General features: G+C 40.2%; 1 protein-coding gene across 1 annotated transcript; it reads right to left on the bottom strand.

Moving 5' to 3' along the window:
* Nucleotides 1–39961: 39961 nt before the first annotated feature.
* On the bottom strand, nt 39962–62886 carry ANKEF1 (ankyrin repeat and EF-hand domain containing 1). Its single transcript, XM_055545382.1, has 9 exons — nt 62534–62886; nt 58162–58361; nt 57264–57413; nt 55611–55734; nt 48450–49272; nt 45258–45484; nt 43929–44092; nt 41504–41641; nt 39962–40465 (listed from the first exon to the last, which is right to left on the bottom strand). Exons 1-9 carry the CDS (start codon nt 62877–62879, stop codon nt 40307–40309), a joined length of 2331 nt encoding a protein of 776 aa, XP_055401357.1. The 5' UTR covers nt 62880–62886; the 3' UTR covers nt 39962–40306.
* Between the last annotated feature and the right edge of the window lie 9203 nt (nt 62887–72089).

Here is a 72089-nt window from a genome sequence, read left to right as displayed (position 1 = left end):
GAATATGAACACACGAATTTTTCCTGGCAACTGTATGTTTATAAAATCTAAATACAAATCAAATATTTCCAATAAAAATTTAGTATCTGAATTGAGACATGCTGAAAGCATAAAATACATGTAAGATTTCAAAGATTAGATTAGAAGGAAAGCAAAATTAGTTTATTAATTAAATTTTATATTGATTGCATATTGACATTACATTTTTGATGTACTGAATTTAAAACACTCTTAAAATGACTTTCACCAGTTTCATGTTTTTGTTTTTTTTTTCAAGATCCACTCTTCCAGCTACTTTCAAATATGCAATAGAGCATTATTGACTATAGTCACCATGCTGTACATTTTATCCCCATGAGTTATTTTATAACTAGAAATTCATACCTAAAAATTACAAATCTCTACCTAAAAAATGAGTGACCCTTTTCACTCATTTCACCCACCACTTATTTTTTTATTATGGCTCATGTTATATTTCTATTGGATGGTGCTGGTGTATAGTTCCTGTCTAAGTTGTCATTGAAGACCCTACTTGTATTCTGTAGAATGGAGTTTATCAAACCTGTGAACCTGAGAGTGTTCAGGATTTCAGATTTTATTCTGGAGAAACATTGAAGAAACATATCAACAACCCCTCTTATGTTAGTCTTCCTTATAAAAATCTGCAACAATCTAATTAAGCAGTTTTGATTATTTTTCATGCTATTAGATCAGTCAATACTCCTTCTGTTTGTTCTCTTGGTCTAAGTGATGCTCTTCTAATTGCAGGGTAGAAAGCATGAATTTCTGAAAATGTTATTCTAAAAAATAAAAGGAACTTCCCTGGAGGTAAAGTGGTTAAAGCTCTGAGATTCCACTGTTGGCGTGGGTTCAGTCCTGGCTGGGGAACTAAGATCCCACAGACCATGGACACAACCAAAAGTAAATAAATGGAATAACAGGGAAATATTCTATTTAATGCAAAATAGGAGTTATTGCAGATTTTTTCCAGAAATCTGTTCATATTGCATATCTTTGTCGCAGATGTGCAGATGACACCACCCTTATGGCAGAAAGCAAAGAAGAACTGAAGAGCCTCTTGATGAAAGTGAAAGAGAAGAGTGAAAAAGTTGGCTTAAAATTCAACGTTCAGAAAACTGAGATTGTGGCACCCAGTCCCATCACTTCATGGCAAATAGATGGGGAAACAATGGAAACAGTGAGAGACTTTATTTTTGGGGGGGCTCCAAAATCACTGCAGATAGTGTCTGCAGCCATGAAATTAAGACGCTTGTTCCTTGGAAGAAAAGCTATGACCCACCTAGACAGCATATTAAAAAGCAGAGACATTACTTTGCCAACAAAGGTCCGTCTAGTCAAAGCTATGATTTTTCCAGTAGTCATGTATGTCTTTATGGACCATAAAGAAAGCTGAGTGCTGAAGAATTGATGCTTTTGAACTGTGGTGTTGGAGAAGACTCTTGAGAGTTCATTGGACTGCAAGGAGATCCAACCTCCATCCTAAAGGAAATCAGCCCTGAACATTCATTGAAAGGACTGATGCTGAAGCTGAAACTCCTATACTTTGGCCACCTGATGCGAAGAGCTGACTCATCTGTCAAGACCCTGATGCTGGGAAAGATTGAAGGTGGGAGGAAGGGGGGACAGCAGAGGATGAGGTGGTTGGATGACATCACCAGCTTGATGGCCATGAGTTTGAGTAAGCTCCAGGAGTTGGTGATGGACAGGGAGGCCTGTCATGCTACAGTACATGGGGTTGCAAAGAGTTGGACACAAATGAGTGACAACTGAACTGATTTTTGTCGCTGTCTTGTCAATCTTCTGTTATGTCTGATATTTTTATTGAAATACTGGCAATCTTGTGAAGCTTCCATTTTGCTTTATTTATCCCACTTTCCCATTTGCTGAAGATGAAGCTCCAATACTTTGGGCACCTTATGTGAAGAGCTCACTCATTGGAAAAGAGTCTGCTGCTGGGAAAAATTGAGGGTAGGATGAGAAGGGAGTGACAGAGGATGAGATGGTTGGATGGCATCACCAACTCAGTGGATATGAGTTTGAGGAAACTCTGGGAGATAGTGAAGGACAGGGAAGTCTGGTGCAGTGCAGACCATGGGGTCACAAAACATCAGACACAACATACAGACTGAAAAACAACAACTCCCACTTTCCAGATATCATGATTCTAGAGTCCTTCCCACTCAGAAGCTGGAAGATACAGTTAGAGCAGAAGGGTAAGTGAGGGCTTAATCCCCAAGGGATGTGCCAACTGAGGGGCCCTGGTCCCATTGGGTCCCCTTCCCAGGTCAGGGACTTCTTTAGAATTTCCTTGTAAGCTTTCAAAGGTCCTTTTGCATAATCAGATGATGAAACAGAAGTATATGACCTTCATTCTGGAAAGCTGAACATTGCAGGGTTTTTAAAGGACTTCACTGTAAATCCAGAATGTACCCTGCAAAGCATTTATCCACTTGCTTTCAGCTCCATTCTCCACTCTTCCCTGTCTCTTTTGCATTGAAAGGGGCTCATCCTGCAAGCTACATTTCTGATTTCTCAGCCAATTGACTTCTGGCTGTATTCTGCCCATGGGAAGTGTGTCCAGGAGACAGGACAGCAGAGGGTGGACGGGGAGAAGCAAGGGGTTATTATCCTCTCTCTCTTTCTTAAGATGCATCATCTTTGGCAGTAACTTTTTTATTTTCCAGCTTTTGTCAAAATAACCTTTTATTCATGACACTGTATGAAATAATTTAAAAGTGTGCACAAAATAATACTAAAATTGTTTATACATTTATATATAATTTTTTTGTAAATTAATTAATTTATTTTAATTGGAGGCTAATTACTTTACAATATTGTAGTGGTTTTTGCCATACATTCACATGAATCAGCCATGGGTGTACACGTGTCTTCCATCTTGAACCCCCCTCCCACCTCTCTCCCCATCCCATCCCTCAGGGTTGTCCCAATGCACCAGCCCTGAGTGCCCTGTCTCATGCATCGAACCTGGACTGGCAATCTATTTCACATATGGTAATATACATGATTCAATGCTATCCTCTCAAATCATCCCACCCTTGCCTTCTCCCACAGAGTCCAAAAGTCTGTTCTTTACATCTGTGTCTCTTGCTGTCTCGCATACAGGGTCATTGTTACCATGTTTCTAAATTCCATATATATGCATTAATATACTGTATTGATGTTTTTCTTTCTGACTTACTTCACTCTGTTTAATAGGCTCCAGTTTCATCCACCTCATTAGAACTGATTCAAATGCATTCTTTTTAATGGCTGAGTAATATTCCACGTGTATATGTACCACAGCTTTCTTATCCAGTCATCTGCTGATGGACATCTAGGTTGCTTCCATGTCCTGGCTATTGTAAACAGTGCTGCAATTACCACTGGGGTACACGTGTCTCTTTCAATTCTGGTTTCCTCAGTGTGTATGCCCAGCAGTGGGATTGCTGGGTCATATGGCAGTTCTAGTTCCAGTTTTTTAAGGAATCTCCACAGTGTTCTCCATAGTGGCTGTACTAGTTTGCATTCCCACCAAGAGTGTAAGAGGGTTCCCTTTTCTTTATATATAATATTTTTAAAAATTTGTTTTACTGAAGTATAGTTGATTTAACAATGCTATGTGAGTTTCTGGTATACATAAAAGTGATTCAGCTGAGTATATACATATATATATATTCTTTTTCATATTCTTTTTTGTTTTTGGTTTTTTTTTGGTTTTTTTTTTTTCTGTATTTTTTAAATTTCTAGACTGTTGTGTTGGTTTCCACCATTGCTACTGCTGCTGCTAAGTCGCTTCAGTCGTGTCCGACTCTGTGCGACCCAATAGACGGCAGCCCACCGGGCTCCCCCGTCCCTGGGATTCTCTAGGCAAGAACACTGGAGTGGGTTGCCATTTCCTTCTCCAATGCAGGAAAGTGAAAAGTGAAAGTGAAGTCGCTCAGTCGTGTCGGACTCCTAGCGACCCCATGGTCGCTAGGAGACCCCAGCCTACCAGGCTCCTCCATCCATGGGATTTGCCAGGCAAGAGTACTGGAGTGGGGTGCCATTGCCTTCTCCAGGTTTCCACCATACAACAACACAATTCAGTCAGAATTATACATACATCCGCTTCCTCTCTAGCCTCCCTCCTCTCCCCAATCCCATCCTTCCAATCTACAGATTCAATGCAATCCCTATCAAACTATCAATTATATCTTTCATAGAACTATATATACTTTTTTTAAATGAATTATAATAATACATGTTAAGAGACTTCACCTTCCAGTGCAGGGGATGAGGATTCAATCCCTAGTCAGGGAGCTAAAATCCCACGTCTTGTCACCAAAACCCAAAACATAACACAGAAACAATATTGTAGCAAATTCAATAAGGACTTTAAAAATTAAAAAGTATAAAAAATATATATGTTAAAAAGATTAGGATTGGTAGAGTGGGTCAAGGAATGATATAGGGACTGGTTAGTTGTCTAGAAACTGAGGCTTGCAACTAATTATTAGAAAGTGCTAATGTGCACTGATCTATGATGAATAATCCTTGCTTCCTGAGTAGATTAACTTTAAGGAAAGAGCTAATGAAATTCAGAACCTCCCAAAGAGATCATAAGTAGACATTTGATTAAGCAAACAAGTTAAAGCAAGAACTTGATAGATAATCATGAAAATGGTCCTTGACTTTTCACATTTCATTGAGCAATTGCATTCCTCCAGCAAACAAAGGACTAACCCATTAAACATTCAGGAACTTGATGGTTATGCAATCAGGCATCAGAAATATTCAAGCTGCCCTTCTAGCTGATCTGGGTTAACTGCTTTTTCCCATCATCCTTGAAGCTTTTATGTGGCTTTTGTCTGCTTCATTTCTGGTAAGCTATTTCAACAGGTAGAAATTGTTGCAAACTTTAAGATGCAAGAAAGGGGACATTTTTCTGATTTTATATCTCAAGTCAAATGTAGCTCATCAAGGTTAGCAAAAAGTCTGAGTAGTTATTATTTTTCCTAGATTCATCCATCATATATTAGTGGAAACCAAGAAAACTAGGGGTCTGGCTTCTGGTCTGCCAAGATATGCATCGCCCAACCCAAATTGGGCCAGTAAATTGTAAGCAGCTGTGCTGTCTTCCTACTGTTCATTATCACAGCACTTGCCTCCTCTAGACCTAGCTGCATACTTTGAATTTCACAGCTGCCCCCAAGGATGCAGTGCTGTTGGTTTTAAATCAGGGGTCCCAACTTCCGGGACCTAATGCCTAATGATCTGAGGTGGAGTTGATGTAATAATAATAGAAATAAAGTACACGATAAAGGTAATGCACTTGAATCACCCCATAACTACCATCCCAGCCTTGTCCATGGAAAAATTGTCTTTCAAAAAAACGTCCCTGTGTCAAAAAAGTTGGGGACTGCTGTTTTAAACTCATTCCCAGGGAGCCTCTCCTTTTTGTAATTTCCAGTTTTGAGAAGCATGTGGAATTTGAAAGTTCTATCCTCCCAGGCTTGAGAAATCCCTTCTTGCCCCTCACCTAGCCTCTCGCCTGTGACGGGGAAGTGAAATCTCCTTTTCGTTAATTCCACGGGTACTTATTGAATGTCATCTTAGTTCAGGTCCCATCTCTTGTAGCAGGCCCTGAGATAATTCAAGTGTGAGTCGTTTATGTGGGAGGCAGTCCCAGGCAACACTAGTAGGAAGGTGTGGAGGTGACACAGGAAGGGCAGGCAACCTCATGGAGTAAGTTACCATCGTGGACGATCAGAGCTCAAGCCCAAGGAGGAACTCTGGGAGCTACTGTAGACAACTCAGTGTTGACTTGTGGAGGGAGTGGGAGCTGGATTATATATCCATCTACCTCTAAGCATGATTGGTTGAGGGTTTTCAGCAGCTAACTACCCAGATTGTCCAGTCTACTGTGCCTGAGGCCAGGGTCGCTTTCTGCTGTTTGGAAGAATGACCTCTGGGGAGAGACACAGATACTGGCGTTGGAAGTAGAGACAACTCCACCTCGAGGGGAGGTAATCCAAAGACTTTTTGTTCCAGCCATGAGGAAGGCACTTAAGTAAGTGCTGTAGAAAAGCTTAGGTACTTCAATCGGTACATGAAGCAGGAGCAGCTATGTTTTGCTGGCTGTGCGTTCAGAATGATGCCAAGTGCTGTAGGGAAATCAGTGGAGGTAGGAAGCATGATGTCCCCCTGATGTGAGGGACTTACTAAGTAGGGAGGATGACCTTGATTCTGCCATACAACACAGGCAAATGAACAAAATGCAATGGTGTACTGGTACTAGGGGAGGATTGGAATTCTTGGGAAAGGTTTCATGGAGAAGATAGGAAATAAAGAATAGCGTTTGTAGAAACAAAGCCAAAGCCTGTATTATCTGAGGACCAATGAGACAGACAGCGTGGAGGCAAAGTTAGCTTAGCACGTTGTCATGTGGTAAACAAGCCCATGAAGGAGTTGACGGAATATGTTCAAGTGGAATGTGTGTGTGTGTGTGTGTTTTGTGGAGGGGGGGGGTTTCCTCCATGCTTGATTGGGTAGGGCAGGGGCAACACTGAGATGTTTGAAGGCAAAAAATTCTTGGCTTGTTATTGTCCTATAGATTGCCTGTTGCCTTGAACATACAATCTGTTTTGAAAAAGCCCACCCATGTCCCCAGTACTGTTGAAGAAGTGGCTATGTTGGAGCAGGTGACTCTGTTTCTGAGGCCACATCTGACTGTCATGGAGCAGACACCTACCCTAGGTGGCCTACAGAGTCTGGTATTTTGAATTTTCTCCTCTGGCACTTGGACCTAGGGTACAAAGAGACTGTATAAGTTTGTTCTCTGTAAAGCCAGAGTGAGAGTTCTGTTCTCTTCGTAAGTTGCAGACATGTACAAACATAACACATTAGACTATAGCATCCTGTAGAATATTAATTGCAGCAATAAAGGTTGGGTACAAGTGCTGAGAGAATCAGAGAAGAGAGACCATGTGGCCCCAACAGGTTTAAAGTGACTTTCTAATTCCTACAATGGTGTACCTCTGGGATTCAAGTCTTCTATAAACTCTCCACCCAAGTTAATTTGAGTGGGTTTCTCCTCTTTGGAAATCAAGGACCTCTAACTAAGACAAGATGGTAGCTGCTAATTTGCATATTTCTAGGGCTCTGATTCTCAGTCCTCTGGGTTATAGTCATTTGGAGATCCCTAGAAGAAAACCTTGAGATGAGAATCACGCTTAAATGATTTATTTAGGAAGAGCTTCTGGGGGAAACCTGTTCATGAAGAGAAGAAAGCCAAACCAGTGGTGGTGAATTCCGACCTGTAGGTGAAGACTGTCGGGGGGCGCTGCAGTGGAAGTCCCACCTTGGCAAGGGGGCGGGGCTTCCTCTCTTGCCTTACTGACCTGCGCTGTTCTGGGCAGGGGGAGATAGATTAGGTGTAGTCATCAATCTCCACTTATTAACAGTCTAGATGGGGGAGAAAAACTTACAAGCACAAATGGAGTGTGTGTGTGTGTGTTAGTTGCTCAGTCATGTTTACTCTCCATGACACCATGGACTGTAGCTTGCCAGTCTCCTCTGTCCATGCAATTCTCCAGGCAGGCCAGAATACTGGAGTGGGTAGCCTTTCCCTTCTCCAGGGGATCTTCCCTGCCCAGGGACTGAACCCAGGTCTCCTACATTACAGGCAGATTCTTTACCATCAGAGCCACCAGGGAAACCCACAAAAACATATAGGGAGCTGGAAAAATAGCTGCTGCTGGTGGAGAATAAGAAAATCTGCACCCAAAGGAAGTTCTCTCCAAACAGTGAATGATTTAACATCTACGGGCAGTGCAGTTCCCCCCTCAAACATAGCAGAATCACTCAACAACATAAAACATGGCTGATTTCCTTCCAGGTACTACTTCTTAAAATTTCTTCCCCAAAAACAGAACTTTCTGAAAAAATGACTGTTGGAAGTGGTAAGAACCTGGCAGGAACCCAGTTTATATCCCACAGCCTTGACCCAAGAAAGAGAAGAGTAAATATTAAACGGAGTGTTGGTGAGACTGTTGTGTGTTCTTTTTTTTCCTCCTGAAGGTATGTTTGCTCTTTCAAGGACTAGCAATTCAAAGTATGTTCCATCCCATGGCCAGGGCACCAAGAAAGCAGTGGGCATTTTCCTGTGATAATAGGCCATTTTCCCCCTATGATCTCTAGTGCAGGGATTGTGAAAGTGCAGAGCAGTATCCAAAAGGCTTTCCATGAATCTTAAAGGACCAAACTGAAAAAACACAGAGCTTGTACCATATGCTATCATTTCACATTGTACATATACAACTAGTGCTGCACTCTGCTACACACTCTACATACTAGGACACGACTATGTGAGGAATTCGCTGTTACTAAAATTTAGTATTCATACATTTTATATTTTTACTTATTTTTAAGGGTTTTATTTTATTATTTCGCTTAAAAATATATTTTATTGAAGTGTAGTTGATTTACAATATTTCAGGTGCACAGCAAGATGATTCAGTTATACATATACACATATATTATTTTTGAAATTATTTTCCATTATAGGTTACTGTAAGAATTGACTATAGTTCCCTGTACTATACAGTAAACCATTGGTGCTTGTTGTGTATCTATTTTTTAAAATTAGAAATCTAGCATTCTGTTCATACTAAGTCAAACAAGTAGAATCAAAATGTCATGAATTTTTTAGTTAGGAAAAAAATTATATATTTTCTAAAATATATACTATGCACATTATTTATATATAGGTATACAAAAGTTTCTATTGTGCTTGATAAAGACTTGAGAAAGAACATCAAAGAAAAAAAGAATAAGAGATACAGCAGTGGAAAAATATAAACTAAATGAAATGGGAGCACTGAATGTGAAATTGAAAAAGTGAAACAAACTTAATAAAAGTAAAAGATCAACATATAGTCCAGTTGTTTTTACACATGACTGCTCATTAGAAACATATCTGGAGCTCTGGAGAAAAAAAAGCAATACCTGGGCATTTGTATTTTTCAAAAAAAAATCTCAAGATAATTCTAATATGTATTTGGATTTTAAAAAGTGATTACAGATTTTTCTATGATAAACCTATCATAGATAAAGAGTTCTATTATTTTTCTGTTGACCAATCATGATACAATGGTATTAAGTTGGTAAAATTATATAATCACAATAGTGAAAGATGTTTATCAGTTTGCAGAGTCAATAGTCAGACATAAAATAAAAGATAATTACAATTGCAGGCCATAATGGAAACATGTCGTGGTGGCTGTGACGGCGCAGGAGCCAAGGTCAGGGGCGGCGGCTGAGAGGAGCTACCCCACGTCCAAGGTCAGGGGCGGCGGCTGAGAGGAGCTACCCCACGTCCAAGGTAAGGAGCAGAGGCTGCGCTTTGCTGGAGCAGCCATGAAGAGAGACCCCCCACATCCAGGGTAAGAGAAACCCAAGTAAGATGGTAGGCACTGAGAGAGGGCATCAGAGGGCAGACAGACTGAAACCAGAATCACAGACAACAGGCCAATCTGATCACATGGACCACAGCCTTGTCTAACTCAATGAAACTAAGCCATGCCGTGTGGGGCCACCCAGGATGGACTTGTCATATTGGAGAGGTCTCACAGAATGTGGTCCACTGGAGAAAACTAATCAAACTGATCACTTGGACCACAGCCTTGTCTAACTCAATGAAACTACGAGCCATGCCGTTTAGGGCCACCCAAGACGGACAGGTCGTGGTGGAGAGTTCTGATAAAACGTGGTCCACTGGAGAAGGGAATGGCAAACCACTTCAGTATTCTTGCCTTGAGAACCCCATGAACAATATGAAAAGGCAAAAAGATAGGACACTGAAAGATGAACTCCCCAGGTCGGTAGGTGCCCAAGATGCTACTGGAGATCAGTGGAGAAATAACTCCAGAAAGAATGAAGGAATGGAGCCAAATCAAAACAACACCCAGGTGTGGATGTGACTGGTGATAGAAGCAAGGTCCGATGCTGTAAAGAGCAATATTGCACAGGAACCTGGAATGTTAGGTCCATGAATCAAGGCAAATTGGAAGTGGTCAAACAGGAGATGGCAAGAGTGAATGTCAACATTCTAGGAATCAGCAAACTAAGATGGACGGAATGGGTGAATTTAACTCAGATGACCATTATATCTATTACTGTGGGCAGGAATCCCTTAGAAGAAATGGAGTAGCCATCATGGTCAACAAAAGAGTCCAAAATGCAGTACTTGGATGCAATCTCAAAAACGACAGAATGATCTCTATTCATTTCCAAGGCAAACCATTCAATACCACAGTAATACAAGTCTAACAGGCAAATTTGGCCTTGGAGTACAGAATGAAACAGGGTGAAGGCTAGTAGAGTTCTGCCAAGAGAATGCATTGGTCATAGCAAACACCCTCTTCCAACAACGTGAGAAGACTCTACACGTGGACATCACCAGAAGGTCGACACCAAAATCAGATTGATTATATTCTTTGCAGCCAAAGATGGAGAAGCTCTATACAGTCAGCAAAAACATGACTGGGAGCTGACTGTGGCTCAGATCATGAACTCCTTATTGCCAAATTCAGACTGAAATTGAAGAAAGTGCAGAAAACCACTAGACCATTCAGGTATGACCTAAATCAAATCCCTTAAGACTATACAGTGGAAGTGAGAAATAGATTTAAAGGACTAGATCTGATAGACAGAGTGCCTGATGAACTATGGACAAAGGTTCATGACATTGTACAGGAGACAGGAATCAAGACCATCCCCAAAAAAAGCAATGCAAAGAAGCAAAATGGCTGTCTGAGGAGGCCTTACAAATAGTTGTGAAAAGAAGGGAAGTGAAAAGCAAAAGAGAACAGGAAAGATATACTCAATTGAATGCAGAGTTCCAAAAAAAAGCAAGGAGAGATAAGAAAGCCTTCTTCAGTGATCAAATGCAAAGAAATAAAGGAAAACAATAGAATGGGAAAGACTAGAGATCTCTTCAAGAAAATTAGAGACACCAAGGGAACAATTCATGCAAAGATGGGCTCAATAAAGGACAGAAATGGTATGGACCTAACAGAAGTAGAAGATTTTAAGAAGAGGTGGCAAGAATACACAGAAGAGCTGTACAAAAAAGATCTTCATGACCCAGATAATCATGATGGTGTGATCACTCACCTAGAGCCAGATATCCCGGAATATGAAGTCAAGTGGGCCTTAGGAAGCATCATTACGAACAAAGCTAGTGGAGGTGATGGAATTCCAGTTGAGCTATTTCAAATGCTGGAAGATGATGCTGTGAAAGTGCTGCACTCAATATGCCAGCAAATTTGGAAAGCTCTGCAGTGGCCACAGGACTGGAAAAGATCAGTTTTCATTCCAATCCCAAAGAAAGGCAATGCCAAAGAATGCTCAAACTACCACACAACTGCACTCATCTTACACGCTGATAAAGTAATGCTCAAAATTCTCCAAGCCAGGCTTCAGCAACACGTGAACTGCGAAACTCCAGATGTTCAAGCTGGTTTTAGAAAAGACAGAGGAACCAGAGATCAAATTGCCCACATCCGCTGGATCACCGAAAAAGCAAGAGAGTTCCAGAAAAACATCTATTTCTGCTTTATTGACTATGCCAAAGCCTTTGACTGTGTGGATCACAATAAAATTTTTGGATGCTATCTATGTTTTTGAAAAAGGAATAGTTCAGTAAGCTGATTAATAAGATCTACATTGCCCAGGTACAGAAGCAGCAAGATGTCAGTGATTCTTTGGACTTGTGATGTTGTAAAGTGATAAAACCTCTTGACTGGGGAAAATGTCCTAACCACGTTTTCACCGGCTGCTGCTTTGAGAGTTCCCATCTTCCATCCTAGATTTTTTTCTACTCTAGTTCCTTAGGAAAGAAGACATCTCTCTGGAGACACAAAAAGCTCTAGTCCCCTCTAAAGATGATGAGGATGACAGTTCAAATATCTGGAACTGGATTTCTCAAATTTTTTGAGTTACAAACTTCCCCACTTTGTCCTGCCTCTCAGCTGACAGGTAATTCCATATCTCTTGGACCCTAGTCTTTAGGTTTGACTTAGGATATCAATGTTCTGTAAATAATTTGTGATGTTGAGAAGGATTCAAAGGAGTTTGTGATTATTTTCTCGCTGTAGAGTCCCTGTGAAAATTGCCTGAGTTACATATTTTCTTTCCAATGTATTACACTGCCAAGGGACATGGGGTTTCATCTTGAGTACATGCAGTAGGTAGTGCTAGAGAGAAGTCTAAAGACTTTTAAAGAATATAAAGCCATCTCACTTCTTAAAAGATTTCTTGAAAGCTTATCAATGGAAATAGCATCATTTGTCATCATAAAATGGCAGGGTTCCCTTCCACCATATTTCCCCCATCAATGGCATCATCTTTTTTGGGCAAGACTTTATTGGGGCCCCTGCTGCAGCAGTCCTTTTTTGGGTGTCTCCAATATTTCTGACTTTTGAAAGAATCATTGTCTCCCATGTGTATTTGGAGGTGTCATCTCCTTTGCACTTAATTAGAAGACATGCTGGGACCTGGAACCTGGGTCCCTTGGCTGCAGAGCTTGTACCTGGAGGAGGGTATACACCTCCTCAAGCAACAAAATACAAAGGAACTACAAGGGACTAAAAATAACCGCAGCTAGTGCACTTGGGGCAAATTATGGACAATAAGATACAAAAAGACCAACTGCCTCTTCTGGAGAGCTGGGAGCACAAGCAGGATGTTGGGAGCAAAGGCAGGGTACTGCACATACCCCCTGCACTTGACATCGCCACAGTGATGGGCAAGCCACCTACGCCACCCCTCCTAACCGGCCCCAGACACACTCTTGCCCTCGCTCCCTGAAAGGAAATATTGCTCTGCCCTTTGGGGAGTAAGCAAGCAAGGTAATCTGTTCTCCTCTGGACTGCTGCAGCAGGGGCCCCAATAAAGTCTTGCCTGAATTTCTTGTCTGGCCTCTGATCAATTTCTATTGATTAAGGAGACCAAGAACCCTGGTGGGTAACAATTGTATTCTATCTTCGAGAGATTTTTTTTTTCACAATTTTTGTTCCTCTGATGGAAATTCTTGTATTTTTCTGTACTATGATGCATTATTTTCATCAACTTTCTTTTATTGCAAAGGCTTTACAGTCAGGGTAGATACCTGTACTCAGTTTGCAATTTGATACAATTGTCAATAATCCTTTATATGTGAACTATCTGTTTTTATGTCAGATAACAGAGTTAGCTCTCAATTTAGGCTGAATGAACTAAGGTTTTAAATCGTTGCATTGGAAGATCCAACTTAATCATCCATATGCAAAATTTAAAATATATGTGTTAGAGGAATTCTAGGTATCTGACCTTGTATCTGAAATCTTTGACAACTTAGTTGACTTTAAGTAACGCTAAGTAGTAAGGAAGGAAAAGTAATATATAAGGATATCATACCATAACTACAACAGAAGAATATAGCTCTCTAAAGATACAAACCAATATTTTAACCTGTATATGAATCCTGCCTAAAACTTGTCCTCCAGTGTTTTTTGTTTTCAGCCTTCTTTTAAAAATACTTCCAGTGACAGCAAAATTATTATCCTCTCACAAAGCAACTCAAATCAGTTTCAGAAAGTTCTAATCATTAAAGACAAAATAAGTCTTCAACAGCCAAATTATACACAGGGAATAAGTGCTGTTGCTAAAAAATTTGGATGGATTTCAGCATCAGTCATCTTAAGAGAGCTGTGCAAATAAACCATGGTAGCAACCCAAGTAGACAAAGAAGACTGTTGATGTTGAACCTCAGTGTCCCCTGGCATTTGTAAGTCCTCATCCCCTGTCCAATATTTGTTTATCCAGTAAACGTATATGCATTTGGGTAACTGTTTATTAACATACTACAAATGACTATAATTTAGTAAATATATTATTCAGAATAGACTTATTCTACTTTCAACTTGCAGCTCCCCCAAATCACCATGGCCCAAAATATTTTTCTAGTTCTTCTGCAGTGGTTATGTTGCTCTAAAAGGGTCTTGGAGTCATTCACTCTTCATAAACTATGTAGCATAGATCCCTATTGCCTGACTTCAGTTATAGGGTCAGAATCTTACCCAGGTCTTATACTATGATCCCTCTGGAGCAGGATCCAAAATATATTTTTATTTGTCTCATTTAACCTCATTTCAAAGAAGATAACTGAGGCAAGTCTTGAGATACTGTCTTGTCAGCAATTAGGCTAACATGATCAACACCTGAGGTTAATCCCCAAGTGGCACATGGAGGGGTAAGGAATAGTCTAAGCCTCTTGATCGGAGAAGGCAATGGCACCCCACTCCAGTACTCTTGCCTGGAAAATCCCATGGACGGAGGAGCTTGGTAGGCTTCAGTCCATGGGGTCGCTAAGAGTCGGACATGACTGAGCGACTTCCCTTTCACTTTTCACTTCCATGCATTGGAGAAGGAAATGGCAAGCCACTCCAGTGTTCTTGCCTGGAGAATTCCAGGGACGGCAAGCCTGGTGGGCTGCTGTCTATGGGGTCCCACAGAGGTGGACACGACTGAAGTGACTTAACAGCAGCAGCAAGCCTCTTGACATCCCTGACATCGATCACTACTGCTGCCTGCACTACGGTCCTCTCCGTATCTAATCTGAATGACTGCCAGAGATGATAGTGCTCTCAGCCTCAGCCTTGCCATATCTCCCATCCTTTCCCACTTGTAGCCAGGGTGCTCCTGCTTAAATGCACACCGATCAGGTCACTCTTCTGCTTAATAGCTTTGTTACCTTCTCCATAAAAATCAGACTCCTAATTATGGAACACAAAGCCTGTACCAACTTCTTCCACCTCATCTCTTGTTTAAATCTTTCCATCTTCCAGACACATGGGATTATCTTTGGTCCTGGGCAGGGGATGTTCCCTGTTGACTCTCCTCATCCCTGCTTTGGCTTCATCTCTCCATTAGAGTGAAGCCCTTCTGCATAGCTTCTAGGAAGCTTGTTTTCCTGGCTCTTTCTCCCCCAGCAGGATAGGTCTGTGTTCTATTCAACCAATTCTATTGCAGACTGAGCTTATCTCAAACACTAGTGCCAATCACTCTGTATTGTTATTGTTTTCTAGACTAAGTGCATGCTAAGTCACTCCAGTTGTGTCCAAACCTGTGGACTAAAACCCGCCAGGCTCTTCTGTCTATGGGATTCTCCAGGTAAGAATACTGGAGGGGATTGCCATGCCCTCCTCCAGGGGATCTTTCCAACCCAAGAATCGAACCCATGTCTCCCAATCACTTGCATTGGCAGGTGGGTTCTTTACCACTAGCGCCACCTGGAAAGCCCCATAGGGAGCCATAGGTTACATTTATAATCAAGAACAAAGACTAAAAAAACAGTATATATTATTATTATTTACTTTTATTGAAGAATAGTTGACAAATTGTGTTAATTTCTGCTGTACAGCAAAGTGAATCATACACACACACACACACACATATTTTCTTTTTCATATTCTTTTCCATTAGGGTTTATCATGGAATATTGAATATAGTTCCCTGTGCTATACAGCAGAACCTTGTGTTTTACCAAAAAGAACCAGTATATATTACTTTATATTTGCATTTTACCTTTATGGCAAATACATGTAGAAGAAAAGAACTGGAAAAAGTCCTCAAGAGGGTAACTGGTTTTCTCTAGGGCTGAAATAATGGGTGACTTCTTTCTTTCCTCTTAATTTGTTGTGTTTTTTTCTGTATGATTATGTATTTCTTTTATAAGAAAAATATATTAAAAAATATATAATTAAATAAATGGCATAATGATTGATAATTTGAGTAGTCAAATAATCAAACCACCTTTTATTGAAGATCACTGAATTTAACAAATCATACTTATTGTCAAGACATTTAGTTATTATTTAGAGAACCCATGGCAAATAATACAGATATTTCAGTCTTTTAAAATGGAGGAAGACATGGCTCTGGAAATAATAACTAGAAAATTTGTTTTAGACTGTTTGGAAGTTAAGTGTATCATTGGTTTGGGAACAGAACCTAAGTCCAATTATGAATTATAGAGGTGGTTTTTAATGGAATATAACTATCCATTTCTGTTGCCAAATCTATTATCCTTTAGTACACAATGCACCGGAGATTAAAATCCCACACATTCAGCAAAATATTTACCATAAAGCAGTAAAAATAGAATTAGTCATAATTTATACAGCTGCATATTTATAGGTAGAACATAAATGTTTGAAAAAATGACAATGAGAGAAAGGAATAACTAATATTATTTTAGAATATTATTTCTTCTTTCTCCTTTAAATCCAGGCTTTGCATTTATTATGTGCCAAAACTTAACACTTGTTCAATATGTATAAACCAGTTTAGATTTCCCTCACTTGATTTGGTAAGAGCTGAATAAATCAGTTACATGTGGTTATTTACTGAAAAGATTAGGCATGTTTTTAGCCATTACTATTTTACTTTTATGAGCAAAGTAGTGTTAAGTTCTTAGAGATTTTGGTATATCATCAATTATCATGAAGTGAAAATATGATTTATAATTTGTTGATTAATAATTTTCATGTTTAAGTAAAATATCAAGAGTTGATACTTCTAAAGGTAGATTGTATCATTCAATGTCAGGCCTGAAAATTAAATCCTGAAGGCTACACAAGTGCAAATATTTGGACAGAAAAGTCCAATAATGCCTTCCTGAAAGACGGAAACATATATGTTCAGTTCAGTTCAGTTTAGTCACTCAGTTGTGTCCGACTCTGCAACCCCATGGACTGCAGCACGCCAGGCCTCCCTGTTCATCCCCAGCTCCCGGAGCTTACTCAAACTCATGTCCATTGAGTCGGTGATGCCATCCAACCATCTCATCTTCTGTCATCCCCTTCTCCTCTTGCCTTCAATCTTTCCCAGCATCAGGGTCTTTTCAATAAGTCAGTTCTTCCCATCAGGTGGCCAAAGTTTCAGCTTTAGCATCATTCCTTCCAAAGAAATCCCAGGGCTGATCTCCTTTAGGATGGACTGGTTGGATCTCCTTGTAGTCAAAGGGACTCTCAAGACTCTTCTCCAACACCACCGTTCAAACATATATGTATTTAGCACTTTATACTGTGACAGGGAGTAAGTAGAGCAATTGCTTGAATATATTATCCCATTGAGTCCTCACCACAGACCTACCAATAAGTCCATTAGTCAGGGTAGTCAACAACCTGTAATCTCAGTTGTTTATAACCCACCATGTCCACTGACAGCTGGCTGTGGGCCCTTTTCCATCAGCTGATGACAGAGTAGTCAGCAGCAAAGAGGAAACCTTGAGAGTCTCAAACCTGCAGCCAGCAAATTTCACTTCTGCTCCCAACTCATTGCTCAGAACTAATCAACTAGCACCACCCAACCACAAGGGGGCAGGGAAAGGAGTTCAACCCCATGGTGTATCCAGAAGTACCAGGAATAGGAAGTATTTGAAAATGAAAGTGAAGGTCACTCAGTCGTGTCCAACCCTTTGTGACCCCAGGGACTATACAGTCCATGAAATTCTCCAGGCCAGAATACTGGAGTGGGTAGCCACTACCTTCTGCAGTGGATCTTCCCAACCCAGGGATCAAACTGGGGTCTGTTGCATTATTGGCCGATTCTTTATCAACTGAGCTATGATGAGGGAAGCCAGAGTGTTTAGTGGATAGAATAACAATAATCGGGCTGTCCTGATGGCTCAGTGGTAAAGAATCTGCCTGCAATGCAGAAGACACAGGAGATGACAGGGTCCAGTCCCTGGGTGGGGAAGATCCCCTGGAGAAGGAAATGGCAACCCACTGCAGTATTCTTGCCTGAAAGCATCTGATAGCAGAGAAGCCAGGCACTCTACAGTTCAAAGGGCTGCAAAGAGTAGGACAGGTCAGAGAACAAGCACAAAGAAGTTAACAATAATCGCTATAATAGTAAGTGCATACCCCTATTTTACACAAGGAAGCAGAAGGAAGTCAAGCAGCTTGCCAAGTCACATAGCTAGTAAATGAAAGAGCTAAGATGCTATTATTAAAGAATCAAGCGTGAAGTGAACAATATTTTTATGGCAAATTCTAAGTCTGTCAATTCTATGTCACCTAGATATTAGAGAATGAACAGGGATTAGCAGATGTCCCTTGGTTTCACTTTTGTGAACCTGAAATCCTTTGCCTGTATTTCTAGCTGCCTACCTCAAAAGCCAGAGATTAAAAATATTGCCTTTTTGGTACCAGAGCTGAGTTCCTTATGAAATTGTTATAGCCCTTGGAGTTCTTGGGATAATTTATTGAAGATAAAAAAATGTGACTTTCAATCATTTGGAAAATGTTAACAATGTGAAGCCAAATAACCTTCAAGAAGAGGAAGTACTATCAATCCAACTTGCCTCAATGGTGTGCATTTTTCATGAAGATGAATTATAGACATGGCTGATGCATGCACACCTGCAGGGGGGCGCTCCTAACATAGTACCCTACATTGACGGTGCCTCCTGGATCTGTAAATGCATCGGTCAAAGAAAATCTTTCCTTCTAGGAGATGAGTATCATACTTTGCCTCCATTTTAGCTCCTCTCCTCAATAGTATTTCACTTCTTATGAGTAGGGTTTGGAAGAGAAATTATCATTAAAGCCTTGAGGAATTTACAAAATTTGTACTTCCATTGAGGGTTCAGACACTGGAAGCTCTTCCTGTCATTCCCCTTTTAGCATTTGATATCTTGTGGTCTACAGCCCTTGCTCATGGGTACTGAAGAATCCCTACTTCCCCATACATTCTAACACCAAGTGAATAGCAAATTTACATTGCGTCTACACAACACCCAGAAATGGTCTTCACCTTGCTGTACTTTATTACTCTGGGGTGCTTTCAAACAGTCTGCTTGTCCATTTCCCTCCTTAGGATCTGATTTAATTAACCTGGGATAGGGACAGTCTGAGAATATTTTATAAAGCTCCTCAGATGGTTCTAACAGTAGCCTAGGCCAAGAACCTAGGCTTTCCTGGTGGCTCAAATGGTAAGGAATCTGCCTGCAATGCCGGAGACCTGGGTTCAATCCCCAGGTTGGGAAGATCCCCTGGAGAAGGGAATGGCTAACCATCCCAGTATTCTTGCTCGGAGAATTCCATGGACAGAGAAGCCTGGTGGGTTACAGTCCATGGGGTTGTAAAGAATCAGACATGACTGAGCAACAGGTTGAAAACCATAGACCTAGGAAATAGTTAAAATGTGTCCTAAGACAAGGTCTGTCTAGTCAAGGCTATGGTTTTTGCAGTGGCTATGTATGGATGTGAAAGTTGGACTGTGAAGAAAGCTGAGCACTGAAGAATTGATGCTTTTGAACTGTGGTGTTGGAGAAGACTCTTGAGAGTCGCTTGGACTGCAAGGAGATCCAGCCAGTCCATTCTAAAGGAGATCAGTCCTGGGTGTTCGTTGAAAGGAATGATGCTAAAGCTGAAACTCCAGTACTTTGGCCACTTCATGCGAAGAGTTGACTTATTGGAAAAGACCCTGATGCTGGGAGGGATTAGGGGCAGGAGGAGAAGGGGATGACAGAGGATGAGATGGCTGGATGGCATCACTGACTCAATGGACATGAGTTTGAGTGAACTCCGGGAGTTGGTGATGGACAGGGAGGCCTGGCGTGCTGCGATTCATGGGATTGCAAAGAGTCAGACACAACTGAGTGACTGAACTGAACTGAAGACAAGGTTATTAGCAAAAAGTTCAATTGATTAGATTAGAAACATGGGAAAACTATAATACTGCTCTATAAAAAGAACCAAAAAAGATAAATTGTAATAGCTGATATGATTCCTCAACCTATGAAATTTGTCTTCTAGCCCACAGTTCTGCCAAGATCTACAAGTATGCCATATCACCAAATCCATCTGATCACTGGTTCTCCATCTTGGACATAAGAATGCCTTGGAAAACTTCTAAAATCCAGAGAGTCCATATGCAAGCCCAGTTAAATCAGAAAACTTTTGGGTGGATACCAAAAAATTCTAAAACCAAAAAAAATTCATGTTTTAGAAAACTTTCTCCAGTTAATTCCAAAATGCAGCCAAAGTTAATAATGACTGTACCTGTTTCTTTTCAGTCAATATTGTACTGAACTTCTCAGTAACTTTTGACCTCAGCTTCTTCCTCTTTCTTGGGAAACTATTATCTTGGTTTCTCTGACTCCATGCTTTCCCATTTTCCTCTTTTATTCCAAGTTCTCTGACCATTTTGCCCCCTCATTCATGTGTATCACCTTCTCTTCTAGATTTCTATATTCTGCAGCTCTTCAGACTTCAGCTCTTGAGGCAGAATCATCATCCTGGTTTAGTGGCTATAATTCTACTCTGATGATTCTAAATACCAGCATTTAGCCCCAAATCCCCAAATTTATATCTCTAGCCTAGATTTTTTTTCTCAGCTTGTTTATCCTCTTGGATGTTTTACAGGCATCTTTGCTGTGCTGTGCTTAGTCATTCAGTCATGTCCGACCCCATGGACTGTAGCTAACCTCTGTCCTTGGGGATTCTCCAGGCAAGAATACTGGAGTGGGTTGCCACACCCTCCTTCAGGGGATCTTCCCAACCCAGGGATCAAACCCAGGTCTCCCACACTGCAGGTGGATTTTTTACAATCTGAGCCACCAGGGAAGCCCACGAATACTGGAGTGGGTAGCCTATCCCTTCTCCAGCAGATCTTCCAGACCCAGGAATTGAACTGGGTTCTCCTGCATTGCAGGTAGATTCTTTACCAGCTGAGCTACATACACAGGAAGCCCCTACAGTCTTCTTTACACACTTTCAAAATGGGACTCTTGATCTCAGATGTGTTCCTTTTTAATGCCTTCCTCACTCTGTCTATACAATGCAATCTCTCCAATTTGTACAAGCCAGAAATCTGGGAAGTGTTCTCCATGCTCAACCCCCATCCACAAGTCCAAGCCTTACTCACATCTCTTTTAGTCTGCCTCCAAATACACTTCAAATCCACCCTCTTCCTTATGTATCCACAACAATTAATAAATTAGTCATTTCTTGTTGCATCATGCATGGCCCTAAAACTTAACACCTTAAAACAATGATGAAGATTTTATAGCTCATATAAATTTCATGAATCTAGATTATGGGAGTGGTGTAGCTACATGATTCTGAGTAGGGGTCTCTCTTGAGTGTTCATGAACTATGGGCCAGGGCTATAGCAATCTGAAAGCTTAACCAGGGCTACAAGATCTGCTTCCCGAATGTGGCTCACTCACGCGTTTGGAGAGTTTGCCCTGGTTGTTGGTAGGAGACTTCAGTTCCTCCCTGCAAGGAATTCTCCAGAGGGCTGCTTGAGCATCCTCACACCGTGGCAGCTGCTACCCCATGAGAGTAGTCCATGAGAGAGAAAATAGGAGGCTGTACTGTCCCTTTGGCTTACCTTTGGAAGACACACAGCATCATTTTTGTATGACCTTATCGATTACACAGATCAGCCCTATTTAATGTCGGAGGGAGCTATACCAGGATGTGCAAACCAGGAGGAGAGGCTCAGTGGGGCAAATTTGGAGACTGGTGGACACAACAGCCAACATTAAATATGCCACAATGATTTCTCGCCTAGAATATTACAACATGCTGGTTAATAACTTCACCTCTAACTCTGTTCTTATCTCAGCCTTTTCCACAAAGCTGTTAGAATGATCTTTTAATAAAGAGAATTGTGTCATGTCATTTTTCAGCTTCAATCTTTTTAATATCATGATATTGAACTTAGATAGAAATTCATAGTCTGTATCCATCCAGGCAAGGTCTTCAAAAGCTAGTCTCAGCCTCCCCTTCAGCTCTCTCTCTGGCTGCTTGCTTTGTTCAAGCCACTTCGGTCTCACCAAGCCAGGTTCTTTCCCACTAAAGGGTTTTTTCAGGTCCTACTTCTTTGTGTGAAAATTGTATCCCTCCACTCCATCCTTCAGTCTGGAAGTTTCTGCTCATTCTTTATGTCTCTGACTAGCTTACTTCCTCAGAGAGGCCCTCCCAGCCTCCCAAACTAAAACTTCACCCTGTATTTTTCCATGATAATTCATCACAATTTATAGTGAAATTTTGCGTTTGTTTTATTACTGTCTCACCACTATGGTGGAGAAGGAAATGGCAACCCACTCCAGTACTCTTGCCTGGAAAATTCCATGGATGGAGGAGCCTGGTAGGCTACAGTCCATGGGGTCAGAAAGAGTCCGACACGACTGAGCTACTTTACTTTCTTTCTTTCTATAATTCCTTTTGGAGAAGGACATGGCAACCCACTCAAATGTTCTTGCCTGAAGAATCCCATAGACAGAGGGTCTTGGTGGGCTATGGTCTATGGGGCTGCAAAGAGTCGGACATGACTAAGCAACTAACACACACACACACACACACATACACACACACACACACACGTACACACAAACACACCACTGTGGTGGCAAGAGCCCAGGAAACAGCAGCTCTGCTTTGTTCAGCATTCTCCACCAAGCACCTAGGATGCTGATGGGAAGGTAGTAGATCCTCAATATTTATTGAATAAAATGAATGAATGGGTGGGTAGATGGGTGGATGACTAATAGTCTTTTAAGAGGATTTCACTTGAGCTCCCCAAATTTTAATGTATGTTTCTCTTCTTTTAAGCTTTGCCAACACTCCCAATGCTAGAGATGAGAAAGCCAGAAACAACCAGAAAATTTAGTTTAAAATAGCACTGTTTCTTATTGTATGACATCCCTTATATGTAGAATCTAAAAAGAAATGACACAAATGAATTTACTTACAAAAGACAGACAGACAGAGAGGGAACTTATGGTTTCCTGGGGATGGGAGCAAAAGACGGGTGGAAAGGATACTTAGGGAGTTTGGGATCCACATGTACACACTGCCATATTTAAAATGGATAACCAACAAGGACCAGCTCTATAGCACAGGGAGCTCTGCTCATTGTTATGTGACAACTTGGATGGGAGGTGAGTTTGCAGGAGAATTGATACATGTGTATGTATGGCTGATTCTCCTCACTGTTCACCTCAAACTATTGCAACATTGTTAATTGGTTATACCACAATACAAAATAAAAGTTTTTGAAAAGTGGAACTATTTCTCCTCTCTATTCTGATCATTTTTTCCCCCCCAAAATTTGAAAAGGATTAAACTTTTTGGACTACTGATTTTTAGAATGGGATTTAAAAATTTAAGAACATTTTGCTCTATTCCTATAAGCAGAAAAGATGATATAGAAAACCACCAAATTAATGACTGCTTTGAATCAATAAATATATTTTATATTTTTTGCCAGACATTTCTTACTGATTTATTTGACTGAATAGCTTAGATAATATCATCTGCTCTTGTTTTTTGTGTCTGTGCATTTCTACTCACACACATCAAATGAAAATCCAAAGGCCTCACGAAGCAAAGAATTTTGTTGTCAACCAGTTTGTGCTGCTGCAATTCTGTGGGTCCATGACCCAGAGTAAGATGTAAGGCAATGTGCTCTCATTTGCATCACAAAACACATGGTACATTTAGAGATTAGCACAGCAAGGGTAATTTTAATGCTCCAGAACACATTTATTCGCTGTTGTGTGGTCTATGCGTACAGTATTTTCATCCTGTCTGCTCTACATCCCATCTTACCTTCTAAAAAGAAAAACTCTTGCAGGGTCATTTGCGAAGTTTTTGAGACCATTTGCTTCTTGCTTATTTGACAATAATTCTGAAGAAGTAATGGGGTTGCAATTTTTATGAATCTTGGGCCCTGAAATGAAGTTGAGACTCAACTAGGAAGCAACGAGGTAAGGGAGCCCTGCTACCAGTGAGAACTGACTAGAAGCTTCACACGAATAGCTATGTTTTGAGTGGCAAAATAGAAAGCTAATATAGCCTAGTAGGAAGAAACATTCTAAAGAACAGATGCAACAACTCAGAAGTATAACTGCCAGGGACGAATTAGCACAAGAACAAACTTTTCTCTACATGTGACTAGGCACTAAGATAGCACATGCATACTTTTTAGTCTGTATGATGACTAATTTTAAAATAATTTAATTTTAGATGATGTTATATTTCAACACAGCAGGAAAATCCCTGAAGGGGTTGTTAAGATAATCATATGGATTTGGGGAACTGATGGTCTTCTACTTGATTCTGCTGATTCCTCCACCATGCTAGGAATCTCCTTGACTTTGGTAATGCTACAGTTCCTGGTAATTCTCAATATCCTTTGTATTTCTTTTTGTATTAGGACTTTTAATGTAATAAGAAGAATAGATTTGACTCCAGATTAGATCTGTTTTGGACAAGGGAATGGCAAATCACTTCAGTATTCTTGCCTTGAGAACCCCATGAACAGTATGAATAGGCAAAAAGATAGGACACTGAAAGATGAACTCCCCAGGTCGGTAGGTGCCCAATATGCTACTGGAGATCAGTGGAGAAATAACTCCAGGAAGAATGAAGAGACTGAGCCAAAGTAAGTTTTGCCAAGAGAACGTACTGGTCTTGGCAAATACCCTCTTCCAACAACACAAGACTCTACATATGGACATCACCAGATGGTCAATACTGAAATCAGATTGATTATATTCTTTGCAGCCAAAGATGGAGAAGCTCTATACAGTCAGCATAAATAAGACCGAGAGCTGACTGTGGCTCAGATCATGAACTCCTTATTGCCAAATTCAAACTTAAATTGAAGAAAGTAGGGAAAGTCGCTAGACCAGTTCAGTTCAGTCACTCAGTCGTGTCTGACTCTTTGCGACCCCATGGACTGCAGCACACCAGGCCTCATTGTCCATCACCAACTTCTGGAGTTTACTCAAACTCATTTCCATTGAGTTGGTGATGCCATCCAACCATCTCATCCCCTGTCGTCCCCTTTTCCTCCTGCTATCAACCTTTCCCAGCATCAGCGTCTTTTCAAATGAATCAGCTCTTTGCATCAGGTATGACCTAAATCAGGCACAGACCATTCAGGTATGACCTAAATCAAATCCCTTAAGATTATACAATGGAAGTGACAAATAGATTCAAGGGACTAGATCTGATAGAGTGCCTGATGAACTATGGATGGAGGATTGTGACATTGTACAGGAGACAGGAATCAAGACCGTCCCCAAGAAAAACAAATGCAAAAAAGCAAAATGGCTGTCTGAGGAGGCCTTACAAATAGCTGTGAAAAGAAGAGAAGCCAAAAGCAAAGGTGAAAAGGAAAGATATACCCATTTGAATGCAGAGTTACAAAGAATAGCAAAGAGAGATCAGAAAGCCTTCCTCAGTGATCAATGCAAGGAAATAGAGGAAAACAATAGAATGGGAAAGGCCAGAGATCTCTTCAAGAAAATTAGAGATATCAAGGGAACATTTCATGCAAAGATGCGCTCAATAAAGGACAGAAATGGTATGGACCTAACGGAAGCAGAAGATATTAAGAAGAGGTAGCAAGAATACACAGAAGAACTGCACAAATTTCATGACCAAGATAATCACGATGGTGTGATCACTCACCTAGAGCCAGACATCCTGGAATCTGAAGGCAAGTGGGTCTTAGAAAGCATCACTATGAACAAAGCTAGTGAAGGTGATGGAATTCCAGTTGAGCTATTTCAGATCCTGAAAGATGATGCTGTGAAAATGCTTCACTCAATATGCTGGCAAATTTGGAAAACTCTGCAGTGGCCACAGGACTGGAAAAGGTCAGCTTTCATTCCAGTCCGAAAGAAAGGCAATGCCAAAGAATGCTCAAAGTACCGCACAACTGCACTCATCTCACACGCTAGTGAAGTAATGCTCAAAATTCTCCATGCCAGGCTTCAGCAATACGTGAACTGTGAACTTCCAGATGTTCAAGCTGGTTTTAGAAAAGGCAGAGGAACCAGAGATCAAATTGCCAACATCCGCTGGATCATGGAAAAAGCAAGAGAGTTCCAGAAAAACATCTATTTCTGCCTTATTGAGTATGCCAAAGCCTTTGACTGTGTGGATCACAATAAACTGTGGAAAATTCTGAAAGAGATGGGAGTACCAGACCACCTGACCTGCCTCTTGAGAAATCATTATGCAGGTCAGGAAGCAACAGTTAGAACTGGACGTGGAAAAACAGATTGGTTCCAAATCAGGAAAGGAGTACCTAGAGGCTGTATATTGTCACCCTGCTTATTTAATTTCTATGCAGAATACATCATGAGAAATGCTGGGCTGGATGAAGCGCAAGCTGAAATCAAGAGTGCAGAGAGAAATATTAATAACCTTAGATATGCAGATGACACCACCCTTATGGCAGAAAGTGAAGAAGAACTGAAGAGCCTCTTGATGAAAGTGAAAGAGGAGAGTGAAAAAGTTGGCTTAAAGCTCAACATTCAGAAACCTAAGATCATGGCATCTGGTCCCATCACTTCATGGGAAATAGATGGGGAAACAGTGGAAACAGTGGTAGACTTTATGTTTTTGGGCTCCCAAATCACTGCAGGTGGTAATTGCAGGCATAAAATTAAAAGACGCTTACTCCTTGGAAGAAAAGTTATGACCAACCTAGATAGCATATTAAAAAGCAGAGACATTACTTTGCCAACAAAGGTTCATCTAGTCAAGGGTTTGGTTTTTCCAGTAGTCACGTACGGATGTGAGAGTTGGACTATAAAGAAAGCTGAGTGCAGAAGAATTGATGCTTTTGAACTGTGGAGAAGACTCTTGAGTCCCTTGGACTGCAAGGAGATCCAACCAGTCCATTCTAAAGCAAATCAGGCCTGAATGTTCATTGGAAGAACTGATGTTGAAGCTGAAACTCCAATCTTTGGCCACCTGATGGGAAAATCTGACTGATTTGAAAAGACTCTAATGCTGGGAAAGATTGAAGGCAGGAACAGAAGGGGATATCAGTGGATGAGATGCTTGGATGGCATCACCGACTCAATGCATGAGTTTGTGTAAACTCCCGGAGTTGGTGATGGACAGGGAGGCCTGGCGTGCTGCAGTCCATGGGGTTGCAAAGAGTCAGACATGACTAAGCAGCTGGACTGAATGGACTAGATCTGCCATTCCCTTCTCCAGGGGATTTCCCTGACCTGGGATCAAACCCAGGTCTCCCTCATTGCAAGTAGATTCTTTACCATCTGAGCCACCAGGGAAGCCCTCTGTTGCTTTAACATTTGTATTCTGCTGCTTTTGCTACAAGTCAAGAATGTTTCCTATAACCTGAAATAAACAGTATTGAACATTCTTGAGGCTCTGACCTTTAAGGGTATAGCATTTTCCCTTCCAAATAGAGATTTAAAGTTGCAGAAGAGAATAACATTTGTCTTGCTGGAGGTTTACAGGAACATTGTAACCTGACCTAGGTGAATAGCTACAAGAACAAAGGATTCCTACATCAAGAAGTTTGCAATAATCAACCATCACTCACCTTGACTTTAAAAAGGGCTTGCTGAAACCCTTTGGGAAATTTGGGGCTTTTGGAGGGCATGAGCCGCCTGCTCTCCTTGCATGGCCCTACAACAAAGCTTCCTCTGCTCCAAACTCCAATATTCTTGTATTGTTTGGCCTTACTGTGCATCATGCACAGAAACTTGCATTCATTAATAGTAACAAAAACCAATTTAATAAAAAGAGAATGTGATGACTCCTAAAGCTTAGAATTTCAGGAGGTGGACTGAGCAAGCTTGGATCTGAGACAGAACTGTTCTCTCTGCTGCGCTTGCTGGCATTCTCCTCCAGCTCCTTGCTCTATCAGCTCTGCTGTCATTTGTGTGAGCTCCAACCTCAGCTGGAGTGTCCCCATAAGGTAGCAAAACTGTCCACCAGCAGCTCCAGTCTTACATCCTACTGAAATCCCAAAGAGTGAATCTCTTCTTCAATTGGTCCACTAAGAACTCTACTAGAACTCTCAGTGGACCTAGCTTTGACCTTTTCCCCTGCCAAAATTTCTATTTAATGTTTTAATCAACACTGCCTTTTTTCCATTTGTTGGATTGGGTCTTTCCTGCAAAATGCTGTTCTTTCCACTAGACTCTTCCCTTTCATCAGGGCCAATTTAATTTTTTCCTCATCCTTCAGATCTCTGCTAAAATGCTATCGCATTTCCCTGATTCTGGAGCACATACTGTAAGTTTACACGTTATGTAAGGAAAGGGTTAATCTTGCAGCTATACAGGGTAACTCTGTACTTATCTCCTGGGATAAGTCTAGTCAAGGGAAGAATGAAATATACTAGGTACAACTTTATAGTGTGTGTTTAAAGTCTGAAATCCCCCTAGAGGCAACCTGTATTGGTTTGTCTGCATGTTTTAGGGATGCACAGATTGGCAGTTTGTATCTGGTTTGGCAGGTGATCCAGCCTGGGTTTTTATGGAGCTAGTGCTATAAAATAGCCCTCAACAAATGTGCACCTGGGCTCAGAGTTATCTTGCTGGTGTATAATTTGAAGATGAAGAGTGCCCTGTTCTGAGAAATCAGGGAGTTATACCTAGAAGTCTTAGACCCAAATATACCCTCTGTTCTACTATATCATTTACTTGTATTAGAGACTTCCGTAAGTATATCCTGTGGAATCTTTTGAATCTTGTGATAATCTTCAATTATCTAAATGTGTGATAGTCACATATGTATTTTGTGATTATTCTATTAATCATTATTTATAAAGGATGAGATGATTGGATGGCATCACCAATGCAATGGACATGAACTTGGGCAAATTGTGGGAGATGGTGAGAGACAGGGAAGCCTGGCATGCTGCAGTCTATGGGGTCATGAAGAGTTGGACATGACTTGGCAACTGAACAACAAAAAAATCAGGGTCCAACCAGGGAAGCAAAAACCACTCTGAATTCTTCAGAAGGGAAGTTAATGCAAGGATTTGGTGTACAGATGATAAAAAAGTTTGAGGAGTCAACCAGGGCACGGTGAGGTGGCCCAGACATTAACAAAAATAAAGGAAGTTGGTATCACCCCCAGGCTAAAGTGACAGAGGGAGGAGGTGGTGCCACCAGAGCAGAGGGGCCAGAGTCAGACAGTGGGAGCTGGAACCAGGGCAGGATAGTCAGTTGGCAACTGGACCCATGGGGGAGACAGACACAGCAATCACCTGGGATGCTGTCAAGGCAAAGAGTGAAAAGGAGAACTAGCCTGGCTTCTCCTCTTCTTACTATGACCAAAGCTGGTGGAGGTGATGGAATTCCAGGTGAGCTATTTCAAATCCTAAAAGATGATGCTGTTAAAGTGCTGCACCCAACATGCAGCAAATATGGAAAACTCAGCAGTGGCCACAAGACTGGAAAAAGTCAGTTTTCATTCCAGTCCCAAAGAAGGGTAGTGCCTAAGAATGTTCAAACTACCACACAATAGTACTCATTTTGCATGCTAGCAAGGTAATGCTCAAAATCCTTCAAGTTAGGCTTCAACAGTATGTGAACCAGGAACTGTTGTTCAAGTTGAATTTAGAAAAGGCAGAGGATCCTGAGATCAAATTGCCAACATTTATTGGATCACAGAAAAAATGGGAATTCCAAGTAAACATCTACTTCTGCTCCACTGACTACACTAAAGACTTTGACTGTGTGGATCACAACAAACTGTGGAAAATTATTTAACATGTGGGAATACCAGACTACCTTACTTGCCTCCTGAGAAATCTGTATGCAGGTCAAGAAGCAACAATTAGAACTGGACATGGAATAACGGACTGGTTCAAAACTGGGGAAGGAGTATGTCAAGGCTGTATACTATTATCCTGCTTATTTAACTTTTATGTAGAGTACATCATGTGAAATGCTGGGCTGGATGAAGTTCAGACTGGAATCAAGATTGCCGGGAGGAATTTCAACAATCTCAGATATGCAGATTAAAATATCCTATGGCAGAAAGTGAAGAGGAACTAAAGAAGCTGTTGATGAAAGTGAAAGAAGAGTAAAAAAAAGCTGGCTTAAAACTCAACACACACAAAAATAAGATCATGGCATCTGGTCCCATCACTTCATGGCAAATAGATGGGGGAAAATGGAAACAGTGAGAGACTTTATCTTCTTGCACTCCAAAATCACTGCAGATGGTGACTGCACACACGAAATTAAAAGATGCTTGCTCCTTGGAAGAAAAGTTATTATGACCAACCTAGATAGCATACTGAAAAGCAGAGACGTTACTTTGCCAACAAAGGTCCGTCTAGTCAAGGCTATGGTTTTTCCTGTGGTCATGTATGGATGTGAGAGTTGGACTGTGAAGAAAGCTGAGTGCTGAGGAATTGATGCTTTCAAACTGTGGTGCTGGAGTATATTCTTGAGAGTCCCTTGGACTGCAAGGAGATCAAGCTAGTCAATCTTAAAGGAAATCAACCTTGAATATTCATTGAAAGGACTGATGAAGCTGAAGCCCCAATACTTTGGCCACCTGATGTGAAGAACTGACTCATTGGAAAAGACCAATGCTGGGAGAGATTGAGGGCAGGAGAGAAGGGGACGACAAAGGATGAGATGGTTGGATGGCATCACCGACTCAATGGACATGAGTTTGAGCAAGCTCTGAGAGATAGTGAAGGGCAGGGAAGCCTGGTGTGCTGTAGTCCATGGGGTCACAAAGAGTCAGATAAGACTGAGCAGCTGAACAACTCCTCTCCTTCCTCACCATTCCTATCTCTTACCAGCATCTGCCATTGTCTTAATCTACCTGGAAGCCAGATTATGCTGAAAACATGGAAAGACAATCTGAATGGGTCACAGTCCAGGGAGACAACACAGAAGAAGAGCAAGGAACAACCCTAGGATTATCAATATCAGTGCTCAGCAGATATACACTGAATGAATAAAACCAAACTGTGTACAGAACAAGTATGACTGGTTGATTCAAAATTGTGGTGGTACCAGCCTGGAAAGGTCTATGTTGATACCAAATGCATGTGTTACATAGACCAGAGGAGGTCCCTGTCCAGAGTAGAACCTGGAGAGACACAGTCAGTTGGCCTGGCTGCTGTCATTTAAGGATGATTCTGTTGTTGATCAATCGTCCTCCTGGCTAAGCCTTTCTTTAGCTTTGCAACACATTGCTTTAGCTAGGGATGAATTACTGGTAAATCTTTATCAGTGATCCTCTGTCTATTGGCCATTTCATTTGTTCAGTGTTGACTTCAGAATTTACTTTTTATGAGGTAAGGAAATACTTATCTTACTTCCAACTCTCTTAGGAGGGAAACACACTGGAGCCTGCATGTCCCAATAACAAAGAATATAACAGTCTCCCAAATGTAAAGAATACATGGATATTTCACCTCATCTTGTAAAAAACTAAATCTATGGAAATTAAATTGTCTTTTGTGTATTAGCTCTTCTTCAAAGTCTTTTTTGCTGAAGATACAGAGGAAAGACAATTATTCTAAATTCTAAATAAAACACATACACCACATAATACTCAACTATTTATCTAGGATAAAAAAATCTTCAGTGACTTCTAGAATGTTAACAGAATATTACGTTCTTCCTTATTGCCCAGATAAAATTCATGATATGGTAACAATTACCTAATGATCTAAGTATATTAGCATGAGCTTATTTGATTTTCACAAATGCCCCATCTACCTTCATTTGTAAATTTCCCCCAGGATCCATTGTTACATAAACACAATTTCAGGAAAAATATATACCTTAGGCAAATATATGGAAAATAATACTGCAGTACAGATGACTATTTACTTCAAATTTATGCCTTTTTGTAGAAGCCTGAATTCTCTTTTCATACTGCTTACTTAAAAACACAGTATTGGCTCAGTGGTTCTCTTGGGGACCTTCATGCTCACAGTGAATCTGCCTAGTTGTGAATTGAATAAAAATTGCTAAGCTAACAGCACTGGGGTTGGTTCATTTGTACCAATTAGACATGACCTTATCCTGAGCATGAGGTTTAATACATCTTTCTGTCTCTCCTGCTTATAATTTTCAGTGACTGATAATAGCAGCTCAAGTGTGAAGAATGAGACACTGCCAGTGGGATATGTGAGCTTTCTCTATTTAAGTTGCTGTTGAATTGGCTCTCACTGCTATTCTTTCTTGTTCTTCGTAATTAAGAATGATTTAGACAAGTTTTCTCCTTTCTTTTTAAGGAGAAAGCATGTAGTACAAAATGAACCTCAAGGCATCACCATCTAAAACTTTGCAGACAAAAGCATGCCATTTACAGCAGATGCTACAGAGCTACCCAGATTTCCTCTAACTCCTGGAGTAAACATTGCTCAGCCACTACGGTTGGCGGTTGCTTTTAGCTCAGAGTTACCCTCTCCTCGATAAAGGACAGAAATGGTATGGACCTAACGGAAGCAGAAGATATTAAGAAGAGGTGGCAAGAATACACAGAAGAACTGTACAAAAAAGATCTTCTTGACACAGATAATCACGATGGTGTGATCACTGACCTAGAGCCAGACATCCTGGAATGTGAAGTCAAGTGGGCCTTAGAAAGCATCACTACGAACAAAGCTAGTGGAGATGATGGAATTCCAGTTGAGCTATTCCAAATCCTGAAAGATGATGCTGTGAAAGTGCTGCACTCAATATGCCAGCAAATTTGGAAAACTCAGCAGTGGCCACAGGACTGGAAAAGGTCAGTTTTCATTCCAATCCCAAAGAAAGGCAATGCCAAAGAATGCTCAAACTACCGCACAATTGCACTCTTCTCACACACTAGTAAAGTAATGCTCAAAATTCTCCAAGCCAGGCTTCAGCAATATGTGAACCGTGAACTTCCTGATGTTCAAGCTGGTTTTAGAAAAGGCAGAGGAAACAGAGATCAAATTGCCAACATCCGCTGGATCATGGAAAAAGCAACAGAGTTCCAGAAAAACATCTATTTCTGCCTTATTGAGTATGCCAAAGCCTTTAACTGTGTGGATCACAATCAACTGTGGAAAATTCTGAAAGAGATGGGAATACCAGACCTGATCAGCCTCTTGAGAAATCTGTATGCAGGTCAAGAATCAACAGTTAGAACTGGACATGGAACAACAGACTGGTTCCAAATAGGAAAAGGAGTACGTCAAGGCTGTATATTGTCACCATGCTTATTTAACTTCTATGCAGAGTACATCATGAGAAACACTGGACTGGAAGAAGCACAAGCTGGAATCAAGATTGCTGGGAGAAATATCAATAGCCTCAGATATGCAGATGACACCACCCTTATGGCAGAAAGTGAAGAGGAACTCAAAAGCCTCTTGATGAAAGTGAAAGAGGAGAGTGAAAAAGTTGGCTTGAAGCTCAACATTCAGAAAACAAAGATCATGGCATCCGGTCCCATCACTTCATGGGAAATAGATGGGGAAACAGTGGAAACAGTGTCAGACTTTTTCTTGTCTCCAAAATCACTGCAGATGGTGATTGCAGCCATGAAATTAAAAGACGCTTACTCCTTGGAAGGAAAGTTATGACCAACCTAGATAGCATATTTAAAAGCAGAGACATTACTTTGCCAACAAAGGTTCGTCTAGTCAAGGCTATGGTTTTTCCTGTGGTCATGTATGGATGTGAAAGTTGGACTGTGAAGAAGGCTGAGCGTCGAAGAATTGATGCTTTTGAACTGTGGTGTTGGAGAAGACTCTTGAGAGTCCCTTGGACTGCAAGGAGATCCAACCAGTCCATTCTGAAGGAGATCAGCCCTGGGATTTCTTTGGAAGGAATGATGCTAAATCTGAAACTCCAGTACTTTGGCCACCTCATGCGAAGAGTTGACTCATTGGAAAAGACTCTGATGCTGGGAGGGATTGGGGGCAGTAGGAGAAGGGGACGACAGAGGATGAGATGGCTGGATGGCATCACTGACTCGATGGATGTGAGTCTCAGTGAACTCCGGGAGTTGGTGATGGACAGGGAGGCCTGGCATGCTGTGATTCATGGAGTCGCAAAGAATCGGACACGACTGAGCGACTGATCTGATCTGACCCTCTCCTCTGGAGGATTGCCCTTGGTTGATTGGAGGCAACTCGTCAGTAAGCAAGGTGAAAAATCTGAGGTTTCTAATAGCTAGCCTCCTTCCTTCTGGGCAGGGCAAACTCTGTGCTACAATTCATCCTCCAGAGCTCTCCATGGAATCAGGCTAGGGTTAGCTTTCTGTTTTTTAGGTCCTCCTTCTGTTTTATCCTGCTCCCAACATCTCTTACAAGTTTCTCGGGAACACTCTCTCAATAAGACACATGCAAGAGTCTTCAGCTCCCTGTTTCTAGGGAGCTCAGCCTAAGACACTACTTTCATTAGCTAATTCTTTAGACTGTATATAAAAATTCGATTAGGCTCTCTAGACTGAAAAAGTGAACACTGGTTCACTATCCACTAGAATGACTATGACTAAGAATTAGTAACTATTTCTATAGCAAATGTGCACTGATCATCTTTGTCTGATTATCAAAAAATAGACAAAATGTACAGGTTTAAGTCACTTTAGTTGACAGCCTGAAAGTGAATTTTTTACTCTTCTGATTGCCTAGGTTGGAATCCACATCCCTGTGCCTCCTTTTGTTTACTTTGCAGCCAAGATTGAAAGAAGTTTAAAAACAAATCACTTATGGAGCATGAACCACGCAGAGGCACAAAACTAGAAACCTTATAGATGTTATTCCATTTGATTCTCACAACAGTTTATTAAAGGGCATATTATTATCCTTTCTTTGTAGATGATGAAATTGAGGCTCAGAGACAATTTGTAACTTGATCCAAAGACATGAAACTAGTAAATGGCAGAGTGAGGATTCAAACATACTGACTACAAAATCACACTCTTAACCACTTCAGCCAAGTGTACATTTAAAGGTCAGTAGAGAGGAGGGTGAGCTTCCCAGGTGGAGTTAGTCGTAAAGAATCCACCTGCCAATGCAGGAGACACAAGAGACACAGCTTCAAACCTTGGGTTGGGAATATCCCCTGGAGTATAAAGTGGCAACCCATTCTAGTATTCTTGCCTGGAAGATTTCAAAGACAGAGGAGCCTGACAGGCTACAGTCCATGGGCTGACAAAGACTTGGACATGACTGAGTGACTGAGCACACAGAAGAGGGTATAGAGAACAGTATTTTCCCCTCAATTTCAGCTCCTGCGTATACATTCCTTAGCACATTCTATTGGTGACCATCTGGAATCCTGGGTTTCTTTTCCTATGTTGTGCACCCAACCCAGCTACTTCCCACTTTCCAGCCAGTCGTTCACACCGTGACCCACCAATTCAATTTGTGGGGCTGCCTCTGAGCACTGGAATAGCCTCACAAGCACTCCCTCTGTTACTTCCTGTAACTGATTGGCCTGGGAATCCAGAAGCCTGGCACCTTTCCCTGGCACTCCACAGCTCCCCAAGGGCTCCATGGAAGGTGGGGTTTCATCAGAAAACTCCCCCTTGCTTGGCTTATTTTCCCTTCCTGGCCTGCTTCCCTCATCTGGCCCCCCAGGAACCAAACCACCTATATCTGAATTTTCTTAACAAACCACTTGTATCTGAATTCTTGGCTCAGTGTTTCTTTTTTAAAAAGTTTTATTTTATTTTTTTAGGGTATAGTTGCTTTACAATGTTGCATTAGTTTCTGCTGTACAGCAAAGTGAACCAGCTGTATATAGAGATATCTCCTATTTTGAGGACTTCCTTCCCATTCAGGTCACTACAGAGCATTAAGTAGTGTTTCCTGTGCTTGAAATAGGTTATCCGTTTTATACATACTAGTGTACAGATGTCAGTCCCGATCACCCAGTTTATTCCACCTCTCCTTTCCCTTCTTGGTGTCCTTTTGTTCCTCTATGCCTGTCTATTTCTGCCTCCCCAACAGGTTCAGCCATAACATTTTTGTTTTGTTTACATAACATTTTGTTTATGTAACATTCTACATATATGCCTTAATATACATTTGTTTTTCTCTTTCTGACTTACTTCACTCTGTATGACAATCTCTAGGTTCTGAGAGAATCTTAACTAAGTTAATATATATGCTGCTAAGTCACTTCAGTCGTGTCTGACTCTGTGTGACCCCACAGACGGCAGCCCACCAGGCTCCCCCGTCCCTGGGATTCTCCAGGCAAGAACACTGGAGTGGGTTGCCATTTCCTTTTCCAATGCATGAAAGTGAAAAGTGAAAGTGAAGTCACTCAGTCATGTCCGACTCTGCGACCCCAGGGACTGCAGCCTACCAGGCTCCTCCATCCATGGGATTTTCCAGGCAAGAGTACTGGAGTGGGGTGCCATTGCCTTCTCCGAGTTAATATATATACATATATGTATATTTATATAGAAATAAAAGATAAATACTACTGATAAAATCACTCGTATGCTGGACTTCTGGATCAACTTGTATTTTTTTAATTTTGTTGTTGTTTTTTATTGTAAATTAATGCATATCTTTTGTAAGAATGAAAAAGATAGAAAAAACAGATGAGCTGCATAAGACAACCAATGCATAATTCTAAAACCCAGAAAATTACTATTTTAGGTGTTGCATATTTATGTCTTATATCACTATTCATACTATTTATAATACTTTAAATTAATATTTTTAAGTTTGACAGATGGTTTTTCTAAGTCAGCAAAATGTCCTCTACAAAATGTTTTATGCTTATACAGAATTCTATATGACAGTTTGGTAGGAGTGGGGCCAGGCTCCCAGGTGATATTGATGCTGCTGATCAATGGACCACTCTTTGAAGAGCACTGATGGCCTTATGGGACATCAAAGACCTTTGGCTTTGCTCTGTTTAAGTTTAGAGTTAAACTCAAAATAAACTATGCCACTTGAATGTCCCCTCACACAAGTCCCATTCAAACATGTTGTTGAGTCATTTGAGTGAGTATAAGCACTTCATATATATGAGAGAGAATTAATAGGATGTGACATTAACACATTCTCACGGTTTACATTTGCAAATGGTTGAGGGTGATCACAGAATAGCACTGTCTATGAAACTGGCATTGAGAAACTGTTGTATTCACCCAAGTGATAGCCGAGAATTAAAGACTCTGAAAATCTGTTGCAGACTCATTTTTCTTGTTCTTGAATGAAACCATGGATAGGCATCTTCTTTTACATTCAAGAAAGAGAAAATCCTCCAGTTACTGCAGGAAATAAAATGTCATGTCCTCATGAGCTAGCTCGAAGGAGCTTTCACTGACCAACTCAGGAACAATTTGAGCACCAAGATACATAATAACAGAACAGGATTATAATCTTTTGAGTGAAAAAGCAAGGCATGAGTTCAGACCAATTACATAATCAACACATAAACTAATGAGGAAGAAGAGAAAGCTCTGACCAACAATACAAAACCAACTAATAAATGCAGAAAAAATAATAAGATTAGAAAATAATCTTATGGCAACCATCACTGTAACAATTATTCCAGGCAAAAGTCATCCCTGAATGCTAAAATTAGTGGGTGAAAGTCATTGGAATAACAGGAAATTTATATAGTTTCAAAGGATATATCCATAAGATTCTTATTAAGTACAAAAGTAAAAAGAAGAACTCTATAGAGGAGAAACCAGGTAGATACCATTTTTAACCAAGGGATGCATGTTGACCGAATTTACAGCATCATCATGGACCTCATGATATGATGTACTGAAAAGAACACAATATTACTTCTGTGGTATTCCTGCCTAAGGTGCATCACTTAAATCTATTCTAGAGGAGATAAAAGACAAATCAAAATCAGTTAAGGACCAATTTTACAAAATAGCTAAGCTGTTTTCTTCTAATATACCAATGCCATTAAAAAAGAAAGAAAGAGAAACTGTTCTAAGCCAAAAGAAACCAAAGAGATGTGACAACTGAATATAGCCCATGATCTGGGACATTTTTTCTATAAAGGATCTTATTGGGACAAACAACAAAATATGAATAAGACACATATTAAATAGTTAATCAAAATATTAATTTCCCAATTTTGGCAGTTACAGTATGACTATGTAAACAATGTCTTTGTTATTCTGGGAAATACATATTGAAGTATTTATAGGTAAAGGCATCATGTCTTCAACTGACAAATGGTTCAGAAAAAAAATTACGCACACATATACACATTGAAAAAGGAGATAAAGCAATGTGATAAATAACATTTAGGTAATTTGGGTGAAGAATATTCAGGAATTTTTGTAAAATTCTTGCAACTTTCCTCTAAGACTGGCATTAAATCAACATGTTTAAATGAGAAAACAAACTCTCCCAAAAAACTCATAAAGCAAACAAAATTTAGTTCTGTCTAAGAGCAAATGTCAAGGCTCCATATTATAAAACTTGTTTAAGTAACCAGTTCAAGCTGCCTCAGGGAAGGTGGGCCTGGTTAGCTACTTCACTCCCTCATCCTTCCCCCTCCCTGACTCTCCAGCTACTGTTCAAGGCTTTTCCACCTGTGGAAAGTGAGGGAGGGGACTGAAGGAAAGGGGGCTTCACGGTGTACATATATTTATGTATGTACACACACGTGCGTGTATGTATGTGTGGCTGATGGAGTTGTAGACAGGAATGGGTGTCCTCTGTTAAGGCAGATTCTAAAATAGAATCAACTTCTAAAATAGAAGTCAATGGAGCTTTTGTGTATGTTTTTGGAGTTCCTGCCCAGCACCCATTGCATTTCCTGGTGCAGATAACGCTTCCACTAGTTTTTTTTTTACTTAGTAGAATGCTTCCAGCAATGGTCAGTTTTATGTCTTAATTATGAGAACCAGGTTACTTAATCAAACACTAACTGTAGGTGTTGCTGTAAAGGAACTGGATAGATGCAATTAATATCTACAGTTAGTTGACTTTATGTAAAGATTATCTTCAATAGTCTGGGTGAGTCTGACGCTATTGGTTGAAAGATCTTAAGAGCAGAATTGAGATTTTCCTGAGGAAGAAATTCCACAGTGAACTTCAGGGGTAACTCTTGCCCAGGACTATCCAGCCCGCCTTTCTTGATGACTGGCTGCCATGCCAGCCCCACAATCAAGTCAACTCCTTGCACAAATCTCTTTATCTACCCTACCTACCTGTCAATACCACCTATCCATCTATACTACTCCTTCTATTTCTCTGATAGAATCCTGACATACCTCTTTTCCAAGTATGAGTAAGGCCCCAGACTCAAATCTCAGTGGACATGTGTGAAGTTTCAAGGTAGGTCCCTTATATCCACCCTCCACTTTGCCCCATACATACTTGCCTTAAGGAAAAGTCACACACGGTATCTAGTCCTTCTCTGTCATATATATGTTTTTATCTGGCATCTGGAAATTCTGTTCAGAGTATCAGCTACTGCATGAGTACCACTTGAACTGCTTCTCAATTGCACGAGACACTGGAGGCAAATCCCCCTTGCTGGGGAAATGTTTATTTTGTAGCAAACAGAATATAAGGGAGTGCCCTTTTACATTTTTTGCTAGAGGACTCAGAGTCATAGATGTTGTCTTAGTTTTGGTCCTTCCAGAAGCAACTGCGGACAAGGATTTTGGCATAAGTTTCTGGAAGGTAACCCAGAAAAGGCCAGAGTGGGTGAGGACAGGTGGGAGCACAGGGAAGGGGCGGCGCCCAGTGAAGGGCACGCTATCAAATTACCACCATGGGCAGCCTGATCCTCACCTCTGGGGAGCTCTAGCTGACCATGAGAACGTGCACTTCAGAATAGTCTCACCAGAATGATGAGGGAGCTGGGGTGCTGATACACTGAATCTATTCGGTCATTGAGGGCTGTTTCCAAGGAAGTACTAATTCTCATGTACTTCAGCCCTATGGTACAAGTTTAAGTGTCCGAGGCATCTGATAGCATCCGGAAGTCACGCCTGAGAGTACTATGATTCCAAAACAGGAGAAATGGGTGAAGTGTCAACAGTGTCTACTGGAGGCATCAGTGTTTATTTGACCCCAAGTATCTAATGCATATCATTTATGATGATGTGTGAGAAGAAAACTGCTCCCTTAGGGTATTAAAAAGGGCTTCTCTTCCCTAATATTAAATAGCTTCCATTCAGTTCCACTAAAAGGATATCTTTAACGTAATGATGTGCATCTTGTAAATTCTTTGATGATGACACTATGTTTATAACCAAAAATGTCATTGTTGTAAAATATTCTTGAGGAAGATTGAGGAATTTATCCAGAATGGCATGCAATTCATTGCAAAATAACACATGACTTCTCTAGACAGCTCAGAATATTTATAGTTGTTAAAGCAAAGACAAATATTTTGTTACAGTGCTTAACTTGTGAGTTGCTTTGACTTTGATGGGAATCTACTTTCTCCAACATTTGGTCCCTGGGCCTCAAAATGTTGTTTATTCTGAGATGTAACCGCTGTGATTTACATCTTGAAGCTAGCTTCCACTGCTTGTGCTCTCTCTGTGATGTGCTTCTGAAAGGGCATCATGAAGTCATCAAAATCTACTTCATATGTCAACCTCTCCCGGCGCAGTTCCCTCATTCTGATCAGCTCTGCTGTCGTGGCTTCAGGACTCCAGATCTTAAACAAATAACCACATCCAGAGTGAATGTTAGCATGGCAGCCAATAAACATGCCAATATCCAGACAACCTTCAATCTGGTCAATTTAAAACTATCCAATTTACTTCTGGCAAGAGGAGAAGGGATGACAGAGGATGAGATGGTTGGATGGCATCACTGACTCAATGGACATGAGTTTGAGCAAGCTCTGGGAGATGGTGAAAAACAGGGAAGCCTGGCGTGCTGCAGTCCATGGGGTCACAAAGAGACACAACTGAGCGACTGAACAACAACAACAACAAATTTACTTCTAAGTCTATTTTAACTTTTATCTCTTACATGACATTAGTGGTTACATAGCCATCACTGTTTCTGATGGTGACTATTTGAACAACTGAAATGCCCTTCAGTTACCTCTCTGATGGCCCTGAGGCCAGCTGCTGTTCATTCTCAGGAGGTCAAAACCAGGAAGCAATGGAATTAATAGACAGCCTTTACATCTTGTGGGGAAGTCAAAATTATTTTCACAGTAGGGGGCAAAAGGAGCTGGTGGTCTATTATTCAGCATGGTTTGATGAGCATTAGCAAGACCACTCTTGTTCTCCAAATATGTCTTCATCTCTTTACTTGTAGATGTTTAAGGAAGCTATTTAATAAATCCAGTCTTGATCAGTATAAAACTCCCAAGTGAGATGGTGATAGTGTGTACAAAGAGGAAAGGTTGGAGTTTAAGAAGTACCCAGAGAAAATATCTATAAAATTCAGTGACTACATGGCTACAAGGAATGGCACTGACCAAAGACAACTTCAACTATTCAAGGAAAATTAAGAAGTCAATACAGAAAATAAAACCACAAGATATCGGAAGCTATGCAAATTGGACTTACTTAGTTGTAAGCAGGATCTAGAAAAAGGACAACTTCAAATAACAACTTATCAAAAACACAGCTTATCAAAAGATAAGCTTTGGACAGTTGTTTGGGTGCTCTGCATAAAAAGTATTTGAAAAAAGGCATTAGGAGTTTATACCATGTTACAATCTTTCTAAAGTACTTACCCGCTGTGGAATAAATGTGATATCCACTTTCTTGGTATAACCACTGGTAATCAATGAATTGAGATAAACTACATTATCTTTACGCATCTTCTTGTCCTCCACTATGGCTGGTACAGTGTATATTGCTGAAAGTGTTTCCTGGAAACGAGCAAAAACCCAAAAAATAACTATCAATTTCAAAAACCTGTGTATACTTTCTAATACTCTGAAGTTTAAAAAATGCTACTATATAAATTATGATTTGAAATGAAATAGAATCTTATTATAACTTTGGGTGGGGAGAGATAACTTTTTTGCCTTGTTTAACTTAATTAGTATTAGTGACAGATCACAAAAGTCTTCAAGATCCATCCTTGATCTGCGGCCATTATTAATCAGAAGAATGTATTCCTACTAAAATGATAATGGTGCATGTGTTAGGAGCTATAACTGATCAATCTTCCTTCACCTCTAGCTATCCTTACTCTCTTCCTCCATGCTTGTTACTCTCTACTGTCTGCCGACCATCCCTTCAACTCTGTCTGCTTCCTATCACCTCTCAGTTCAGTTCAGTTCAGTCACTCAGTCGTGTCCGACTCTTTGCGACCCCGTGAATCACAGCAAGCCAGGCCTCCCTGTCCATCACCAATTTCCGGAGTTCACTGAGACTCACGTCCATCGAGTCAGTAATGCCATCCAGCCATCTCATCCTCTGTCATCCCCTTCTCCTCCTGCCCCCAATTCCTCCCAGCATCAGAGTCTTTTCCAATGAGTCAACTCTTCGCATGAGGTGGCCAAAGTACTGGAGTTTCAGATTTAGCATCATTCCTTCCAAAGAAATCTCAGGGCTGATCTCCTTCAGAATGGACTGGTTGGATCTCCTTGCAGTCCAAGGGACTCTCAAGAGTCTTCTCCAACACCACAGTTCAAAAGCATCAATTCTTCGAGGCTCAGCCTTCTTCACAGTCCAACTCTCACATCCATACATGACCACAGGAAAAACCATAGCCTTGACTAGACGAACCTTTGTTGGCAAAGTAACGTCTCTGCTTTTGAATATGCTATCTAAGTTGGTCATGCCTTTCCTTCCAAGGAGTAAGCATCTTTTAATTTCATGGCTGCAGTCACCATCTGCAGTGATTTTGGAGACAAGAAAAATAAAGTCTGACACTGTTTCCACTGTTTCCCCATCTATTTCCCATGAAGTGATGGGACTGTATGCCATGATCTTCGTTTTCTGAATGTTGAGCTTTAAGCCAACTTTTTCACTCTCCACTTTCACTTTCATCAAGAGGCTTTTGAGTTCCTCTTCACTTTCTGCCATAAGGGTGGTGTCATCTGCATATCTGAGGTTATTGATATTTCTCCCAGCAATCTTGATTCCAGCTTGTGCTTCTTCCAGTCCAGCGTTTCTCATGATGTACTCTGCATAGAAATTAAATAAGCAGGGTGACAATATACAGCCTTGATGTACTCCTTTTCCTATTTGGAACCAATCTGTTGTTCCATGTCCAGTTCTAACTGTTGCTTCCTGACCTGCATAAAGATTTCTCAAGAGGCAGATCAGGTCTGGTATTCCCATCTCTTTCAGAATTTTCCACAGTTTATTGTGATCCACACAGTCAAAGGCTTTGGCATAGTCAATAATGTAGAAATAGATGTTTTTCTGGAACTCTCTTGCTTTTTCCATGATCCAGCAGATGTTGGCAATTTGATCTCTGGTTCCTCTGCCTTTTGATAATGTTAAAACTTTTCCTTCCTGAACTTCATACCCTATCCTGTGTCAGCCAAAGATCTTGAGGGATCCATCTGTTTCCCTAAAAGAAGCTTCCAGCCTAGAAATGTACTTAGAGCTTCCTGCTAAGGACAAATTCTTGATGTCAGGGAAACCCCCATAAACAACAATCTTCTGCTGATAATTTAGAGGGACCCAAACCACTCCAGATTACCTGGAACAATTTGGCATCTTTAAAGCCTTCTAGAGTCATTTTTCAGGATTATCCAAGTTACAAATCCTAGGGTTCATAATTTAAAAAAAATTCCTTGGGAGTTGGGTGTTAAGGTAGGTAGTGAAAGATTATAAAATCAAAATGGATGAAAATCATGCTTTACTTCTTTTCTCATAAATGTTACCCTACACTTCCCTTTTGGGACATCTCATCAAATCTGTATAATTCAGGTCTAAGTGTATACACTTCTAATATAAGTTCTTTTTTCAACATTCTAACAGTATTTGGTTCAATCAACTTGTTTTTTTGTGTGGATTCTGTTTGCAATGACAACTTTTTAGACTTTTCAGTAATAGTAAATTTCTTGCTAGGTATTTCTTTAGAACTATTGGTACTGAAAACATGGACTACATATTATTTGCCCATGAACTGTAACAATAAGTAAATGGTGCTGCAGCCACACCAGGTACTCATGAGGGGTCAGTTGCTTTTCATACCTCTTCCTTCTTAATCTCGGGGCCTTCAGTCTTTGCTTTGGGTTGTGGCTTGCCTTTTGGTTTTTGATTTTCTGCTGGTTTGGGCAAGTTATCCAGCTTTTCTTTAATCAAACCAATTATTCTACTGTCAGCATAAGCTTTTGCAACATCCATGGCACTATGCCCTGTTTAAAACATAAATTTAGAGTTTCATTAAACAGATTAATAATAAACAATGTAGCAAAATATCAGCTCTAACTATGTGGTACTAACGGTGATTACTGAAGCCAGTGATACGTATAAAAGTCACAGATTGGTTCAGATATTCTCTAAAGTGGTCCCAGCTCAAAAATTTTATCATTTAAAGTGTCATTTACCAGCAAGACCATTTCTTCTTGTTAATTATTTTGAGCATGTTTGATAGGAAAGAATGGTAGGTTACATTTTGAATATCTGAGTGCTAGTTCTCTTCCCACAGTGTGCACATTCCTCCATGGGTGACAATTTTATGCTTTCCTCCTTCCTGTTGAGGAAGGAGGTATATTCAAAAAGTCTGGGGAAGCTGGAAGTCACAAGTACTCTATGCAGATGGCTGGATATTATGACCCCTGTTACATCTGCAGGCAGGCCTAACAATACTACCTGTGACTCAGAGGCAGCCTGAAGCAGCCAAAGTTATTAAAGCTCCTTCAGATCAAAAAGAAGCAATGAGTCCCACTCTCAAAACACCTCCACTTTTTCAAGAAGAAAATTTATGACATAAAGAAGGCTTCCCATTTACTTCCTAGAAGGAGTCTTATTTCAGGAATGACTGTTTAGCTGTAGAAGGAATCTAAAGTCTACAGGGGCTTCAAACTATGCCAATTATTAGAAATTGACAGCTAAAACACTGTGATGACTCAAAATGTGATTTGCATACTGGTGTCAGTCTACATATTAGTGGTATGGGCTCACAGTGAAGTAAGTACAGGAATTAAAGAGTAAATGTGTAGAAATTTTTATAGCAATTTTATAGAATTTTTGTCATTTGAATCCAAAGATTTTAAAAGTTTGGGTTTGTATTTCATAGGGTTCTTTTTCCTCTTCATTTTTCTAGTAAATCATTTTTCATTGTGTTTTACAAAAGTCTCAGTCTACAATGAATTACCAACATAGACAACTGATTCTTTAACACTAGTGATTTGAGAAGCACTATGTACAAAACAAAGTTCCATAACATTTAACTCAGGTTAGTTTTTGCAACAGTAACTTAAGGGAAAATGTGGTCCTGCAATAAAAAATTTAGAAGGCTTAGGAATCTAACATAAATCCTCCTTTTCTAGCCCTAATCACCTGTAATGAAACTCATACCTTTCCTATTCTCCAACTGGAATTTAGCACCGATGTCAAGCAGGTATTTTACAGTATCCAGTCTGCAGCTCTCAATGGCTCTACTTAAGGGAGTTGAGTTGTTGATTGAGAGGGCATCTACCACAGCTCCAGATTTAACAAGAAGCTCAACAATATCCTGTTGGCCAGCATGGCATGCAAAATGAAGGGGAGTCCACAGAAAATTATCTGTTGCATTAACGTTAGCCCTGTAAAATGAGATAGATACAGAAGCTAAAAATAAGGATTGATTCAAGCACTGGAGGCTAAAAATTCTAAGATTTCATAGCTTTATTAAGTTGTTCAACTGTAAACCAAGAAAGATTTGGGTCAAGTTAAACTCTGTGCCATAATTTTTCTTGAACTGTGTTCGGCATCTGATAGTCAACTTTCTTTGTGTATATATACATTTTGTTTAGTTTAGAAGCTGCTTGGATCCTAGGGGTTACAATTTTTGTTAGATGTTAATATTGGGGAAAATTATAAGACTGGATCCAGTGAAGATCAAAGTTGACAGGAAATAGAAAAGCTACATTATTTCATTTTGTATCTACTTGCTCTGTATGTTATGAATTTATAAATGCACCATCATTGTTAAAATTCTAAGCAATAAAATCTATGAAAAAGTTTGTATCAAAAATGGTACAAATGAACTTATTTACAAAACATAAACAGACTCATCAGTTCAGTTCATTTCAGTCACACAGTTGTGTCTAACTCTTTGTGACCCCATGAACTGCAGCACTCCAGGCCTCCCTGTCAATCACCAACTTCCAGAGTCCACCCAAACCCATGCCCATCGAGTCAGTGATGCCATCCAACCATCTCATCCTCTCTTGTCCCCTTCTCCTCCTGCCCTCAGTCTTTCCCAGCATCAGGGTCTTTTCCAATGAGTCAGCTCTTCGCATCAGGTGGCCAAAGTATTGGAGTTTCAGCTTCAACATCAGTCCTTCCAAAGAACACCCAGGACTGATCTCCTTTAGGATGGACTGGATGGATCTTCTTGCAGTCCAATGGACTCTTAAGAGTCTTCTCCAACGCCACAGTTCAAAAGCATCAATTCTTCAGTGCTCAGCTTTCTTTATAGTCCAACTCTCACATCCATACATGACTGATGGAAAAACCATAGCCTTGACTAGACAGACTTTTATTGGCAAAGTAATGTCTCTGCTTTTTAATATGCTGTCTGGGTTGGTCATAACTTTCCTTCCAAGGAGTAAGCATCTTTTAATTTCATGGCTGCAATCACCATCTGCAGTGATTTTGGAGCCCAGAAAAATAAAGTCAGCCACTGTTTCTACTGTTACCCTATCTATTTGCCATGAAGTGATGGGACCAGATGCCATGATCTTTGTTTTCTGAATGTTGAGCTTTAAGCCAACTTTTTCACTCTCCTCTTTCACCTTCATCAAGAGGCCCTTTAGTTCTTCTTCACTTTCTGCCATAAGGGTGGTGTCATCTGCATATCTGAGGTTATTGATATTTCTCCTGGCAATCTTGATTCTAGCTTGTGCTTCCTCCAGCCCAGCATTTCTCATGATGTACTCTGCATGTAAGTTAAATAAGTAGGGTGACAATATACAGCCTTGATGTACTCCTCATAGACTCATAGACTTCAAAAACAAACTTCTGGTTGCCAAAGGAGAATGGATAAATCGGAAGTTTGGGATTAATATATATATATATTATTATATATAAAATAGATAATCAGTAAGGACCTACTGTGTAGCACAGGGAACACCACTCAATATTCTGTAATAATCTATATGGAAAAAGAATATGAAAAAGAATGGATACATGTGTGTATATAACTGAATCACTTTTCTGTACACCTGAAACTAGCACAACACTGTAAATCAACTATGCTCCAATACAAAATAAAGATTAAATGAAAAAATAAAAAGCAAAAAAAAGAAAATTAATTCTTTCAATTTCATTAAAAGCAATTTATCATTCAGAAACTATAAAAATAAAATAAAATTCACTACCCAAAACTTCAAATTATCATTAGTTGCTTTATGTTACCACTTGGTAATAAACACATTTAAATATTTCTTTGACATTAAACATTATAGTAATAATAACAATATCTTTTATCAAGTCTGCAACTACTGGGCTACTAAGTGCTTTACATATTTAACTCATTTAATCTTCAAGAAATTCTGTGAGCTGAGTTCCATTATAGCCCCATTATTAAAGTGAGAAAACTGAAGCACAAAAAGGTTAAGAAAGTTACACCAGGTTATTCAGGAATGGTAAAAAAGAAGGACTTAAACCAGAGAAATTGCTTCTGATTAAAAAGTTAAATAAAATGTCATGCTTTGTTATCTTAAAGATATTTACAAATGAACCAATGAAAAGGGAATGAAACATGCCTAGTCATTTAGTGCATTTATGTGCATGCTAAGTCGCTGCAGTCATGTCTGACTCTTTGCAACCCTATGGACATTGCCTGCCAGGCTCCTCTGTCCATGGGATTCCCCAGGCAAGAGTACTGGATTGAGTTGCCATGCCCTCCTCCAGGGGATCTTCCCAACCCAGGGATTCAACTGAGTCTCTTATGTCTCCTGTACTGACAGGCGGGTCTTTTCCACTAGTGCCACCTGGGAAGCCCACTTAGTCTTATGGCCACCATCAAATTATTTGATTTGTTGGGATGCCCTCAAAAACAAAACAACAAAAAAAGCAGATTTAAAAATGACTCCATGTAAAATGAATACATTCTAAAGATCTGCTGTACAATATTGTGATCGTAGTTGACAATATTGCACCGTACACTTAAAATTTGTTAAGAGGGTAGATCACATGCTATTTTTGACCACAGTAAATATTTTTAATTTAAAATAAAATAAAAGGCACTCCACATCATTTAGGTAAAGCTCTGAGACCAAATTAAAATTGTTTTGGGAGGCCAGGGATACCCGATCATAAGGCTTCTTCCACCCCTAGAGTGAAAACTTCTCAGCTTTCACTTTGGCATTGTTGTACATGCTCTTAATGTTCCCATTAGCCTGGTTCACAGTATAAAGTCTATTTGTGGTCTAGACTTCAGGAATGAAGCCCTTTCTTGCCACTATTTAAATTCTAGAGTTAAATGTTTCTTAGCCTTCCTTTCACTTTCTTGAAATGTGAAGGCTCCCAAAAATCTAAATCGCACTCAAGCGAAAGACATACCCTTTTTCAAGAAGAAACTTGACTGCATCGATGTTTCCAGTGGCACATGCAGTCATTAGCGGTGTCTTGTAGTAATTATCCTTCATATCCACAGGTATTCCTGATTCAAAAGCCTTTTTCAGAGAAGCCAGGTCTCCCGCCTTGGTGATAAAATTAATGTTTGAAAAGACCTTCCCTGTATCATCAATATACCAAGCAGAGTCATCCTGAATGGGATGTTCTGGGGGGTGATCTCTGTTAAAGCGGTTGCAATCAGTTACATTCTTGTAGGTTTCGATCATGTAATAGGGCGGCCCACCATCACTGCGTCGTGGAAACGCGTGGTCGGGGATGATACAGATGGGGAGGGGTAAAACAAACTTGCCCACTCTGGCTCTTTTGGCCATCCCTTTTTTCTTTTTCTTAGGCCCATAGGATCCCAAGACATAAGACTTACTTAAATATCTGGTCCCTTTAAAGAACTCGTTAATATTGACCCCTCCACCCCGGACTTTTTCGTGAAGTTGCGCTATAGCAGCCAGCTGCTCTGAGTTCACAAAATCTTGCCTCTCCTCCAGGGTCAGCACAAAGTCCTCCTTGGTGACTGTCCCATCGCCCCTGTCCACAAACGAGAAGGCTTCCCGAAGGAAAGTCTCATGTTCTATTGACCAATCGTGAAGTCTCAGGAACAAGTGCGGATTCGGATTTTTGACCCCTGGCCTGGCCAGTTTATTAGCGATTTGCTCCGCCCGCCGTATTTCTTTGCTGGCTGCTTTGAAGCCGCCTTCCTTAGCCAAGTTCCTGGGCATTTTATGCTCCAGATTCTTCCATTTTAGGTCACATCCTAAAACAGGAAACATCATGATTATGAATGGTGCTGGGGCATCTGCCTGAGTTCACAAATGACATGCGTCTGTTGTTGTTGTTTAAATTTCCAGCAAATAGTCAAAAGTCAGTCCCCAAATTATTTGTATATAGAGGTGAGCAGTTATTATAATTACAGAATTAATCTGTGATTACTCTGCTCAAGGTTATGTGGCAACCTGGTTGGAGGGGAGTTTGGGGGAGAATAGATAATACATTTATATGTATGGCTGAGTCCCTTTGCAATACATCTGAAACTATGATAACATTGTTAATAGGCTACACTCTAATATAAAAGTGATTCCCTGTGGCTCAGTGGTAAAGAATCTGCCTGCCAGTGCAGGAGATGCAAGGGACTTGGGTTGGATCCTTGGGTCGGGAAGATCTGGAGAAGGAAATGGCAACCCATTCCAGTATCCTTGCCTGGAAAATTCCATGGACAGAGGAGCCTGGTGGTCTATAGTCTGTGGGGTCACAAGAGTTGGACAGGACTGAGCATACACACACTCAACTCATATATAAATTTAAAACTTTTAAAAAATTTAATAAATAAAAATTATTATTAACTTATATGCAGAGTACATCATGAAAAATGTCAGGTTAGATGAAGCACAAGCTGGAATTAAGATTACAGGGAGAAATATCAATAACCTCAGATATGCAGATGATACCACCCTTATGGAAGAAAGCAAAGAGGATCTAAAGAGCCTCTTGATGAAGGTGAAAGAGGAGAGTGAAAAAGCTGGCTTAAAACTCAACATTCAAAAAACTAAGATCATGGCATCCAGTCCCATAACTTCATGGCAAATAGATTGGGAAACAATGGAAACAGTGACAGACTTTATTTTCTTGGGCTCCAAAATCACTGCAGAAGGTGATTGCAGCCATGAAATTAAAAGATGCTTGCTCCTTGGAAGAAAAGCTATGACAAATCTAGACAGCATATTAAAAAGCAGAAACATTACTTTGCTGGAAAAGTCTGTCTAGTCAAAGCTATGGTTTTTCCAGTAGTCATGTATGGATGTGAGAGTTGGACCATAAAGAATGCTGAGCACTGAAGAATTGCTGCTTTTGAACTGTGGTGTTGGAGAAGACTCTTGAGAGTCCCTTGGACCACAAGGAGATCAAACCAGTCAATCCTAAAGAAAACCAACCTTGAATATTCATTAGAAGGACTGATGAAGCTGAAGCCCCAATACTTTGACCACTTGATGCAAAGAGCCGACTCATTGGAAAAGACCCTGATACTGGGGAAGATTGAAGGCAGGAGGAGAAGGGGATGACAGAGGATGAGATGGTTGGATGGCATCACCAAATCAAGGAACATGAGTTTGAGCAAGCTCTGGGAGATGGTGAAGGACAGGGAAGCCTGGCGTGCTGCACTCTGTGGGTCATATAGAGTCAGACACGACTGAGTGACTGACTGAACAACATTGTGAACACAAAAACTTAAGCTATAATTTTTTTCTTTCTGTGAGCTTCAGTTTGGTGAATTTTGAGGAAGATATTTTTCCAGTGCATAGTATCCATCCCCAATGGATTAAGAAATCAATCCCTGTAGATATTTGAAACAAATATCATATTAGAATACTTGCTAAAGAGGCTTCATGCCAAGTGGGAAAGAGTAAAGATGGTATTTAAATTTGGAAAGAACCTGGATTCAAACAGCTTAAGCAGGACTTTAGGCATCTAAGATGCTAACTGACTCTTGTTTCTTTTGAACGATTATGACTGTCAATCTGTGTAAAATCTTAAACTATGTTTTATCTGTATTTTCCATGAAATTCATGTAATTTGTATTGACCTGCTGTTTTGCAGTAAGGTCATATGAACAGCCTGTAAAAGTAATCTGCTCATCAAATCTGAAAGAATTCCAGTGTAAGAGTTGTGCAATTAGGCATTAAAATTCGTTTTCCTTTTTTAGTCTCTGACTTAAAATGATGAGACCAACATTATATGTAAGCATTCTCCAAATAAATAAGCTTTTCTGAATGCATCAGGAAGTCTACTTAGTGGTATCAAGAAGGCTGTGTTGTCTGTAATAAGTGTCTTGAGACACTAAAAACCCATTATAAGTCAGACTATGAAGATATTCGTTCTAGTGTTTTGAATCTATGAGGCTCTTTTGTTGCCTTGCCAATATCACATAATCAAAAAAGATTCTCTAGCAATCAGTATCTCTAGCATCCAAAATGTAAAGGCAGCTGCATGTGAAAATATAACATCCCCCTCTAACATTTTATAATTTTATTCCTTATCAAAAAGAAAAATGATTTCAGCATTAATACTTCTGGCATTGTCAAAAATTAAAATTTTATATGAAGGCTGGTATATTTACTAGTGATAGGAAAAGTCAAAAAGAGTACTTGGGACAAAAAAAAATTCTGTAATTTTTATATTGGACAGTTTGAAGAATAGTGTGACTTATTGGGAAAAGAACCTGAGCCTTGTCTCCACAGTATAACAACTCAATAGTGTAATTCCATAGTCATCTTGAGTATGCTACTTTTACTTAGCTTTTTCACTTACTCAGGATGTCTGGGGTTTATCTGCCATCTCCCATTTCACTCCTGTATTCACCCCAGCACCAAGGATCAAAGGATTTTAAAGCTGCTTTATCTTGCCACCTTCTGCTCCTAGTTTCCTCCCAGTTAGCAATTTTGTGTGGAATAAAGACTCCCACATCCCAGCTTAAAGATATGAAGGCATTTTCCCGTCCTTTTGACTTTGTCTTCTCTTTTATCTTTAGTAAATACAGATCCTTTCATGCCCTCTGTGATTTACACTCCTCTGTTGCTGAGATACGTGACTTTCAGCTGACTGCTGACAAAAGCCCTGTGAGGAGATCCCTCCAAGGGGGCTTCAGGAGAGCTAATCTAAACCCTCCACTCCCCTGGACATTGCCTCACACTGCCTACAGGGAGGTGTAAATTACTCCAGGGACAAGATCAGGAACAAAAGTGGAGTGTATTAAGGAAGTAGTAGTAGGAAGTAGTGGGAGAAGAATCTAGCCTTCATATTTAAGGATAGAAGAGGCTACACCCAGGGAGTTTACTCAGAAATGAGCATTTTGTGGCTAACAGTTTCCAGTTGCTCTGACTGCCTTAGATCAAGATTCTAAAGATGGAAGTATAACTGATAGCACTCTCATGTGGAACTAGGCCACCCATATAGCCCTGGTGAAGCAGTTGTACTTCCAAAGATGCTAGGGAACTCAAAACATTTTCAGACATTTGTTTCAGAAACAGTCTAGTCTTATGAGTCTGCCAGGAGGATCAATCTTTTCTGCATCACCAGGCAAGGCCTTTGGCAAGCTTTGGCCCTGTACATCTCAATTTGCTTTCTCTGACTTTATCCCAGAAGGACATAAATGGTAGAGTATATATTGAGGGATGGAGAAGGCAATGGCACCCCACTCCAGTACTCTTGCCTGGAGAATCCCGTGGACAGAGGAGCCTGGTAGGCTGCAGTCCATGGGTTGCTAAGAGTCGGATACGACTGAGCGACTTCACTTTCACTTTTCACTTTCATGCATTGGAGAAGGAAATGGCAACCCACTCCAGTGTTCTTGCCTGGAGAATTACCAGGACGAGGGAGCCTGGTGGGCTGCTGTCTTATGGGGTCGTACGGAGTCGGACACGACTGAAGTGACTTAGCAGCAGCAGTATATATTGAGGGATGTTTGTCCCAATAAGAAAAGAGTCAGCATATTAAAGTTGAAGAAGCTTGTCTCAATCTGGGCAGATCTCTAGTTTTCAGTAATACACAATGTGAAAAATGAAGTATCAGAATAATCTGCTGGTGGTGAGAGATTTGGAAACAAGATTTGAAAACTGTCTCTTCAGAGACAGTTGATGAGGGCAAAAATTGCATGTGGTACATTTTCCATTATCTCTTTATTTTAGGGGGATGGGGAAAGAATGTGAGCTTTGTTATAAGGTAAAAAAAAATATCAAAGTGAATAAGTTACTACACCATTAGTTATGCAGGCATGTTAGTCTTATTTATAATGTTAGTGACTTCAAAATTTCTATGCCTGCTTAGAAGACAGGAAAATGAAAGTACTTTTTCTGCTCTATTATAGAGCTGCTGAACTTTAAGTTTCTATTTCTCATAAACTGGAAAAAAATAACTCACTACCATAACATTCAGCAGCATGCAGTTCCCTCTCTAACAAAGAGTTAATAACTTTGAATGTCCGTTTAATTCAGTTCAGTTCAGTTCAGTCACTCAGTCGTGTCCAACTCTTTGTGACCCCATGGACTGCAGCATGCCAGGCCTCCCTGTCCATCAACAACTCCCGGAGGTTACTCAAACTCATGTCCATTGAGTTGGTGATGCCTTCCAACCACCTCATTCTCTGTCAACACCCTTCTCCTCCCACCTTCAATCTTTTCCAGCATCAGGGTCTTTTCAAATGAGTCAGTTATTCTAATCAGGTGGCCAAAGTATTGGAGTTTCAGCTTCAACATCAGTCCTTCCAATGAATATTCAGGACTGATTTCCTTAAGGCATGTAATTAACACAAAATTAGTAAAAAAAAATATTTAAACTTAATTGGCTAATATTGCTATTTAAAATTTTTAAAAATATTACTATTTTAAGGAATTGTTGCTGTTTAGTTGCGTCATGTCTGACTCTTTTGTTACCCCATGGACTGTGGCCTGCCATCAAGGTATTTTCCCAGCAAGAATGCTGGAGTGGATTGCCATTTCCTTCTCCAGGGGATCTGCCCAGTGCAGGTATTGAACCTGTGTCTCCTGCTTGACAGGTGGGTTCTTTGCCACTGAGCCACATGAGAAGCCCTTTTTAAGGAATACATTAAGCTATGCATAATGTAAAGGAATGGAGAAGGCAATGGCACCCCACTCCAGTACTCTTGCCTGGAAAATCTCATGGATGGAGGAGCCTGGTAGGTTGCAGTCCATGGGGTCACTAAGAGTCAGACACGACTGAGTGACTTCACTTTCACTTTTCACTTTCCTACATTGGAGAAGGAAATGGCAACCCACTCCAGTGTTCTTGGCTGGAGAATCCCAGAGACGGGGGAGCCTGGTGGCTGCCGTCTGTGGGGTCACACAGAGTCGGACACGACTGAAGTAACTTAGCAGCAGCAATATAAAGGAAGCCCCAGTGGCTCAGTGGTAAAGAATCTGCCTGCAATGCAGGAGGCACAGGAGGACCCGGGTTCAATCCCTGAGTTGGGGAGATCCCCTGAAAGAGGAAATGGCAATCTATTCCAGTATCACATGGACAGAGGAGCCTGGCAGGCTACAGTCCATAGCGTCTCAGAGTCAGACACGACTGAGCACTGAGCACACACAACATACATAACATAGTTTATATTCTCAAATAAACAGTTATTTAAAATATACAGAAAAATCTAAAGTAATAAACATTACTTATATTTCAAATGTTCCATTAAAGTTTTAATTTTATTTAATGCTTCTCCCACAAATATTTCCCCCATAATTTAAAATTACCCAAAATGTTATCTTTGCACTTGACATGATAGTATATTTTATATATATATATTTTTTAATTTCATTTTATTTTTAAACTTTACATAACTGTATTAGTTTTGCCAAATATCAAAAGAATCCGCCACAGGTATACATGTGTTCCCCATCCTGAACCCTCCTCCCTCCTCCCTCCCCATTCCATCCCTCTGGGTTGTCCCAGTGCATTTTAAAAAATAAAATAATTAAGAATTCGGACTAAAGACATGGTTTCTAGTGTTTGTCCTTTTTTAGATTGATGCTGCTGCTGCTAAGTTGCTTCAGTCATGTCCGACTCTGTGCGACCCCATAGATGGCAGCCCATCAGTCTCCTCTGTCCCTGGGATTCTCCAGGCAAGAATACTGGAGTGGGTTGCCATTTCCTTCTCCAATGCATGCATGCATGCTAAGTCGCTTCAGTCATGTCCGACTCTGTGCAACCCCATTGACAGTAGCCCAACAGGCAACTCTGTCCACGGGATTCTCCAGGCAAGAATACTGGAGTGGGCTGCCATTTCCTTCTCCATTTTAGACTGATATTTACATTTTAAAAAATAAGCATCTTAGTAATTGGTTGACTCATAAATGATTCTCTTTAGACTTTTAATAATAATCTAAAAATACTTTAGAAATGAATTTGTATTACTTTCTAGAGGTCAGATTTATGATTTAACAGAAGGTAAATAAGAAAAAAAATTAATTTTCTTTCTACATATATATGTGAGATAAGCAACTGATGTTGACATACTGAAATTCTCTGCTCGTCTACAATGTGGGAAAATCATAAGTTCTTTAGACATGAAATCGGTAGACCATTTACCTCGCTGAGCTATATATTTACAGCAATCTGCAAAACCACCCATGGCAGCATAATGAAGTGGTGTGTTGCCATTCATTGCAATCAACCCCATGTCTCCGTTGTATGCAAAAAGAAGCTTCAATATCTGCAAAATAAACAGTGGATATTGTAGAGGAATAAGAATGTATGTTTACTGGCTGAAAACTCAGACCTAGACCTGTGCTATCCAGAGTGTCAGTTTGAATTAAATTGAAAGGAATTAAATAGATAACAAATTTTAAAAATTCAGTTCCTTACTTCCATTAGCCATAGTTTAAGGACTCAAAAACCACATGTGTACTGTAATTGTACCATACTGTACAGCCAGATACAGAACATTTCTATCACTGTCAGAAGTTCTAGAGCAGGGATCCTCAGCCTGCAGGATCTAATGCCTGATGATCTGAGGTGGAGTTGACGTAACAATAATAGAAATAAAGTGCACAATAAATGTAAAATGCTTGAATTACCTTGAAACCACAGCCACCCCCGACTCCTCCCACAAGTCCGTGGAAAAACTGTCTTCCATGAAAGTGGTCCCTGGTGCCCAAAAGGTTGGGGACCATCTATCTAGAGTATAGAAAACTCTATACTCTGCTGGGCACTACCATTTTGGTAAATTTAGGCAACTTTAGAATGCATCTGCTGCTGCTGCTAAGTCGCTTCAGTCGTGTCTGATTCTGTGCGACCCCCTAGATGGCAGCCCACCAGGCTCCCCCGTCCCTGGGATTCTCCAGGCAAGAACACTCAGACTGTGGCAAATCAGGGGAGCAAATTCTTTACCAGATAGATGTGATTTCTACTGCCATGTATACTTTTATTGCAGATAAGAGACCCAGTGACAAAAGTAAAGATAATGTTAAAACTCAAAAGAAATTTTAGATATAATTCAGAATTTTTAAAAATAGGATAGCATTGAGTTCTAGTTTGTTTCTGCAGTATCACTATATGTATGAGATATCTTTTGCTGATATATCCAGATAATCAGAATACTTAAGAGTTAAAAACTTAGGTGAGTCATTAGATGTACTTGAACATCAAAGAGATGAGATTAGGCCTTGTTCTCCCCCAAATTAGATCATACTGTATTGTAAAAATTCTCATATGTAATGGAGTCATAAAATAGAGTAGTAGTATGTGGCAAAACTTTTCAGTTGTTATAACTGAAAGAAAAAAGTGAAAGTGTTAGTCCTTCAGTTGTGTCTGATTCTTTGCAACCCCATGGGCTGTAGCCTGCCAGGCTCCTCTGTCCATGGAATTCTCCAGGCAAGAATACTAGAATAGGTTGCCATTTCCTTCTACAGGGGATCTTCCTGACCCAGGGCTCAAACCCAGGTCTCCCACACTGCAGGCAGATTCTTTAGGGTATGAGCCACTAGGGAAGCCCAGTTAAGAATATAGAAAAACATTATTAGTAATATTAAAAGAGTAAATTAGCAAGCAGATCAAACTGAATAAAGAGCTAAAATAAGCCTTGAAGGATAATATCTGGTATAAAATACAATTCTGGAATTATTTTGGAAAATCAAAATGCAGAAAAAAATCTATCAGTGTAACTTACACTATATTTTAAGATGCTGAGGAAAAGGAGAATATTTTTAGCAATAAATTTTAAAGAATATAGCAGATTATTACATCAAAAAAGCCTCCTTTGGCAGCAAAGTGTGCGGCATGATGTCTGTCATTGTCAAATGCATTCACGTCCCCTCCTCTTTCCAATATCCCTCGAACTAGTTCTGTCACTCCCTCTCTTGATGCTTCCATTAGAGCCGTGCGACCTGTGGACTGGACATGAAACAGACCAGATGCTGTTTATCCCTGTTATACGACATGACACATTCAGTGTAGACATGGTCTAAATCCATTTGGCCTTAGAGTCACACTGACATTTTCAGTTTTGTACAGTTTTATTGGTTTCATGTAACAAACAGGAAACATGAAGTCAGTAAAATGGGTCAGTGTACAAAATGTGGAATTCTATAATCAGAGTCAAGGTCACACCAGATTTTCCTATGAGAACATCATGCTAAAAAGTGCAGTTTCTTGCCAAGAAAGTAGAGCAAAAAGGGAGAAGAGAGGGTAAAACATACACTAAAATTAGGCTACAGGTGTTTTCTAATGAGAAGAAAATCTGTTTTTATTGTCGGGAAATGACAATTAAAAGAAAACTCAATAAAATTAGCCAAGTAAGGAGAGGGAGCAAGATAATTAAGGGAAACAGCAGAGCTACATATTTTCTTAGATGATAAATTTTTATTAGGCATCAGGAATATCTTTTCTATTTCCTGTAATGATCTTTTAATATTGTACATAATAGATACCAATTTTTCAAACATAATTAGGAAAACAGACCATAGAATCATGGCCATGCCATATAAAGATAATGGAAGTCTATGATTTTAAAGCATTTTGAACAGAAATGAAAAGTCTGTAAGCTAACACGATAATTTTACCACATTCAAGTGAAAAAATAGAATAACAGGATTCTGTAATTGAAAAAAAGGAATATTTATGATCAGAGAAATAGTCTTACTGTGTTGATAGCATTTGGATTTGCCCCTTTTTCCAAAAACATCAGGCACACATCCTTAACATCATGTGCTTCTTCACAAGCTCTAAGGAATATTGGCTTTCCTTCACAGGTACAGTTGTTGACATCCGCACCATGTTCCAAGGCGATCAGTGCACACCGATAATGCCGCTTAGTAGGTAAAATGCAGTAAAACAAAATACCTGCAGAAAAATAGAATCCCCAAAGAGCAGTTAACTAGTAGTCTCTCTACATTTGAAGCAGATAGGAAGGAACAAAGAATAATTTTAAAATTCATAATTAGCTAGTTGAAGATGAGATAGAGCAAAGGCATTTATGCCTTGGTTTTCTCTCTGAAATCAACTGAAACACCAAGACAGAGAAACCAAAAAGGAACCCCAACCTCTGATAAGAGCTAGAAAACAGTCATAACCAAAATGTGACAGGATCTTGTTTGAGAAGAATCTGAGTGCTGGAATGTGAGCCCCTGTTGGCCCTGGGTATTTGGCATCCTGCAATCTATATACCAGTGTCCTCCTTAGAATATGCAGGAGTGTGTGTGCCCGAGAGTTACTGGTGGATCCCTGGACCCCCTTCGAAACTGCAGAGTGGCAAGGGAGGTAGTACTAAATGATAAAACGCGTACACCAGCCACGTTTACAGGGAGCAGGCTGCCTGTGCAGTTGCAGTGAGAAGAAAATGTAGATGGCAATGTGTTCACTGCAGAGAGAAAAATGCTAACTCCTCGTATCTGGTATCCGTGACATACAGACCCTCAACATAATCCATGTCAAAAATGTACTACAGACCAGGGATACTGTTTATAAACCCTGGTCAGAGTTTTCTTAAGAAACTCAAGTAAACAGCAGACAAACTTTGTAATGACTTCACTCTAAAAACAGACTTCATTCAAATAGGAACAGTAACCAACAAAAAACCAGCATACGACCTATGAACAAAGATACTGAAAGAAAAGGAAAGGAAGCTAACAAACACTAGGCAAAAATTGTATAATCAAATAACTATACCACATGAAAATCACTGACTGATCCATTACTGATAACAAAAATTTAAATATAACTTTTTCTGAAACAAAAATGTAAAGGCAGACCAAACCAAAAAGATAAATAGAAGGAAAAGATGAATTTGAGCAAGTATATCTTATAAAAGAAATGGTAGAGAAAAATTAAACCACTAAAGAAATGAAAGTCACATGGAAGCAGGAAAAAGGATGCCAAAACCATAGTCAGGGACATGGAGGAAAAAGTTGAAAGAACTTGAAAAAACTCCAAGAGTTTAAATGGTCTAGAAAGGCAAATAATATTTAACTTGTATATAATTGGTGTTCAATAAAAGACCAAATGGGACAGAAAAATGGAGAGATATAATAAAAGAAAACCCTCTTGAAGTAAAAACCTAGATCTAGCAGCAATATACTGGATCTCAGGAAAAACTGATTAGGAACAATACATAATATGTGCCTAGACAAAACTAGATAAAGAAAGTGTCCTGTGAGCAGCCAGTTAAAAATTCAAGCCATCTCTAAAGGAGGAAATGTCAAGTTTGGCTGCAAGACTTTGGCACAGCAACATTCAGTGCTAGAAAATAAGCAAAGGAGTTTTATAATGTCACTTGGGAAAGAAAACAGGGAATTTTTAACACTCAGTCAAGTAATTGTTTATATATAACAGAGATGAAGATATAAACTTAAAGATGCAAGAAATCAAAGTATATAAGCCCAAAGGAGTGAGCTAAACTACTCAATGACAAAAATGAGTCTAACAGGAGATCAACAAGGAATATGTGACTAAAAGACCCATGATAGATGCTGAATCCCTTCAATCATTGAATCAAACCTCAATCACTTTGGGAATTCTAGATACAGAAAATAAAATTGTAGTTCACAATGAGGGAGGTGGGAGGGGGGTTCAGGATGGGAACACGTGTACAGCCATGGCGGATGCATGTTGATGTATGGCAAAACCAATACAATATTGTAAAGTAAAAATAATAATAATAATAATAAAATTAAAAAAAAGAAACTAAAAACAGAGAAAAAAAGAACTAATAGGGAAATTTAATTTCAATTAATTACAAAACTTGTAGGGAAGAGAGGAAAGAAGAGAGTTTAAGCATTCAATTTTCTTTATCTTTTATTGCAGGAGTTTTGAGATATTATTAAAAACAGACAAAAGGTATGAAAAGAATCATTGAAAAACTAAAATGATTATAATTTACTAAAATTAGATACTGGAAAGGAAGTGACAGGAAGAATTCTTGTACCAATCTCATCTTTCATAGAAAAATATCAATGAACACTGTTTAGTGTGCTGATTTGATAAACAGAGGTTTATGTATATGTAAAGCTGTCAAGTTAGCCATTAAAAGAACTAGAAACAGACCATTAATTTTAGAAAATATGAGAAGGAAGATATACACACATATAACAAAAAAAAAGATCATATGGACCTAGAGAAAATTATTTTTGCATGTATTTATCTGTGTATTTATATAAATTAAATATATTATGCTTTTATAGAATAAAATAAATGACAGTTCTGTAGAGTATTTGGAAGGAATGATGCTAAAGCTGAAACTCCAGTACTTCGGCCACCTCATGTGAAGAGTTGACTGGGAAAGACTGGATTCTGGAAAGACTGTCGATTGGAAAAGACCCTGATGCTGGGAGGGATTGGGGGCAGGAGGAGAAGGGGACGACAGAGGATGAGATGGCTGGATGGCATCACCAACTCGTTGGACATGAGTTTGAGTGAACTCTGGGAGTTGGTGATGGACAGGGAGGCCTGGCATGCTGCAATTCATGGGGTCTCAAAGAGTCTAACACATCTGAGCAACTGAACTGAACTGAACTACCATTAAAATAAAAATACAATTTATGTGAAAATAAAAACTGAAATATATTTCATATAAACATGCATCTGAAATAGTTATTCAAACAGTTAAAAACAGAAAGATGTCAAGGATATGTTGAAAATCAAAGACAGAGAAGCCATAGCAGGCAAGAGTGAACCAACACAACAATGCAACAATTGCAGGTTTTGCTGTTGTCGTTGTTGTTTTGGTTCACTTTTGCCTGTTATGACTTCTCTGTCTTTGATTTTGCATTTTCAACATGTCCCTGACCATCTTTCTATTTTTAATTGTTTGAGTAACTCTCGTTTTTAAATTTTCATTTCATGTATTTTTATTTTAATGGTAGAGTTTATTCAGTTTACATTTATCTAGATGCTCCATAGAACTGCCATTTGTTTTATACTATGAAAGCATCACTTGCTCCGTTCCCCCCCCTCCCTGGTCCATAGAAAAATGGTCTTCCACGAAACCAGTCCCTGGTGTCTCATTGGGGAAAAATATTGGGGACCACTGTTGTATAGGTCTTTGAAAGGCTTCTGTTTTTTTTTTAGAATAAAAACATTAAAAAATATATTTGACTCATGAGTGCATTAAATAATTGAATAGTTGTTCCTTTTCTTTGTCCTCTTCTCTTGTTATAAGCAAGTCACTTATCAAATACCATGTCCACAGAGAGTTATGAAAGCAGATTCTGTTCCTGTCAGAAAACATTAATTAATGGTATAAAATAGGATTCATTTTCTAATGTGGGACTGATGTTAATGGCTTTGTAATTGAAGAAATTCTTTGGAACAACTGATTAAATCTACCAATTATGTTAAGCCTGGTGGTAATTTTCTTAGTAATTTTCATGAGGCTGCATCATGAAAGATGATGCAGAACCATGAGTTGTTTGGATAAGAAGCTTCCAGATCATGGTCTTAAGACAGGATTTGGGAGGGAAAGAGTGAGACAGTGCTGGCTCGCCTGAATAATCACAGACATGCCATATTTCTATGATTAAGTCATATTTCCAAATATAGTTTTAAAACAACTAATAGAAAGTTGGAGCTTATGTCAGAATCCACCTTAGTTCCTCAAGTTCTCAAATGCAACTACTTTCTACATAGACTGCTCTTGAGAGCAAAACCCTAGCTCAAGTATTACTTGAGGTTCTAACATGTCAAATTCTAAATGGATTTTATATTTTACAATAAGTGATTATGATTATGGAAATATCAGTGTGTCATGTTGAAAGTTCTCCACATTAAAAAAAAAAGATTAATTCTAATATTTTTTCTCAATGAGAAAATTCTCAGAACTGGTTTTCCTAAGAAACATCTACACTGTTTTCAAATTATGGGAAGATAACGAGAGTGAGAATCTAGCCTCTCAATACTACATGCCATGAGTAACTCCCTTCTAAAGTCTGAAAGCAAACAATGCATTATACTGACTTCTAAAATTAAGAAAAAATGCAAATCGAATTGCATTTACTAGATAGAATGCTAAGAGTTTTTACCTTTTCCTTCATTATCAACAACAGTCATATCGGCTTTTGCTTTGGCTAATATTTCCATGGACAATTCGTGGCCCAGTTCTGCAGCCCTCATAGTCGGAGTACAGCCCATTTTGTCTTGCACATCAGGGTGAGCACCAAGGCTCAGGAGAAAGCTGACCATGTCGATGTCATTGGAAACTGAGGCTAAGTGCAGAGCACTGTTTCCATTGACTGGGTCTGTGAAATTGATGAGTTCAGGATATCCGAGCCTGGTCAACTTCTCTATCTGCTTCTTGTCTTTGTTCCGAACACACTGAAGAACTTTGTAGATCTGCAGGTTCTCAAGTCTCTTATCTGCTAAAGCCATATTTGACCAGCTTCTTGCAAATGCCTTTGTGGGCCAAATCAAAAACTACAGTAGCAAAAATCAAAGCAAAACATAGAACTCAGAGTTATTTTTTTCATCTTGATTTTGACTAAACAGTATTCTAAGGCTTCCCTAAGAAGAGATGCTGTTTCTTATGAAACATTATTACCATAATTTATTGCAACTAATTTCATGAAAGCAGAAATTACACATAAGCACAAAAATACTCAGGTAGCATAATGTTAAAATATTTCAAAACAAATCTTCCATCATAAAGTAAACTGGGTATGCAGTTTTCTTATTACCTCATTTAATCATCCCTCCTTGACACAGCCTTACCGTTTACCCATGAAGGAGGTGAGGTCAACTAAACTGCCGAGCTTCCCACTACAATGCTCTGTATCAGCACATGTCTCACAGTGTAGAGAACACACAGATTTCAGCACTTTAAAAATGCTGTAAAGATTGTGTAGAAATGTGAGCTGCTCATTATAAAAAGGAATCTCTTGAGCTCTGGGAAATACCAAGATGTGATGGATGATTCCTGTTTTAACTTATGTGGGAATGAGGCAGGTAAATGATTGAGACACAACTGTAAATTTTCATAAATAATCCCACTAAGTTGCAATGAGCCTTCTAATGCATAATTTTATCTCTTATTGCTTATTCAATTCCAAAACACATTATTTTGAGTCAAGTAGTAGACCACTTTGTTGTTGTTCTGTTGCTTGTGTCTGAATCTTTGTGACCCCATGGACTGTAGCACGCCAGACTTCCCAATCCTTCACCATCTCCTAGAGCTTGTTCAAACTCATGTCCATTGAGTCGGTGATGCCATCCAGCCAACTTGTCCTCTGTCGTCGCCTTCTCCACCTGCCTTCTAACCAGCATCAGGATCAGGATCTTTTCCAATGACTTGATTCTTCACATCAGGTGGCTAAAGTATTGGAGCTTCAGTTTCAGCATCAGTCCTTCCAATGAATATTCAGGACTGATCTCCTTTGCTGCTTCTGAGTCACTTCAGTCATGTCCGACTCTGTGCGACCCCATAGACGGCAGCCCACCAGGCTCCCCCGTCCATGGGATTCTCCAGGCAAGAACAATTAGGATGGACTTGTTGGATCTCCTTGCAGTCCAAGGGACTCGCAAGAGTCTTCCCCAACACCACAGTTCAAAAGCATCAATTCTTCGGTGCTCAGCTTTCTTTACAATCCAACTCTCACATCCATACATGACTACTGGAAAATCCATAGCTTTGACTAGATGGACCTTTGCTGGCAAAGTAACGTCTCTGCTTTTTAATACACCATGTAGGTGTGTCATAGCTTTTCTTCCGAGGAGCAAGCATCTTAATTTCACTGCTGCAGTCACCATCTGCAGTGATTTTGGAACTCAAGAAAAGAAAATCCGTCACTGTTTCCATTGTTTCCCCATCTATTTGCCATGAAGTGATGGGACCAGCTACCATGATTTTAGTTCTTTTAATGTTGAGTTTTAAGCCAGGTTCTTCACTCACCTCTTTCACCTTCATCAAGAGACTCTTTAGTTCCTCTTCACTTTCTGCCATAACAGTGATGTCATCTGCATATCTGAATTTATTGATATTTTTCCCTGCAATCTTGATTCCAGCTTGTGCTTCATCCAGCCCAGTATTTTGTATGATATACTCTGCATATAAGTTAAATAAGCAGGGCGACAATATGTACTCCTTTCCTCATTTTGAACCAGTATGTCATTCCATGTCCCATTCTAACTGTTGCTTCTTGACCTGCAAACAGGTTTTGCAGGAAGGAGGTAAGGTGGTCTGGTATTTCCATCTGTTTCAGAATTTTCCAGTTGTGATCCACACAGTCAAAGGCTTTAACGTAGTCAATGAAGCAGAAGTAGATGTTTTTCTGTAATTCTCTTGACTTATCTATGATCCATTGGATGTTGGCAATTTGATCTCTCGTTCCTCTGCCTTTTCTAAATCCAGCTTGTACATCTGAAATTTCTTGGTTCACGTGTGGTTGAAGCCTAGTTTAGAGGACTTTGAACATGACTTTAGCAAGCCTGTGAAATGAGTGCAATTGTTAGGTATGAAATTAAAAAACTCTTGCTTCTTGGAAGAAAAGCTATGACCAACCTAGACAGCATATTATAAAGAAGAGACATTACTTTGCCACCAAAGGTCTATACAGTCAAAGCTATGGTTTTTCCAGTAGTCATGTATGGATGTGAGAGTTGGACCATAAAGAAGGCTGAGCACTGAAGAACTGATGCTTTCAAACTAGGGTATTGAAGAAGACTCTTGAGAATCCCTTGGACAGCAAGGAGATCAAACCAGTCAATCCTAAAGAAAATCAACTCTGAATATTCATTGAGAGAACTCATGCTGAAGCTGAAGCTCCAATACTCTGGCCACCTGATGTGAAGAGCCAACTCAGTGGACAAGACCCTAATGCTGGGAAAGATAGAAGGCAGGTGGAGAAGGGGATGACAGAGGATGAGATGATTGGATGGCATCACCAACTCAATGGACATGAGTTTAAACAAACTCTGGGAGGTAGTGAAGGACAGGGAAGCCTGGTGGGCTGCAGTCTGTGGGGTTGCAAAGAGTCAGACATGACTGAGGGACTTCTACTTCACTTCACTTCCTGCCCCTGGAACCTCTGTTCCCTCTGCCTACAGTGTTCTTTGCTCAGAATTTCTGTTGGGTGGCATTCTCACCACTCAAATTGCAGCCACAATGTTACATCATCCTTTTGGTTTATTTTCTTCACAATATTAAGTAAAACATTTCTATATATAACATCTAGAGACCTGAAAATATAGATATATTCCATTTATGTACTGTTTGTCTCTCCCACTAGTAGCCTGTGTTCATGGCATAGAAGCTTTATATTTTGATTATCATTGTCTCTCCATCACCCAGAACCTGACTTTATGAGGCAGCCAATAAATATTTGCTCAATAAATGATGACTGAAGGTTAAAAACTTGAGTGGAAGAAACAAAGAAAACACCTAAGTTTCTGGTTTGAGCAATCTGTGTCTGAGATGGAGTACTCAGGATGGGATCCAGATTGGTTAGGGAGTATAGATGGCCAGGCTTTGAACATGCTGAATTAGACTTCACAAGGGGATGGGAAACCTTATTCAGGCAGAGAGCTGAGTCTGGTGCATGGGAATGATGAGGTTTTTTGCAATTGCAGTCAGTCCACGACTGGGTGAGGGCAAGGAGGAAGGTGTTCCAGTAAGTGACCACCACAATCAGATTTGTGCTGGGGCCCTTCCTTTCTTCCTCCTCTTCTGCCTGCTGTTTATGCTTTGTGCTTCCTCTTTTGCTGTGGAAAACATCAGCAATCACATGGCATGTGGCTTTAATGTTCTGCTTGCTGTAGCCCCTCTGTTCCCTTCTAATCTGTTTACAATGTGTGATGGACTAGGAACTGATGAGGCAGTTTGCTAGCACCATGTGTATAAATAGGCTCCCATTAAGTCCCAAGCTGCTTGAGAACTCATCCTCTGGCCTTTGTGGCTTGGCTTGGTGACATTTATTTTCGCTGGCATTTATGGCTTGTTGCATTATTATTAGCCTTTTCTGATTAGGTGCAGGGTTGTCTTACCTCATACATACATCACATACAGAATAGGATAAGATGCTCCTCTAAAGCTTATTGCTTACACTGAGTTGATGCAACCTCATTTGTGAGGATAGAGACATGCTTCAGGGTTGTCTCTGAGTGCAATGCCCCTACAAATAACTAGCAGCATATGGCCTTGTCCAATTAAGATACAAGGATGACTTAAGCAGCCCATAGGTCAGTTTTATGGCTTGCATCTCTTGGCGAAAGCTTGGAGATGCTGAGGAGAGAGCAAAGGCCTTGTGTAGTGCTCTTCGCTACCAACTGATAAGACTGACTCCCTTGGGGGAAACAGAAATCCTGCCCTCTTAGTCCTGGGTTTCTCATAGATTGTATAGCATCTCTGATGCTCAGGAGGGTCACAACATACACACACATCTCAGTACGTATGTGTGGCCCTGGAGCATCCTGGCAAACCCCTATCTAAACATCCCTGTGGACAGTCTCAAAAGGTAGTGGAAATAATGGAATTCCTCAAATTGAAGTTCATGTTTGGAGTCTGGATATTCTGAAATCATATGGAAATCTACAGGGTGTGTGTGTCCAGGTAAATTTTTCCCTTGTAGGGAGAGATCCACAGAGCTCACGAATTTCTCAAAGGAGCCTATGAGGCAAGAGTAATTGGTTACAAAGAGGAGAGGTACAGTGAAAAGGGTGTGCGATGGGAAACCAGATCTGTTGCTCCCCCTCCTCCCCACCTTGTGTTTCATCCTCCTCTGCAACATTATCTATACAAAGGAGTTGAATAAACCTTGACAAGTCACCTACCTAGTTTGTGCCTTGGTCTCTTCATCTGTGAAATGGGGATAAGAATACTGCACACTTCACGGACTGTGTGAAGCAGAAATGAGATCAGCTTTGTAAAGAATTTAGCCAAGTCTCTCCACACAGGCTGGCCATGAATAAATCAAACATCTGTGGGTTTCAGCTTATACATAAGCCAAGGTTTACATTTCGGGTGTTCTTTACTGTCCCCTACAATTTTAAGTCTCAGAAAAATCTAGAAGGGAGGGAGGGTATGATGTAATTTCAAAAGAAAGTCCAGGCGACAGGGACGAAGGTGCCGAGCTCACCTCTTAGTCGCCTCGAGGATCAGGAGCCAAAGATGTCATCGCCCCGACGCGCCTCCTCTCGAGGGGGCGGGTTTTGGCGCGGGTCCCAGACGCGACCCTGGGCTCCCCCGGCCCGGCTTGGGCGGCCAGTCGTGAATGGTGTCCCTTTGGGTAGAGCAGGCTAGCAGGCGCGCGGGGCAGCGGGGAAGCGAGTATGTCTGTCCTTGGGCTCCGGACCCGCCGAGGACGAGCGCGCGGCCCGGTCTCCGCAGGGGGCGGGGGAGGGGGGCCAGCGGCCCCGGCCTATTGTGAGGTCCCGCCGAGCGAGAGAGGCCTGCTGCCACGGCAACCGGCCAGGTGCGCGGGGCGGGGCGGCCGGGGCTCGTCTCCGCCCACCGCCCGCCGCCCCGCCCACGGGGTGGCCTGGTCCTGAAGGGGGGGCCCCGACAAGGGTGCGAGAAGGTGTCAGCGCTCACGGAGCCGATGGCGGGGGCCCTGCGGCCCTTGCTGCCGTCTCCAGGAGGCCTCCCTTCCTCAGCCTCTTCTCCCACCTCCTGCTCTCATTCAAAAAGTAATTTAATCAGAAAGGTAAAGCTCATATAGCATGTTAGCCGCTCAGTCGTGTCCGACACTTTGCGACCCCATGGACTGTGGCCCGCCAGGCTCCTCTGTCCATGGAGATCTCCAGGCAAGAATACTGAAGTGGACTGCCATTCCCTTCTCAGGAATGGAACTCAGGTTTGGAACCCAGGTCTCCTGCACTGCAAGCAGATTCTTTACTGTCTGAGCTACAGGGAAGCCCCAAAGCTCATATAGCATTGATTAATTAAATTAGTTAATTAAACAGTAAAGTTAAATGAAAATACAAGGAATTATACAATAAAATGAAAAGGGAATCTGCCTGTCAGAGGAGACAACTGCTGTAGATTCTTACAAATTTTCTTTCTCATGGATCCTAGAAATGTTCTTTTCATACTCTAAGAAATACACACACACACACACACACACACATACTTTAAAAGATTTATATACAAATGGAACAAAATATATCATGGAGATAATTTTATTTCAGGGCCTACAAAGTTGCCCTAATATCCCTACCCACCCCCCAACCTTCTGACACATTCACACTATTTTGGAGGCAAATTCTGAAAGTTTTATTTGTTCATGTGAATATAAAATATGTATGCTTTTTAAAATAGTATGTAATAGCTTCTGATGAAAAGCAATATTTCCTTACCCCATCTATCTTCTAGTTTACACTTTATTTAAAAATATGATTCAGGACTCTTCCATGAACACGAGAGAGCAAGCAATTAATATATAACACATGAAAAGTATGAAGAAAGAAACCATACCATGGCTAAAGAGAAAGCAGTCTGCCTTGATAGCTTGGGTTTTTTCCTACTATACTGCATCTGCCCTTTTCTGACCTCAGAGGTAACCACTATTGTGAATTTTGTATTGATCACCCCCTGGCTTTTTAAAAATGTGTTGCTTTATATGAAGACTTCCCTAAATAATATGTATTTAATATTGCATGTTTTCAGAATGTATAAAAATGGTATAGAATAGTGTATTATTGTTTTGATGATTTTTTTCAACATCTTATTTTTGAAATGTATATTTTTTGATAGGTTTAATTGTAGCTCCTTTATCTTAACAGCTGTAAACTCTTCCATTGTATCACCATTCCATTCCCCTTCTAAGTCTGTTCTACTACTGTTATGTATTTAGGCTGTCCCCAGTATTTATTATTAAAAGCAATGATGTTATAATCATGTTTGTACATGTCTTTAGATTCTCAAATTCAAAGGTATATACCTAAGAGTGAAATTTCTGGGTCATAGGTCATTTATAATGTCAAGATAATGTCAACTTGTTTTCCAGGTGTGTATAACAATTAAGACTCCAGTTACAAGTATGTGTCTTAGCCAAAATTTGCTTTTGTTACACTTTTAACTTTTTGCCAGTCTATTTCATGATTTTATTTTGTATGCTCTAATTACTAATTGTTAGTCTAAAAGCTTGATTGTGTGTATCTATTTATTGGAAAGCTACACTATTCACCCTCAAGCAGGCACCACACAACTCAGATTATTTTAATAGAATCAGGGCACCATTTCTTTTATTACTGTTTCTCAGTATAGAGAAAGCCTCACATTTGGGCTTGGCTTGTTAATCTAGTGGGGTTTGGCAGTGAAGAGAAAGTCACTCACTTGTTGTCTCAGTTTGTAAAACCAGAATATTATGAGCTACCCTTACAAGCCATAAAGGAAGTAGGCCTAACATGAATGATATCGGGAATTCCCTGGCAGTCCAGTGGTTAGGACTCGTGTTTTCATTGCCAAGGGTGAAGGTTTGATCCTGGCAGGGCATGAGCCACAAGATGTGGCCAAATATAAAAAGCAAACAAACAAAACAAAAAACAATGAATGAGCTCATCTTGGCTCTGGTGGACAAATGTGACTGATTCTTGGGGAATACTTCAGTAGATGAACAATTTAAACTCCCTATTACAGGTCATCAAGGGATTTTTACCACAGTAGTACTCTTCATTCTGGAGACAAAGTTGATGTTGATGTTCAGCTCTGGAGAAGATTCCTAAAGTTATTTGAGGATTTGGTAGGTTTGGGAAGAGACACACCTAGAAGTCCAAGGGAACAGAATAGTCATGTGTAAGCTATGCTTGGATTTATCAGAACTCTTGTTGCAAATATTCTGAGTAGAAGTTGGGCAAATGTTTGTTAGTCGATAGAGACCTTGGAGATAAACAAAGCAGTCTGACTCACTCTTATAAGATGGTTTCAGGGAACATTTTCCCCTGAAAGGGTAATCTCTGGGTTCAATAAAAATTCTCTTTGATTTTATGAGCAGGTAGCTGAAAAGTAATTTGGCAATGGATAATCATGTTTGATTGTAACATTTTTGTAGCTTAGGGAGGTTAGTTTGGCTGAGCAGTATATTGATAAATACCAGCTTCCTCTAATGAGGCAGCAGGCATACAAGGGTAAAATTTTAGAAATCCCACATGTTAGCAAATAGACAACCTTTCCCCCTCTTTCACCAGAGATCTTAAAAACACAGAAAAGTTATTAACTTGAACTTTATATTTTTCTACTTAGCCATTTGGCAGCAGAGTTGTCAGAACTTGGGCAACACAAAGAAAAAAACGAGAGGAAAGGGCCTTAATAGAATATAAACTAATGAAAACTTGACAGAAAAGTTTATGGCGTTCTTACTGTTGGGTAGGAAAAGCCTTTCCTCTACCCTTCTACGGAGAAGGCAATGGCAACCCACTCCAGTACTCTTGCCTGGAAAATCCCATGGATGGAGGAGCCTGGTAGGCTGCAGTCCATGGGGTCGCTAAGAATCAGACATGACTGAGCGACTTCACTTTGACTTTTCACTTTCATGCATTGGAGAAGGAAATGGAAACCCACTCCAGTGTTCTTGCCTGGAGAATCCCAGGGATGGGGGAGCCTGGTGGGCTTCCGTCTATGGGGTCGCACAGAGTCGGACACGACTGAAGCGACTTAGAAGCAGCAGCAGCAGCTACCCTTCTGAGTGGTCTGAGAATTAAATTGAGACAGATTAACAGGAGAAAATCAAAAAAAGTTTAGTAACATGTATACAGGAGAGACGGTAGGTGTTGCAAGAGGGCATCAGAGGGCAAACACACTGAAACCATACTCACAGAAAACTAGTCAATCTAATCACACTAGGACCACAACCTTGTCTAACTCAATGAAACTAAGCCATGCCCGTGGGGCAACCCAAGATGGGCGGGTCATGGTGGAGAGATCTGACAGAATGTGGTCCACTGGAGAAGGGAATGGCAAACCACTTCAGTATTCTTGCCTTGAGAACCCCATGAACAGTATGAAAAGGCAAAATTATAGGATGCTGAAAGAGAAACTCCCCAGGTCAGTAGGTGCCCAATATGCTACTGGAGATCATTGGAGAAATAACTCCAGAAAGAGTGAAGGGATGGAGCCAAAGCAAAAACAATACCCAGCTGTGGATGTAACTGGTGATAGAAACAAGGTCCGATGCTATAAAGAGCAATATTGCATAGGAACCTGGAATGTCAGGTCCATGAATCAAGGCAAATTGGAAGTGGTCAAACAAGAGATGGCAAGAGTGAATGTCGACATTCTAGGAATTAGCGAACTGAAATGGACTGGAATGGGTGAATTTAACTCAGATGACCATTATATCTACTACTGTGGTCAGGAATCCCTCAGAAGAAATGGAGTAGCCATCACGGTCAACAAAAGAGTCTGAAATGCAGTACTTGGATGCAATCTCAAAAATGACAGAATGATCTCCGTTCGTTTCCAAGGCAAACCATTCAATATCACAGTAATCCAAGTCTATGCCCCAACCAGTAACACTGAAGAAGCTGAAGTTGAATGGTTCTATGAAGACCTACAAGACCTTTTAGAACTAACACCCAAAAAAGATGTCCTTTTCATTATAGGGGACTGGAATGCAAAAGTAGGAAGATCAAGAAACACCTGGAGTAACAGGC

This window comes from Bubalus kerabau, chromosome 13 (genome assembly GCF_029407905.1).
Source record: "Bubalus kerabau isolate K-KA32 ecotype Philippines breed swamp buffalo chromosome 13, PCC_UOA_SB_1v2, whole genome shotgun sequence".
NCBI lineage: Eukaryota > Metazoa > Chordata > Mammalia > Artiodactyla > Bovidae > Bubalus > Bubalus kerabau.
Note: the sequence above shows the minus strand (reverse complement) of the source record. Positions and strands in the feature narration are given on the sequence as shown.

Coding starts and splice junctions, on each gene's coding strand:
- ANKEF1 (XM_055545382.1), bottom strand. CDS start 62,879: ATGGCTTTAGCAGATAAGAGACTTGAGAACCTGCAGATCTACAAAGTT. Junction 49,273..55,610: donor TAAATATATAGCTCAGCGAG/GTAAATGGTCTA, acceptor TTCCTGTTTTAG/GATGTGACCTAAAATGGAAG. Junction 41,642..43,928: donor CCGAGATTAAGAAGGAAGAG/GTATGAAAAGCA, acceptor GCTCGTTTCCAG/GAAACACTTTCAGCAATATA.